This window comes from Daphnia pulex, chromosome 9 (assembly GCF_021134715.1).
Source record: "Daphnia pulex isolate KAP4 chromosome 9, ASM2113471v1".
NCBI classification, from domain to species: domain Eukaryota; kingdom Metazoa; phylum Arthropoda; class Branchiopoda; order Diplostraca; family Daphniidae; genus Daphnia; species Daphnia pulex.
In genome coordinates, this window is record NC_060025.1 from 616,840 (window position 1) to 672,730 (window position 55,891).

General features: G+C 41.4%; 4 protein-coding genes across 4 annotated transcripts; 2 read left to right on the forward strand and 2 right to left on the reverse strand.

Annotated features, from left to right (window-relative positions):
* Nucleotides 1-534: 534 nt before the first annotated feature.
* LOC124202020 (autophagy-related protein 16-1-like) lies at nucleotides 535-27,116 on the reverse strand. Its single transcript, XM_046598289.1, has 13 exons — nucleotides 26,968-27,116; nucleotides 26,738-26,877; nucleotides 26,513-26,652; nucleotides 26,280-26,442; nucleotides 26,129-26,217; nucleotides 25,925-26,057; nucleotides 25,685-25,790; nucleotides 25,520-25,618; nucleotides 25,410-25,453; nucleotides 2,512-2,632; nucleotides 1,699-1,960; nucleotides 1,182-1,328; nucleotides 535-1,113 (listed from the first exon to the last, which is right to left on the reverse strand). Exons 1-13 carry the CDS (start codon nucleotides 27,077-27,079, stop codon nucleotides 1,011-1,013), a joined length of 1,659 nt encoding a protein of 552 aa, XP_046454245.1. The 5' UTR covers nucleotides 27,080-27,116; the 3' UTR covers nucleotides 535-1,010.
* Nucleotides 19,539-25,414, forward strand: LOC124202019. The gene is made up of 5 exons (XM_046598288.1): nucleotides 19,539-19,788; nucleotides 20,880-21,418; nucleotides 21,490-21,829; nucleotides 23,248-23,584; nucleotides 23,645-25,414. Exons 2-5 carry the CDS (start codon nucleotides 20,959-20,961, stop codon nucleotides 24,896-24,898), a joined length of 2,391 nt encoding a protein of 796 aa, XP_046454244.1. The 5' UTR covers nucleotides 19,539-19,788; nucleotides 20,880-20,958; the 3' UTR covers nucleotides 24,899-25,414.
* LOC124202021 (membrane-associated progesterone receptor component 1-like) lies at nucleotides 27,096-28,886 on the forward strand. Its single transcript, XM_046598290.1, has 4 exons — nucleotides 27,096-27,881; nucleotides 27,955-28,063; nucleotides 28,260-28,427; nucleotides 28,497-28,886. Exons 1-4 carry the CDS (start codon nucleotides 27,696-27,698, stop codon nucleotides 28,625-28,627), a joined length of 594 nt encoding a protein of 197 aa, XP_046454246.1. The 5' UTR covers nucleotides 27,096-27,695; the 3' UTR covers nucleotides 28,628-28,886.
* On the reverse strand, nucleotides 28,824-54,080 carry LOC124202022. Its single transcript, XM_046598291.1, has 15 exons — nucleotides 54,010-54,080; nucleotides 52,617-52,957; nucleotides 51,741-52,002; nucleotides 34,712-34,918; nucleotides 34,253-34,555; nucleotides 33,976-34,183; nucleotides 33,722-33,916; nucleotides 33,292-33,576; nucleotides 33,002-33,169; nucleotides 32,538-32,933; nucleotides 30,569-31,066; nucleotides 29,581-30,501; nucleotides 29,478-29,507; nucleotides 29,201-29,413; nucleotides 28,824-29,134 (listed from the first exon to the last, which is right to left on the reverse strand). Exons 2-15 carry the CDS (start codon nucleotides 52,937-52,939, stop codon nucleotides 28,941-28,943), a joined length of 4,203 nt encoding a protein of 1,400 aa, XP_046454247.1. The 5' UTR covers nucleotides 52,940-52,957; nucleotides 54,010-54,080; the 3' UTR covers nucleotides 28,824-28,940.
* Between the last annotated feature and the right edge of the window lie 1,811 nt (nucleotides 54,081-55,891).

Genomic DNA, 55,891 nt, shown 5'->3' on the forward strand with positions numbered 1-55,891 from the left:
CATCAAATCAATACTTACTGAACTGTTAACTAATTCAGTAAATTCAGTAAACCGGAAGTAAACAATATTAAGCAAAATAGGCCTACCACATATCTGGCAAGTGAACTAGGTTTTTTACACTGTTGCTGTCCAAGTTGCTGATAGTACCACTTACCACCCAAAACTATCTTACAGAAATTGCGAAAAAAGGTTTGGAAATGTGCAAACTGCAAAGTAAACGTATCTGAAACGACAAGATGCAGTACAGACTCACGATTTGGCCTAAAGCTACTGCCTACTGATTGTAGCGAGAGGGAGGTGGGTAAGGGAAGTCAAATTGTCAATATGATACTTATTAGGAAGGTGGTTGAAGATTCAGTGCGTAAGTGAATCGCGTTCAACTGGTGAGCGGGACCATTGGCAGTGGTTAAAAATATGTCAATGATGACTCATTCAATTATTGCACAAAACAAACAATAACAGTCTTGATGTGCATATTGATCTGACTATTGTCTTGAAGAGGCGACCATTATCTAATAATTAGCAACCATTATCTGGTAATTAACAGTTGTATTTTACGTAACATGACGACGGAATTTAAAAAAAAAAGACCAAGCTCATCCAAATTACGTCAATACTTTCTATTTGTATATATGTCTCAGTATTTATCTTAAGAGGCTTAAAGATTAGTAATTAAATCTGTTTGGTAAGAAAACAAATTGTTTTTCCCCTAATCAACAACATCACCTAGAGTAAACATTTACACGGTAGCAGGAGTGGAGATACACACCATAGTCTGAAAAATTACCAGTGTTTACACTAGAAATAATAGAGTGCGAGAAAATGACATGTGTGTGTGTGTAGCACAACTATAACATGAGAGTTTTGAGAGTAAGGATTCTTGACTTTTGGTTAACAATAAGGAAGCTTTCATAGTCGATAATATCGATTCGAGCAACGACGGAATCTAGGCCGACATTCTAGGGAGCTGGATGTGATTGACGCTGGATCAAGCGGAGTCGTTTCGTTTTTCAATTGTAACCTCCGTCTGTCCAAATCACCACGCGTTTGGTTTTATCACAGCTGGCTAATGCATAATCGCTGGGGTGCCAAGCTACAGCTATCACAGCGGAGCTGAAAATCAAACGGCAGATAATCAGATTCACGAATAATCGATTCCAATGTGAATAGATTAGTATTACCTGTGCTCTTTGAGTCTCTGTTCAACTACGCTGGTTGCGGTGTTGAAAATGAACACTGTACCATCCGACGAGCCAACCGAAACGTATTCGCCGCTACTGCTAAACGCCGCTCGGTTCCAGTCGCACCCAACGTGGAACTCGTCATCACTACACAAACATAAATCAATCATTTGAAGAATTAGATGCGTTTCCTTCGAAAAATGCGAATTAGAGGTCCGTAAAGAAATGATATCCAAGTTTCAAGAACCAACTATACCGTTCTAGGAGATTAGATTGTTACAGTGACCAGAACCAAAAGGAAACCGAAGGGGAAAACGCACAGGGGCGACGGGAGGATATACATGCTGCGAGAACCGTTAGGGACCAATAAATTAAACTCGGGACTATTGAACGTGAGCCATATCATCACGTTCGACTGGGCATTGAACTAGCAAGCAGCCAAGGGCCGCTCGAGCGGAATGAAATTATTTTCTTTAATCCGTTTTGAATCGAAATAAGAAGCAATGGCGGCACTTACGTGAAAGTGTTGCAAATCTTCTGGTTCATTCGCAGGTCGATGGTGACGAGACTGTCGTCACGAACGCAGGCCAGCAAGAAGTTGCGATCGCGGGAAAGGTCCAGCGAGGTCACTTTACCCTGCAGAAGGATCTCGTTGTGGCTGGACTCGGAACGCTGATCCCAGAAGCGAATTTTCTTGTCAAAATGGCCCGATAGAATTTGCACGCCGTCGATCGTCACCAGGTCATTGCAGCTTGAACCAGCAAATTTAGTCGAAATACCTATTGATGAATCATAAATGTAAAACACGGATTAATCAAATACAACGAATAGATTAAATAATATGTCACAAAGAAAAGAAACCCTTTGGGTTAATTTCTGAATGTCCTTGATTTTTCTGGGAATTTTGAGAAAAGTCAACGACCAAGAAAAGAACAGTACAGTAAGTTTCAATCGTCAACAATGTCAATATTTCTACGACCCCCATCATTTGATGTCTGATTTTATTTTATTAGAAAAAGAAGTGGCGTTCTGTTGCATCAAATCGTCAAGTCTATAATGAACTAGCTACCACCTAGAGCGGCCACAGTGACCACTTCCTGTTGAACTCCAATAGCAACTGTCCACTGTCCGGTATGAAATACGGTATGGCATTTCAAATATACAATCAACAAATATATAGATACTGTTTTTTGTTTTAAACAATCTACCATCAGCTATAGGAAACTATTGAAAATACTGTCTCAAAATTGGATCCACTCGAACGAATTGTTTGCAAGTTTCTCGCTCGAGTGCAAGTCTAACGAAACTTGAAAAATGTTGATCAACTTACAGGCTCTAGACCGCAGGTCCCAAATCTTCAACGTGCGATCATGACTCCCCGTGACGACCATCGACGTGTCACCCATGAATCGTGCCGCTAGGACCTTGCCGCTGTGCCCGGTCAACGTGTGCTGTAAAAATAGAAACAAAAAATAATAAAAATGAGAGTTGCACAGAGAAAATAATACAAAAAAATAAAAATAAAATGACACTTGCGCAACACTGGATTTGTTCACGAGATAACCATCAAATGAAAGGGTCAATTGTTTCTTCTTGATTCTACTAGACAAAAGAGAGGATGTAGAACAGGAGGGGGTGGGGAGAGTTCAACAGTCTTTTTCTTTATATTGAATGTCGTGAACTCTAAAGTACTTAAATACAATACGAAGCCCGTACAAATAATAATATGCATGGAGCTTCTATAGTTGTTTGTGATATTTTCCCACGGCCGGTGAAGGACGGTTACACGTCCGCTCACGCTGACTAAGGCATACTCTAAAAAAAAGTGGATAACATGTCGAAACGGTAAGCGAAGATGTCTCGGCTTGTAAAAAGTTCGATGAGAATAACAGGGCCCGATAGATTTGCCTTTGCGGTGATGGAGGCGATCCCCGTTCGATTCACCTAATCTTGGAAATGGAGTCGTTGTCGACAGTTCCATCCGCTTTTCGTCACGTGGAAAACGAAGAAGAAGAACCGCTCGAAACGCATTCACACGCATTCAACGTTTCCCGGAATGACTCTATGCAATAACATCACACCGAGCCTGGCTAACACACATCTATACTATAGCGCTAGATGGAATAGCTCAACTAATTGAATTGGGGCCAAAGTGATGACTCAAGTCGATAAGAACAACCGTTCAAATGGATAACGCATCAAAGTAAATCGAATAAACGATAGTATGGTTTTATCGCCTATGACGAAATAGGAATTCGCCTTAACAATAAGAAAATAAATTTTTTCCAAGAAAAAACAATTGAAAAAGCAAAAACCGCCAATTTTCAAATAAAAAGTAACAGTGATAAAAGAGCGATATACAGGAAAACAGTATCAATTGGTCTAGTTAAAGTCATAAAAATCCCACTATGATGTCAAATAAGGAAGCGAAAAAAAAAACTGAAAAGATTTCGTTCTTTTTTTCTTCCTAGAACATTAGTGCAGCAATCAAGGAAACTCTTAGAATCGAGTGCAAAATAAAAACCAAAAAAAAAAAAAAAAAACTGTTTGGTTATTCAATTGATGGTATATTCATGCCGTTTTAAGGAAACATGAGACTTGAATTTGTTTTTCAAAAATCCCGCTGGATAGAAAAGGTCCGAAGATGATACGAACAAATTTCCTGGCCAAGAGTCCTGTTTCATTATCTTTCATTTCAGGGTTTCTTTGCGCATTGACCGGCCTTCACGAGGGATTACTATAGAGGCCTAATTACCGTTATTCAAAAAGATGTCGACTGAACTCCGCTGACGTCAAAATCTTCGCAACTGCTTTTCGCCCTCGTTAGTCTAGTCAGTTGCACGGACCTTAGGTTTGACGAGTTATTATATTTCCCTTTGAACTTTTCTTCTTCCATTTTGCCTATTCCTCTTCATATTTTTTTGTTCTGTCATGATTCATGAAGAATACAACGCAACCACCAAAGAACAGCTATTCATATCAAATAAGGCAGGTCTAGATAATTTAGGCCATTCTTATACCTAAGGACTGCCCGTCGACAGACCCGCTGACGGATCTTTTGTGGGTACAAGACGACGCGGTGTGCAAGCTCGTCAGGCGAAATGATCGGCATGAAAAGAGAGGAAACGACAACAACAACAACGACAACTGGGCCAGTAAGTGCAGGCAGCGGAATATAATATGACCACTGTGCCAACCTAACCGTGTGAGATGCTCCAGCCCACGCCAATGGTATATACACCACCCATAGACTTATATATTCAATTGAACTGCAATCTTGTAACTGTACGATGGAAAACGACCCAATTCCAAGCGATCAATGTCACATTTTCTCACGTCTGGTCACGTAGAGAAAACTTCTGTTATTTATTTATTTATTGCGCATAAGCTGTGATGATGCGTCGTTCCGATCGCACGTCACCAACCGTTTAGACCGGTGGACTATATTGCCCAGCGTAGGTATCGATTAGATCGACTGTTTAGAAGGCATAAAGATGAACAGTTAGACGGTAGGATTGAACTCGTCGCGGCATTGTCGCCCGATCGGTGACGCCCCGTTGAACGAAATGGCCATAGCTGTATACAAGACACTGTGCACTTGGAAGTTTTTCCCATTCGTTCCACCCTGAAATTTTTTGGTAATCCTCGCCGACTTCCGTTCATTCAAATCCAAGAAACGGACTGACCGAGAGAGAGAAAAAACGGCGACAACAAGAGATTCGGGTTCTTCACGCTAAATCACGCATCGGCCTTCTGAATAATTTCTATTTTTTTCCCAGCGCCATTTCTATGAAAACGAACAGTTAGACTGAGTGTACTCGCAAATCATTTTCACACTTGTTTAAGCCGGCAAACGGTCAAACGGAACCAATTGCCAAACTGACAGTTGAGTGGCCGAGAACCTTTTTAAAAGACATTCCCGCATTCTAACTGAAAGAAATGGTACAGAACCACAGAAAGGAAAAAAAATCAAAGCCAATTAGTTTCAATCGCAATCAGCTAATGGCGATGATTGTTTCTTTTGTCTCGTCGTCGAAAAGGAACTCAACCACCCCCGGCGGACATGTTATTTCTCGAGATGAAACTAATCGCAACCGTTAGAGTTATTTGTTGATCCGTTCAAGCTAAACAAACTCATCATCGTCCGAAAAGTTCATTGCACTTTAAAAAAAGTGAAGTTTTCCTCTTGGTTTCTATCTCGATGTGTCAATGAAGCGTACAAGGCATTTCCGCTCAGAGCAGCTACGGAACTGTGCACTTCCTACCGGTTTCTCTCTCTCTATGCGTGTGTGTGAATGAAACAGTCGTAATGATTATGTCGGCGAAGATAAACGATGCTCCTCTTGACGTTCTCACCGTAACACGACGATGGGTTTTCACGAAAAAAAATAAAATGAAATGAAATGAAATAAAAAAAAAAGACTTTGGAGTTTGGAAGATATTACAGCACTTTCATTTGGTCGGAATAATATAACCCTTTTCGTCGTGAAATAATTCCGGATTTTTTAAATGAACGCGCCGCAGAAAAAATAAAAGAAGCGCACTTTTGGCGCGGCTCATTGGCGGCTTCAATCGAGTCTCCCCCCGCCAAAAAATTTAAAAAAAAAAGAGCCCCACATTCTTCTTGTCATTCCATTGTCGTTGCGGTTTTTTCTGTGTCCCCACCCGCCGTGCACGTAGGCACGACGAAGTCACACGCATCTATCTTGTCCACCCATCTTCCGAAAGAATAAAACTGAATGTGAGAAAGGGTATTCAAACTATTGGAGACGATCGTGCAGATTGCAGAATGCCGAGTTATATAACCCGCTGTATCAATAGAGAGGTAAAATAAGTCTCAGCTTTTTTCTTTCTCGCTCAACATTTCTTCGACCTCAAGGACGACAGAGTTTTATCTTTCAAGTATAAAATGGTCTTTTTTTAGATTTCATTTTTCAATTTAAAAAATATAATTAAAGGCATAAAAATAGAGGCAAAGGGATTTTAGATTGAACAAAAACAAGAGTTTGTTCTCTTGGCTGATGACCCAAGTCAATGCCCAGGAGCGAACGAAAAATATCACAACTCCATGAGAGATCATGTTACGTAAAAAATGAAAACGTAGATGAGCATTTTCTTAAGGAAATATATTCGCCATAATTACGCGTTTTAAAATTCCCTAATAAAAATGCAGATTGTGCCGTGTGCCGGTGGTGGTAAAAAGAACGGTCGGAGGCGCACTAGGCAACACCTGCTGAGCTCACAGTCGTTCTCTTTTACGTATACACGACGGTGTAATCAAGAGAGCAGCTCCTCGTCGCAGCCCGTTCAAAATAGTTATGGCTATAATATACAGAGGAACTGGCCAGATTATATATATATAGCATGATATGGAATGGCACCGGAAATGGATTGGAATTGGAGAGTAATAACAGTTTGCTAGGTAACACTCGTGAATTTAAAAAATAAATAAATAATCGTTACATTTTTTTTTAAATTTAAACTTTGATTCGGTGTTGTATGATATTTTCCCTGCTTTATTTTATGTCCATTTTGTAATTCAGAGAACCGTAAAACGTTTCGCAACCGGAGGAAATGCTGGAAGAATTGATGAATGCTTTTCTCTGCTAAAAGAGAGACTATTAACCGTTGCCGGCCGGCAGTATTTCATTTTTATCATGTCCATGTATAATACTACTACTTCTTGTTCCTTTTATCCCCCCACTCTTTTCTTTTTTAAATATATAAAAAAAAACTGTTAAATGACGAAGGATTACTGTTGTGTTAGCAATCTAGACAAAACACGGCGGCTCGTTGGCGCCGAATTAACTCGCCCTTTTTCATAGACATAATTCATTTCTGTTTTCTTTTCTCCCCTTTGCTTTGAGTTTTTTATTAGAGAAGGACGTCGACCCAGACGTCTGACGGCCACAACACATCGCGGTGTGTTTGTGTGTGTGATAACATTGAGGATCGATTTCAACCAAACTCTCCAATTCGATCAGCCAAAAGCCATCATTCAATTAATATTTGGTTGACGCGATCAGACACCGCAAAGGACGGAAAGGACGAATGCAAGAAGACCTTCAAAAGACCCAGAAAATTATGAATTATTCCAAATTCAAACCTCATGAAAAGAAATCTAAATATAAACTAGAAAAATTAGCCAGAGGGCAGATAGATGTTACGGCCGGTTTCAATTGTCACGATATTATACATTATCGGTAATACAATGGTGAGCTTCATCAAATCGATGATGACGGCCTACCAGAAATATTCGGCTACTTTTCAAAGGGTGAACACAATCAACAATAACACGCAGAAAAAACACTCCAAATAAACACATCCACATCACGTTAAAAAGAAATGAAAGCGAATCCGAAACATATCGTCCAGGCTAGCGGTCACGGATGGCCTCGGGCCAAGGATGTGTTTCCACGGCGATTCAAAAGGCCTCACGAATTATGCTCTCACTTTCTGTGTGTACACGTAGTAACACCCCCAGGAACGGATAAAAAACGAAAAAAAAAAAAAAATGACCGCAACTTCCGCGCTTACACCGAACGTCAAAAAATTCCAAACTGATTTTGTTTTTATTTCATATTCGGCTGCGGCAGTTATTTGGCTTTTTTCTTACCCCTTTTATTTTTACGACTAAGCGCATCTAGTATATGCGATAGTACCTGAAAAAAAAATCGGCCCGATGGACTCTTCCACCACCTGTGCACTTGTGCATTCTATATATTGACTTGAGTGCAAAGCTTTGGTAGTAAAAGAAATGGCTCACCTTAAAAATAGTACATTAGCTTATGGAGAAAAACCTATTCGATCGGTTCTCGCGATCGGGGAACTGCTACGTCGTGCCTCAACGATTTTTCACAAAATTTGGTTGGACTCGTTTATATGAACTGAAATGGGCACTTCACCTTTTTTTTTTCTTTTCAGCGTCAAATAATCAAGGGCAATCCAAGCGAAGAAGTTGAAAATTTTTCCCTTGCGCGTGACAATCTAAACATTTAAAAAACGCGCTAGACCCCCAAAACGCAAGTTCGTTAGACTCTTGAAAGTCGTGAAACAGAAAACCTCTTCAATCAGAGCAAGTGGCTGGTTTAACAAGATGGGCGATGGATGCAAACACTTCTCACGACGTGCATTTTCAAGAAGAAGAAGAAGAAAAAAATGGGACCCGCAATCATTTCAACGAGATGGTTAGCTCGACTAATCGGGGGTCTGTTTAACGACCGATAATGGAACATGGAAAAGAGTTGGCGAAAGAAAGTGCTGGCTGTTTGTTTGTTTTTTTGCCACCCAGCGAGAATGAACCGGTTCGCCTTTTATTCTTCTCCAAGCTGCGAAAGTGAAATGAAACGAGATGGTCCTAATAACGGGAGATGGCGATCAAACGGAACGTAACTAACGCGGAGATGAAGTGAGAGAGAAATTCAACGCTTCTTGTTTTGATTCAACGTGTTGTTGGGTCTCGTGCTGTCCGAAAAAAAGACTTTTGGTCAGCGGCCTGAAAAATACAGTGTACCTTGTTGGGGTTCTTTCATCAGTCACGTGTGCATATAGGCAGCAATCATTTGTACCTTGTTCCCGCGCCATTTACAAACCAACCATGAGACCGTTCACACACACACACATCTCTCTCACATCATGACGAAACGGCCTGGCGGAAGCTCCAGTCACGCTGACACCTCCTCTGCTTGTACAGCAGGTTCCTTTAATTCTTTTAATACAACAAAAGTTGCACAGGAATTATTTGTACAAGATTTGTTGAATCTACAGATATTAGACGATTGCATCTACTCGAGGCGATTTGAGGGTCTTTCCCTATTTGCCTTGTCCAAAAAACTCCGTTGGATGTCAACTCGAGATTACGTCAGTCGAGAAGCTATTCAAATATAAGAAAGCCAACGGGGACCACCTGGGGACCCGCAATTGACGTACAATCCTGACGTGCACTCTGCAACTAAAAAAAGAAGTGGGAAATCCAAATAAGCTTTTCATCATTTCGCGTTGTTATAATAGTCATAACGGCATCCAGGGGGAGCTGATAAACTACCCAAAAAGTTGTAAAAAATGGTTGGCTCGGCATATCGATATCGATCGACGTCGTAAAATAATAAACATTTTCCCAGCCGACTGGACGAGTCGAGCGAAATTGCCTAAATGAAATCCACCCAACTTTGAAATCATCAGCCAAAAAAAATAATGGCATTTCATTTGAGACTGTAGCGTGTCCGGCCTGACCGAGCCATTACAAAATAAAATAAAGAAAGAAAGAAAAATGTACAAGAGCGAGAAACTATCAACTCACGGCGAGAAGAAGAAGAAAGGAATAGAAGGACATTGAGCGAGCGCAGCACACGGTCGAAGCTTCTTCTTCTTCTACTTCTGACCGCGCGCTTGGGTGATTTCGGGAAGGTCGGCAATGTGGTTTGATGGTCGGCCGTTGTTTTTTTTTTGTTTTTTTGAGGCGCGTCACCGCACCGGAACAAGCGGGCAACAATAGGTTAGATGACCGGAATACGACCCGTTAGAACCAAAGTAGTTCTATGTACACACTGATGATGTGCAAACAATCCGGCACGCCGAGTGTACTATTTATTTTATAGATCCTATTCCGAGCGAGTTCGTTAAATGAAGAACAACAAAAAAATAACACAACAAAATTTGATAAGAAATAGAGCGAAGTGGCCATCATTTTAACCTAAAGACCCGAGATTTTTTTTGCTTTTTGTTTTTTCCAAACCAAAAGTGTTAAACAGGAAAACCTAACGATAAAAATTCCGAAGATATTCAAAAGACCTAAAATAAAAAAAGTACCAAAAACACACACAAAAAAAAAAGACGACCAGATTTACTTTTTGCCGCGTGAGTCGTTTCTTCCGGTTAAAAGAGTTGGTCGGCCCAGGTGGGGTGGTAAAAAAAACAAAAAAAGGAATGTAAATAAATATATAAAAATGGGTATGCACTTCCGCGTGAATCTTTTTCCTGGTTTCTCACGGTCTCCACACCATAGAGCACTAGTCTCTGTACTCTCCATTTTTCCACAAGAGGATTCCGAAAAGAAGAAGAAGACGACGACTTTTGATATCACACACACACCAAGCGCATTAACTCGTCACAGACAAATACTAGAGACGCATACCTCCTTGTGGTCTCTACGGTCAATCGGCGGAAGACAAAGGAGCTACTAACTATTGTTAAGGAGTGCGAGCGAAACGAAGGGGGGAAACAAGGTTCACAAAATCCTGTCAAAAGTACTAAGTTATCTAATTATCTGCAGCCATTGGAAGGGCGTGGCCGAAGCTATCCATCACCATTGCACAAGCCCAGGTGAAGCAGCCAGACAAAATAAAGTCGAATGCGTGCCGTTTCCCGCTCAATCATTAGCTACACCAACAGGAGAGGCCATTTAATTTTTTTTTAGCCAACAGCTGCAAATACGAACGAAATCGGATAAATGGATTTCGGCGGTTTTTTTTTTCGTGCGGGCGACCGACAAACTTCGTTACAATATTACATTTTAGAAAAAGAAAAAAAATCTCCTGTTCCCCTGAAAGAAAACGGCAACAATTTCGTTTCAAAGCTGCCAAGACGAGCAAGCGTGGAAATATTAATTTGTGCGTAACGCTTTGTTAAGCGAGAATGTTGAGATGATTACTATATATCCCGTGGAATGTAGACTTTTGGCGTCTGCTAGACCGGGTTTCTTTTTTTCTTTTTCCCCCCATTTGGGAAATATTAAAATTAATATTAATATTTTTAATTCCACGGTTTCTTGGCTTTTTATCCGAGTTTCATTGTGGAAATAAACAAGGGCTCCCTCCGGCGTGCTGTACGTCTTTTATGTCTTTGAATGGACTCTGGCTATATACCCTGGTACCACTCTTTTCAATAAGCGCAATGAAGAAGGGCAATTAAAAAAAAAAAAAAAACGCCGATTCCCGGAATAGGTTTGTCTTCACATTTTTCATTGTGTCACCACCAACAAGATGAACGAACGTGATAAAACTCCTTTGACTGACTCAAATTTTCCGAGAAAACGCCGTGAAAAATTTAAAAGTTAAAAATAAAAATAGAAGAAGAAGAATTCATCTACCTGACGCATCAAAAGAGATCATTTCACGTGATGTGTCTACGCAGAACCCGGGTCCATTTAATCTTATTATACCCATAGTGCGAAAAAAAAAAATAATAATAATCAAAGCGGATCTTTTTTTAAGTTAAGAAAATAAAAGTATTAACGGTTTTTCCCTGTGTTCGTCGACGTCCACGACCTGTTACAAGCCCCTCGTCATCCATTGTCAGCACATTTTAAATGCTTTGGAAAACCAATTTAAAGAAAAAGAATAAAAACGCCAACAACAACAACAACAATCTATTAGTCTTGCGACGACACGCTCAAATATTTATCAATTGCTCGCGGCTCTCCATCTATAGAGATTTGATAAACTAATCACGTCGCCATTCCTTCCGAGTCCTTAACGGGCACGCGCATTGTGTGTCGACGACCGCGTCGTCATCATATGGTCGCTATAATCGTTGCCCTTATCGGGGAGAAGGATCTGTTTCCAACGAATTTGATGACCGAAAGAAAAAGAAAGAAGCAAATATATCATCCAAGATCAAGCCAAGTGGATACAGTACATTGTGGCCATTGCTGCATCATCGCTCGAGAAAGGAGTGAAAGGAGAGAGAAGAGGTGCAACACGGTAGCACCAACAAATGACGGCGGTTATTCACCTCTTTGTTAAGATTCTTATAAGTCGAGGAGCTCTTCTCCTTATCATCAAGTTGTTGAAAAAACACGCAGGATATTTTTACTTCAAATATTGAGCGTCTCAACGGGGTATCTTTCAAATTGAATCAGAAAATACAAAACGGGTATAGATAGCCCATTTGCTTCTTCTTTTGAAAACACGACGCTTGTTGATTGAATCGAATTATAATGAAACAAAGACTTTGGTAATCTTCTGACGCCGCCAAAACAATATTTCTTCAACAACAATTTAACAACAGTGACTTGTTATTCAATTCTTTACAACTCGGCAGTGACGTCAATATTTCAAGACTAAAAGAAAAATTCAATAAAAGTCCTTGAAATCACCTCTATATCTGACGCGTGATCCAGACCAAAGAACCCGATGAGCAGGTCTTGTGAATTTCACTCTCCTCAGACCAGTTACCACCTAGCCAATGATCAAGTGTACACACAGTAGATAAACATGTCAGATTCAAAAAACCACACAAGACTGACCAAGCCAGCTATTTACGATCGTTCATCCAAGTTGGGTTGATCGACTTGATTCCGACACCTGCTCTTGACAACAACAACAACAACAACAGAAAAAATCGGCTAATCCTAATCGAATAATCTGCCGACAACAATTGAACAGTCGACCACTTTTTAGGTGGTAGAGTCCGTCATGCGAATCGTTCAACAATTTCTTAACAAGGCTCAAGACAAGTTTTGATTTTCTGATCTATTCAAAGTGTAATGTGTTTTGAATAGATCCAGAGCTCTCAAAAGAGTTTATTTTTTTCCGGACTACTGGCTCGTTAGATCCGCAATCGTGAGAAGCCGATTTCTATAGGACTGCTTGGATGTAAATAAGGCTAGACGAATGTCGGGCACAAACTAGCGCACCAACCGGAACAAAGTGAATTCAAAGAATCGCATACGAACTGATCCGCTCCGTCATGTCACATGTATAATACCTACGTATACATACATACATGCGGTCGTGACTGGTGTGTCGAGTTCATTCTAGCGACTCTAACTGTACATATATAATCTAATCAGCCGGCTTCCAACATTATCGCTTCAACCCTGTCCGACTGGATTTTTTCTTCTTTCCACATTTTTCTTTCCTTTTGTCTGGTATTTATGGTTTCCAAAGAGAGAAGGAAACAAACGCCAATGATGATGATGATGACATTACGAACCGCATAACAACCTTCCTTGGGTATTGACCAGCGGCGAAATGTCAACCACCTTCCTTAAGGTGGGAATCGTCCTTATAGATTCCTCCTTCCCCCCCATATTCTGATGGACTGCCAAGAGACAACAGAAACCCCAAAAGAGATTTTTCCTTTCGTTTATCATCATGACTTCTTCTTTCACGTTTCTTTTTGAAGATACCTCCTATACCATTTCTATTTTTCTTTTTCCAGAGCACCGCAAGTTTCCCCTGGCTGCGCGTGAGAAAGCGACGGTCAACTCCCGCGTTTCAATCCACATAGCCGAGGCTCTGGTGGAGCCAACATCACGAGGCTGTCCGAACGTGATATACCACCCACCGCAAAACAACATGGACCGATTATTGAAAGAAGGAAAAAAAGAAAAGACATTCAAGTGAAAAACGCTCACTCACCGAGGACACAATCGAAGGAAATAATCCACACAAAAGGACACATCTCTCTCTGAACTTGGCATTCAATGCCCGACACACACAATCAGATCCTTCTATATTTTCTCGAGTGCGAATCGGAATTTAAAAGTTACCATCATCGTCGTCAAACACAGGAAATTAACGTATATAAATTATATAGAGTACGGATATTATTAAATATATAGACTGTGCGTCGACGCTGACACCGGATACAGATAGCGGTGGTGCGGCGGTGGTGTTTATTGACGTCGACGATTATCTCTCGCTTTTTTGGCGTTACACCAAAAGAATGTCAATAAAAAAACAAAACCAAATTGATTCACCGCCACCGCTACTGTTGTAAAATAAAAAAACCCAGCCTTATATGTACACCTTCGGTCACTATAGGGCATTGACGTAATGCGGAAAAATAAAAAGGTGATCATCTCTCATGCACGAAAAGAGAGTTATGAAATCACACGTCCTAGAGAGCCTCTCAATCTAGTGTTTCAAAAAAATATTTCTTTTTTCAACATGAAAAATGGAAAAGGCAACAAGAGAATTTGCATCGTCATGGACAACGCAGTCGGGGTGCACCCAAGAGATGAATAATACTCCCGGCTGTTTATTGATTTTTACCTTTTGTTACATTTTTTTTCTCCTACTGAATGTATACACAGCGGCATCATCGCCGTTCCATTCAATGATATTTACGTTCGAATGTTTAGATTTTGTACAAAACACCCAAGGTTGTTATTGTCCGGTTGATTGGTTCGTGACCGGTCGAACAACAAGAGCTTTTATCACAAACAAACACACACACAACCACAATTTAATATCTTACGAAACTCTTGGCAAGACAGAAAAAAAACTCCTCTTATTTTACTGGGAAGATCCGCTATTTATTCTTCTATTCATTAGAGTGCATCGGCATCACTTTCGTTCCCTTTTTTTCAGACGGTGTATACGGGGCAAGAAAACCAAAAAACAAAAAAGAGGCCATTCATGAGGCATAACCAAACTTGGACGTTATTTAACATTACGCACTTCTTCTTTCTAGCTTAAAAACACATTTCGGTTACCCTTCCACTAAATTCCCCCGCCTCTCCAACAAGAACAGTTAGACGATAAATTTCAGGAGCTCAACGCGTAAGTGCAAGTGTAGCGATAAAAGCTCCAAGGGACAGAGAGAAAGAGAAAAATAAAAAGAAATGAAAGAAAAAGTTGAAGACATCGAAAAAATAAAAATAAAAGTGAGACGGAGCTGTTGCCAATGTTTCACATCCGGTTATTTTTTAGCTCTGTAATCAACTCGAATAAAAAAAAGGAAATTCCAAATTCAAACGAGGAGGTTTTCCAAAGTGAACTGGAGGAAGTCGGTTCAAGAATTTCGATTGCATTTTTCCCTGATGAAGTAATAAATCAAATAAGGATCATTAATCGCGACGAGAGAAATATTACACACGACAGATGGACAGCCGGACAAATCCAATCAAGAAAACCTAAGGGTCATTATCACGAGCAGTCGGGCAGAAACGAAATACAGAAAATACACGCAGAGAGAGGCAGGCAGTACCAGCAGTACTCCCAAGATGAATTGGCAGAAGAATGTTGGGCTAACACAAAAGACCGTCAGCAGACCCAAAGTCAAATGTTTTGCTTGAACGGCAGCAGCGCTCGGCAAGAAAAAAAGGCAACAACCGTCGTTTTAAACATTCGTCCGTCCGACTCTCCCATCCAGCAACAAGAGTCATCGGCCGCAGTGAAATGGATGGAAAAGATAGAAAAAAGACCCAACGCGTCTTTTTTAAAAACAATTTCGCTCCTAGAAGGAGAGTGGAGGTTGAAACAAGACACGTCTAATGAATGGCTGCCATCCGTTGCGACTTTTCATCACCTCTTTGATGTTATTTTCATATTTAATTTTCCTCTTGCAACTGATTTTTCTTTCTGTGTTTTCTGATGACAGCCGACAGCAGTCGACACGTTCAAAAAGGCTGGCGACGGCCACCAATGTGTCTGGCTCAAAAGTAAATCGACCAAGCGCAAATGACGAATAATGGAATGTCGACGAAGAAGAAGAAGAATCAAAAGATAAAACAGCGCTGAATGCGGCAGGAGAAGAAGTCAGGAAGAGAAACCAGAGTGATGATCACAGACATAAGGAGCCCTTTCAGCTCCGTTCAACTTGAGACCATCCCCTTTTGTTTGGCTGGCCATTTCTTCAATTTGACACTTGATCGACACTTTCCATGGAATTTCTTCGATTCTTCCCGATCTAAGAATGCTCGACAATTCGAAACGTAGAGTTCAAAAACCAAATCAAATGGAAGGCCGTTATTTTTCTTTTGGTAAATAAAGATGTGAAATTAGACCTAGGGGTCTCAATAAAACCGCAGAAAAATGTATGCCACAGTCAATCAATCTGACAGAGACAACCTCGACTTTGCTTGCCATTCACCGCAAGAATTTTCTTCTTGTTTTCTTTCCGCTCAAATCAGATATGTTCTCATTATTATAAAGGCCAAGTTGAAATGGCGTTCGGACAAGGGAAAATCCCACCAAAGAAAAAAAATAGATAGAAATCTTAAATAAGCGAACCAAAAAGGATGGAATAAAAGGCCTTTTCTGCGATAATTTCGATGTGTTTACGCTGGAAGGGAGAGAGAACTTTTGAAAATTCTCACGGGGGTGCGACCGCAGCACTGCCGCCAAGAACATTTCTGTTTTTATTTCGAGTTTGTTTAGATTTTTCAATTGGAATGTTGAAAAAAGAAAAGAAAAAGATTGTAGACTTGGATTCGGACATCAATTACGGTCATTCCCTATGCCTAAATCACTAAACTCCAGCCAATGTCAATGTGGACGATCGTGATTCGTGAGCCACCGGTAAAGACAAAGCCCAAACCCACAACAAAACGGCCGCAAAAGAATCCCTCCTTCTTCTTCTCCCCTCTCCAAAAAAATAAATAATTTGAAGCAACTGGCGGCTATATATAAGCGCGCGGTCATCCTCACGATTTTCTTCTTCTTCTGCCGGCCATGATTTTCTCGGGGTGAAAGACATGGGGTTGCGCTTATATTATTATTATACGTCTGACAAACAAGCAGCTTGAAAAAAAAAAGAAAAACAGCTGGCAAACTTATGTTACACCTAACCCGCCCATTCCATCACCGCGCCGCCAAATATCATCTTTAATCCTTGATTTAGTTTCTGGCCGAAAAGATGGTCAAGACATTTTATTTGACGGTCAGGTTTGTTATATCCTTCATATTTTCAAGGAGTTATAGGACTTTCATTTTCTTTTCTGGTGAAAAAAAGAAAAGAAAAAGAGAATCAAGTTTTCTTTGAAGTACATTTCGTTCCTCGTCATTGTATAATTGCGTGGGCATCCGTCACCCAAGGCTAAGGTGGCTTTAAAAGAAGAAAAATCTAGCTCTTAAAAAAGAAATGACGCCAGTTGGTGTTTGTTCCTGAGTTGAACACAGTCGTCCTCTGTGTCGGGAATCATTAATCACCAACACGCCAACGGGTCCGAGTGTGTCCGAGCACTATTGTTATTTCCCCCCTTAGGATTTTGATACGAAACGCACTTGTGAAATTAAACAAAAAATGAATAAAAATAAAAAAGGGGAAAAAAAAAACAAGAGTACCCAGAGCCTTTTACCCATCATAAAAAGGAGATGGAAGGAAAACAAGCGAAAGAATAAATCAATAAATAAAGAAATAGCCACCAATGCGCCATTCTCTCAACTACAAGTATGAGCGAAAAGAACTGTATTTTCTTGTTTCGCAAGAAGCCCGAGCCGCGCGGTGAGTAAATGCCGGTTCAACCGACTGTAAATAACACACGGCACCACTCAACACGGACTAAGGACAGGAACGGAATAAAAAAAGGGAAACATCCGCGCGATGATTTCCAGTCATTCAATACGTCGTCCAATTTAAGAAGAAGAGACCAAACCGGTTTATCGGCCCGTAACGTGTCTTCTACACACACATACGTACTCTCGTATATATAAAAACACAGTAGCATAAAAGAGATGAGAAGAAATACCAAATGACCGTTATATTGATTGACCCTTTCGGAATCATGGCGGCCAACTTGCGCATTTCTTGAAATGTGAAATACGAAGAAAAAAAGAACTCTTTTTTTTCTTTCTTTTGACGCCCATCCAAGAAATGGGTAACCGGCCGAGACCGTCCTATCGGACACGACAAGACTTGGCTGTTTCCACAACCACAGTCATGGGAATAGAAGGCGCGCGCGCGCGCATGGAAGTATAGGACGGAAAAAGTTGTTTTTTTTTTTTTTGGTCGTCGTCTTCGTCTTTTCCGGTGGCGAGCCAGCGAGAAGGTATTCCATCGACCGCACCAAAATGCCACACCATGTACCACCACCACCGCCACCACCAGTTCGAGGCAAACAGCCTTGTCTCCTTCCGTTCCATCCCAACTGCTGGCCAACAGGTTGTTGGCACTAGCCAAACTTCTTTTTCCTTTTTTGTTTTTCTCTCTCTTCCATTTCGTCTTCTTCTTCTGTCTTTCCTATTACATAACTACACAGTGTGTCCGGACATCGACAAAATGTGCAGCAGTCGATGGAGAGAGAGTATCGAGAAATTATCCATCCGTACTCGATTCGCCAAACATGATTGAAATGATTCCGTTTCGCTGTAGTGGCTAATCAGTGGAACCGGCAACGTACCACAAGAAAAAAGGTGAACCCAAAAATAATTGACACACCGCAACCAATAATACGAGGATGAGATGAAAGACTTTTGATCTTGGCGTGCACCGTTATTCGGGCTGTATTGTTTTTTTCCCGCTATGAAATTTAAAAAAACATTTCGTCCGGCTCTAATTTAAATTCCGTAAATCAATTTTCGGCTGGGGGGCCGGCCGGAAGAAAATTTTAAATTTGATATGGGAAATGGCGCGCATCACATTAAAAAAAAAAATCTCCGTACTGGGGACATAGTAACAATAATAATAAAAAAGACAACCTTGCCGAGACAAAAAAAATGAAGTGAAATTCTACCAACAGATGCGCGACGAACTGGCGACTTTTAAACAGTTTTTAATTTTGAAAAAAAAAGAGCTTCATTTAATGGGTCTCGTACGAGATGATGAAGGAAAGAAAACACCGACAGACATGTGTTGGATTTTAACTTAGTCGAACGAGACAAAAGCCGAGCGAGATATGACAGGTGAGAGGGAGTGACAATTGGACTCTGTCATAAGTACATGAGACTCTATAGAAATTAAGAATCGTAACAATAAAAAGGATTGCGGGAGCTTTGCGACAACACAAGCACCGCAAAGGTGATGCTCATACCCCCATACGAAAAAGGTAGCCGAAAACGTCAAGGGGTAGTTGGCCTGAGCGCCCGAGCTCAGGTAACTGACCTCCAAGGGATTTTAATTTTTTTTTTTTTTGTTGGACGCACGGCCAACTCAAGTTCCAACCGGCGGTACCATTTCGAAGGCATTTAATTCAACAAACAAAACATGTCGAATTATTACCAGCAACGAAAACGTTTCAAAATCGACTGTGGGATTTGTGCTTTGTCAACCCGAAATAAATAGAATGGGAAAACGGCGAGATTTGAAAGGGGGAAAAATACGATATGAATTATTGAATATGACGGCCGAATGCGTCGTCGACCGAGGATAGTGTAGTAACTAAGTACAGTGGACTAGAGCGTCGCGCGGGGGAGGGATGAAACGGACTCCCGAAAAATGCTGGTTGGCTGCTAGGAGACGGGCGAACGAATGAAAGAGGGAAAGAAAAAAAGGCCCTGCAGGTTGGTATAGGTATATTCTGACGTCAAGGAACCTTGACCATGAAATAAGGCAAGCCAAAGAAAAGGAGGAGGAGGAGGAACATCCTCGTGCCGTAATTCCGGAAGAGGGCATTCCGCCACCGCCGTGATACTTCCTCCGCGACGCGCCCGCGGTGCCCCCACCTCACGATATAAAAGCACCGGCATCGCAGCAGTTGATATCATTCCAACAGCGTCTTTCAAACAGTCCTCATTCCAAGAGGTGCTCTCCCATTCCAACCAAATCATCAGCGGATCACCCAACCAAGTTTGAGCTTTTATTTATTGGGCCGACGAAGTGAGCCATTCGATCGGATTCCCTAGTTTTCTGTCATCAGTTGTCTTTTCAACGCGCTGCATCTTTTATTTATTCCGGCGAAAAAAACCAACCCGAGGACACATTTGATCGACGACCTTGCAAGGTAAGCCAAAATTTGGACAAAAGTGTAACACTACTGTTTAAAAAAGAGCGGTAGAACAAAAAAAAAAACATTTGAATCACCTCAAGTAAACGGTCAATTTGTAAAATTCTGAATACTGGAGCGCTTAGCGGTGATATTTGAATGGATTCATTTTTTGACCCGCTCAGATCATCAAATGTCCAGTTTCGTTTAATTCTTGGTCCAGTTAGCAATATACACCGTTCGTTTCACGACGGACTTTTAAACTCGGTTGATTGCGGTTCACGCTACAATCCACAAGAACAATAAAGAAAAAAAAGGGCCAGTTTGTGACGCTTGAAAATTGCTCGATAAAATTTAAAAAAATGAAAATATCTTGAGCGGGAGACCAAGATGCAATCAAAATATCGGAAACTAACCGGTCAATAACCTTCAGTTATCTCGTCAAAAATTTAAACGCCATCATTTTCGATTGGAACCGTCAGGGTTAAAAAAAAAGAAGTCGAATGCTTCGTCATGCCAACATCAATAATGTCCGATTGTATTCCCTTTTTTCCTTTCTTTACCTAAAATAATTCGAGACCCCCTAATTGACTTGTTAGCGACTGTTGGCGAAAAAAAAAAAAAAAGGTATTGCAAATCACCTCGGGGTAATTCTTCACTTGATGTCACATTCAAAGACAAACTTCACCCGTCACGGGCGACTTGTAAGAAAAAAGGGATGGACCAACGAGAGGAATACCTTCCAGGTAGAGAAAATAGGAGAAAAGACAAAACGACGGCGACGCTTGAGCAAGTCAAGATGCTCCAGGATTTGAACTCGATGGAGCAAGGACACTTGTTACACCAAGGGTTGGTAAAAGCAGCAGCAAAGGGAAAGAAAGGGAAAGGACTCTATTACAAAGTAGTATACGGTACACCCAGGGCTGTATTTGGATTCCCTTGGCCTTTTCCCTACGGTCCAATGACTCTTGAGATGCTCACGTGTAGTGCGACAGTCAAGCGTGACCGGTTCAACGAACTTTACACATTTAATCAACATGTGAAATGTTCATTAGAGTCATTTTAAATAATTTCGCATCAATTATTTGTTTCGTTTTTTCTGACAACAGGTTCTAAATCGCTGCGATTGAAGGAATCAAAAAGCCTGTGAGTTTATTTGGAATTATTGATCCCATAACGAAGCGACAGATGGCCAAACAAAGAAGTCAGCCGGCATCACACCTGGTGTGGTCGGCTATTTACATCGTCCTGATGGCAGTCGGGATGATCGGCCTAGCCGAGGGTCAATTCACCGACACCGACGAAACCAGCGGTGCACCAACAACGCCCGTTAACTTGAGTTCGTCCACTAGCGTAGCCACCACGGTGGTAACCCCGCAACCACCGACGCAACAATCATCATCGGGACCTTCGTTTGCGGCTACTTCGCCCGCTACAGCCGGCCTCAATTGCCCGGAGGATAGCGTGACTTTCGAGCTCATCACTGGTTACGTCTACTCGGCACCGGCCGATATGCTCGACTCGCAGCCGGGCACGCTCATGCTAACCGATTGTATTCAGACCTGTCGGCAAAACACCAGCTGTCAGTCCATCAATTACGAGACCGGACTTTGTGTTCTCTTCAGCTCCAACGCTGATGCTATGCCAGGTAAGCATCACAAACTTGAAATAGTTTTGGCGGGCAATTTAAATTCAAATTTCTACTCCCCCCCCCAACAGGTGCACTGACCACTTCGCAATTCCCCGTCTTCACTCTGTACGTCCAAAAGAATTGCCTGCGCATCACAGTGGGTCCCACTGAACCCGTCGAGTCCATTACCGATGGCAGAGGAGCTCTCCGCATTAGCCCACCCAGCCAACGCAACCCAGCGCTGAGACCTCAACGCGTTCCGACCAGCCGAGCTGAGCCAGTGGGTGCCAACACCGTCTGCAATCGCGCCTGGAGTTTCGAGCGAGTCCAGGGCTACGAATTGGAAACTCTAGCCAAGCGCCGTCGCCGTGTTGCTAATCGCCAGGCATGCGAGGAACTCTGTCTCGGAGAACGTGAATTCACTTGCAGGTGAGTTTGATTTTTTTTTTTTTTACTTTCGATTTCTTTCTCTTAAAAATCAATCGGGCACGAAACCAAAAGTACAAACATTAAAGAAAAGGGAAAAAACAGCCTATTAACGTAGAACCCCAAAAAATGTTTTAATTGCATTCAAGCCGGCGAGAAAACGCCGTTTTCTCACACATGGCAATTTAATTTCGTCTTCGCCAAGGCAAAATGTTTCACAGGCAGGGATGCGTGACTGACCACCTTCAGGCCTGTAGCAGACCATTTTCACACAGAACCCCAACTGTTGTTTATAATTGAGAGTGAATTGCGAAACGCATACACAAAAAGAACCTAGCCCAACTACTATGTCCGGTAGGGAAAAAAATAGAGAGACAGTTTCAAAAGCACGGGCAATAAAAGCAGTCATGATTAAGTTCCGCTATTACACGTCAAAAGAAACCGACGTCTATGTAATTTGAGACCCACTAGCCCTACATTATAAAGTTTGTTTTTGGATACATTAACTGTTCCAACAGAGTGGGCCACAAAAGAACCTTTTATTACGTGAATTTTAATCGATTTCAATCATTAAAATTCACGCAAAGAAAAAAAAAATTACAAAAATCAACAATGATAGATCTGCACAAAAAAAATGACTCGATAATTTGTTGAGCGGGAATTTGAAAAAAACAAAATTCTAAGTAGAAAATCCCCAGTTCTCCCTTCTAGCAAGATTGGGCAGCTACATTTCTTTAGTATTCAAAGCGGCGTTCTTTTTATTTGCCTGGACCATGAACCGTCGACAACAGATGGCATTCTCCGTGGACCACCACTGTATCCTAACTCTATTCAATTGAAAACATTCAAAAGATGTTGAAAGCTCTTGGAGCTGCAACATAACTGTTGACACACCTAATCTAAAAGTAGAAGAGGTCTAATAAAATCAACAACGGGAAGTTTATCACAAACATTCTTTTGATGCTGTTCGTCACGGGATCAATGATAACGTCGCCCCAGAACAGGACATCACCACAAAAAAAAAAAAAAAAAAAAAAAACAACAAACAGATTGGATATCGACGACAAGTAGCGAGACTTTAAAGAGCAGCGAACTTGAAAAGACCTTGTTGGCGGTTGTTCACTCGGGCAAAACGTCGTTTAGTTCTATTCTAAAATGACATACGAAGCCACGATAAGGGCTTTTTTTAAAAAAAAAGAGAGAGAAAGGAAAACTGAAAGTACCATCTGGTGCCGATTTCTCACCACCGAAAGTGTTATGGCTCACGAACAGGTTTTCCCTACTCATCCCGTTGAAGGAGGAAAATGGTTGAAACGCTCCATAGATTTCTTTCGTCGCACGCAACAACAATTCCCAGAGCAGGAAAAATAACCCAAAATATTTTTTCATTTTCAATTTTCAATTGTTCAAAATAAAAATAGATCGGTGAATTTCAACAACGTCACTGGCGATTGCCGACTCTCTGACATGGACCGTCACACGATGGCCGGAACTGGAGCTTTCAAGCCATCGACCAGCTCTGACTACATGGAGAACAACTGCGTCGATGATCCCGTCAAACTCTGCGAGTTCCAGAAATTGGAAGGCCGCATTCTCAAGACCGTCGACTCAGTTTTCCAGGACGTTAGCACCATCGATGATTGCCGTCAACTCTGCCTCACCGCACCCTACCGCTGCCACTCTTTCGACTACGCTGACACTGGCGAGAACGTCTGCCGACTCAGCCATCACGCTTTGGCCACTTTGACCAACATTCAGGTATTGATTTTTTTCCCCCTTTTCTCGTCAACAGAAATTTAAAACGGACAATTCAATTAGGAACCTTACTTGGAGATTGCCGGAGCAGCCACTTATGAATTGAGCTCATGTTACAATGTCACGATCGACTGCCGCTCAGGCGACATGGTGGCCAAAATCCGCACCAGCAAAATCTTCAACGGAAAGATCTACGCAAAGGGCAGCCCCAACTCGTGCGTCAATGACGTCACAGCCAGTCTCGATTTCGAGCTCCGCATGGCCTACAACGACATCGAGTGCAACGTTCGCAAGGACGGACAGGGCCGATATTCCAACGACATCATTCTCCAACACCACGACCGTATCATCACCAGCGCTGATTTGGGTCTGTCCGTCCATTGCCAGTACGATTTGGGCAACAAGAGCGTCTCCAACCAGGTCGATCTGGAGATCACCGGCGACATTATTCCAGTTCTCAGCGAAGAAGCTGTCGTCGAAGGTCCCAACGTGGTCATGCGAGTTACCACTAAAGATGGCGTCGACGTACCATCCGCCCAAGTTGGTGATTCCCTCGATCTCCGCTTCGAGATCGTCGACAAAAACAGCCCGTACGAGATCTTTGTTCGCGATTTGGTCGCTCTGGATGGAGTTGACAGCAACGAGATTCTGTTGATCGATGACCGCGGGTGCCCCACTGATCCCAGCATTATGGGCGTCATCGATAAATCCGCCGAATCCAGCAAGATCCTTCTCAGCGCATTCGACGCCTTCAAATTCCCATCGTCCGACAAGGTTCAATTCCGCGCTTTGGTCTCACCCTGTCTGCCGTCCTGCGAGCCAGTCAAATGCGACGTGGCCGACTACACCGGGGATGTCCGTCTTCTCGATTCCTACGGTCGCAAGAGGAGGGCCCTATCAAGAGAGAGACGCGATGCCAACTCAGAAGAGGTCCTTGTCGTTCAAACCATCGAAATCGTCGACAGATTCAACCCACCACCAGCAGCAGACTTGTCTGACAGCGTGATGGAATTGGAAAAAGAGAGGAACCACTACTCGTTCATCAACGATTTCAAACACGGCGGCAATTCTTCATTGACTGAAGTTTTCATCAAAGAGAAGCTGTCGGGCAGTAGTTGCATCAACACGCTCGGTCTCATCATTGCTGGAGCTTTGTTCTTGGCCGCCCAATTGGTCATCATCGTCGCTTGGACTTACATCTGGCAAAGGAAGAGGCGTGCCAAGCAACAAGATAACATGACCATGGTCGATGTAGCTGTCAACAACCTTCACCAGCTCTACAATCCTAGCAACGCAGGTTATTCTCGAAGACTTTAAAAACCGTTCCAGCCACAGATTCTTTGTCGTCGTCGTCGTTTTTTTGTAATCTCCTCGGTTGGTATTTTCCCAAAAAATGTTTCCCTCCCAGACAATGTGACTCACCAAGGAATTCAAGGAATCATCTATTCCTCTCCTCTGATGAGTCACAAGGTCACATACGTGGTTTCTCTTGATTTGGGGCTTTGAAAGCGAGGTGACGGGGTTATTCTATCGTTTCTGAATGAGGTATTCCTTTCCTATTGATATACTCGACTCAATTTGTTACAATTATTCCTAGGCTTAAGATTTTCTTAGTAAACCTATGACATGCAATGCTTTCCATCCCTTCTCCCCCCCCCTTTCACTCCGTTTTTAGTGCAATCAAATTAACTAGTGTTTGCAATCGATCTTTCTCCTTATTTGAAATTAAGGAAACGAATCTAAAATTGTTCCCCCTCTGTGTACATAGAATCGGTCTCTTTTTTTCCAAAATTCAAAAATACAATGGAGTTTGATTTGTCAAACTTACCCTCAGCCTTTGGTCCTCTACCGTCCATACACGTGTGGCAAAATCTATTTTGGTTTTTAGAAAGTGTTAGAATGACTATCGTTAAAAGATTTCATCTGGTAATGTATTACCGTTGGAAGCAGCAAGAATCATCGCTCCGTTGGGATCGAATTCTACTGAGGTGATGCCGGCGTTACTACCCGTAAGAGATCCTCGAAGTGAACAACTATCTAAAAAGATTACAAACAAAAGTGAGGTGAGTAAAAGCTTTTAGAAGATTAATTAAGATGTCTTACTTTGACCAACATCCCATAACTTGATTTTTCTATCGCCTCCACCAGAAGCCAACATTCGACCAGCAGCATTGAACTGTAGCGCATTGACTTCTCCTTCATGAGCTTCCTATATGGTCAGACACACACAGTTCAATCATAGTTATAAAATCGTATGTAATAATGTTTTTAGTACAGAAAATGATTCTTTTGTGTAGAGTAGTCTCTTAGTGTAATTTTGGCCTACAGTGCTACATAACTTACAAATTTTGAATGGACTTTTGTCGGAATTGACGTTGAGAGTAGAGGCGTTTCGAATAGGATTCTGTCTGTACTAACTACTTTGACTTCACTTGCTGCTTCCTCAAGCTCCTTTTGCATTTGAGCTTGTTTAATCCTATTGAAAAAAATGAAACAATTAATAAGTAGTTTTCACATAACTAATTTTTTGTTAATGTTGAAACCTACTTTACAAAATGTTCATTTTCTTTATTTAATATTTCAGCATCATGGGCTTTGTAGGCCATCAACCTCTCAACCAGGGCAATGTTTTCAAACTAAACCAAATTTCAATTTAAGTGCAAAAATCAACTAGTAAGACTAACTATGTTTAACTTACATGAAGAATTTTTAATTTTTCTTCAATGGAGGCATATGCAATCTGCAAAGCTTGATGTTCATCTCTAAGCACCTGATTACCTCCCTCAATCTCTGAAAGACTTATCTCCAATTGCTTTTTTTCATCTTTCAACACAATAATAGTTGTTTCTGCTTCGTTTAGCCTGACAAATTTTTGTAGTGAAGAGTTAATGACTTATCGAGCACATGTTATGTAGTTTTTGTTTGACTTACAAGGATTCTTTTAAGCTAAGATTCTTTTCAGTTTCTTGCAATTTGCTGGTTAGGTCAACTATTTGTTGAGCATGTTCTCCTTTACGACGATGAAGATTTGTCAATTCTTCTTGCAGTGAATAGATCTTCTGTTCCAAAATCTATTCAATAAAAGTAAGATGAAGTTGCGTGTAAGTAATATGTAAGCCAGTTTTCATGCTAAATTCAATTTGAAAATTCACTAACTGAAGATTTTTCAGGTGCCTTATTTCCTTCACATAAACCTTGGCCATTTTGTAGACTCTCTTGCCTAAGTTTCTCATTCTGGATAGTAAGTAAGAGAATCTCATGCCTTAGTTCTGACACGGCATCAAATAACTTGTTATCTAATTAAATTGAAAAAGTGCAAGATTTATAGCAGACACACCACATGTTATTTCAAATAGAATTTTTTAAAATATCAACCATCAACTTACATGTAGCTATGAGAACTTCAAATGGCTCTTTTTCTCGATAATTTCTTTTTTCAATTTCCTTAACTATAACTCTTCTAATTGAAAGCTCGATATTTGAATACGCTAGAGCCATGTTTACAATTTAATCACTTAAAAGTTAAAACCAAAACAGTGATCGTTTTGCAAAAGACTTTCAAGGGCCAGTGCATCCGCAAAGAGTAAATAAAAACGAGGCTACACTAGCTCCAGGTGACAGAATTGTGAACTAAAGCTAAAACTAGGGCACGCACTTACATACATATCATTCCTCTGTTACTCTATCTAATAAAAAATTAATTAGAAACTTGCAAAATTAACAATACCAAATCGGAAATTTAATAATGCATTTGGATTGGATTTTACAAAATGTATTGTTAACTGAACTGCTTTAAATTGGTATAAATTGATTATTAAATAATTGAAAGAGAGTTTATAGTGTTAAGATTATCAACTTATATACAAATAAAAAAACAGATAGTCTCTTGTATTTTTTAAATTAACTAAGATCCGTGGATGACTACGAATTAAATTTTTTTAATTTTGGATTCACATCATTTTCCATGGTGTCGAATAGATGGCAGTGAGAGCACGACAATTGAAAAAGCGACGTGACATTTCACATTTCAGAAACTCGGAAGAAAAACAAATCGGTAGACTCTTCAGAGTTCAGAGTCCCTTATCGCTTGTTGAAGAAGCTGTTCTTGTACGCCATGGAAACGAAAGAGGAGGAGGTTGTAGAAAACGCTATGACTTTCATAGCTAGAATATTCAACGAAATTATCAGTAGCCCGCTAAATTTGGCTCTTTTGGGCGCCATCGGATATGTCGCTTACAAAATTGTTGCCACTCAAATGGAAGAGAGAAAAGTTAAACCCGAAGAACCTCCTTTACCGAAGGTGAGATCCAAGAGTTATGTGAACTTAATGTTAAATGGTTGCTTAGTTCTTATTTCATCAACAATACTTCTAGCTTAGAAAACAAGACATGACTATGGAGCAGCTAAAACAGTACAATGGAACTGGACCTGAAGGCAGAGTTTTGGTAGCTGTCAATGGGAAAGTCTTTGATGTCACCAAAGGTATGATACTTAACCATTTTTATACAAATCTTTTTTATCTTGACAGATTTTACTCAGTTTATAACATAGACCACCATTTATAACAATTTCAGTTCCTTCTCCATGTAACCTTTGTTTTTAAATATTGAGCACAAATTTTCTATTAGAAATGCAAAGGATCTTTTTAGTTGAATAATTCCATCTTTGCATTTTTTAGGTAAACGTTTCTACGGTCCTGGCGGTCCTTACGCAGCATTTGCCGGACGGGATGCTTCTCGTGGTCTTGCCACCTTTTCAGTTGCTGCATCTGATGACTTTGATGATCTGGCTGACCTCACCCCTGTTCAAAAAGAATCTGTAAAAGAATGGGAAACACAGTTCACTGGTTAGTGGCTTCTTATAACCTTTGCTATTGTTCAGTAGTTTATTCATGAACGTATTATTGATATTCTAGAAAAATACGAATATATCGGGCGACTATTGAGACCCGGAGAATTGTCGCGAAACTACTCAGATGGAGAAACAGAAGGGGAAAGTAGCGAGGAAGAAGAGGACGCAGCTTCATCTCGGCCGAAAGCTGAATAAAAGACCATCAGTGATTTTCTTACCATGTGTATAGTTGGTGTATTTTTATTGTCTTTGAGAAAAGGTGAAATTGTGCCCTCAATTTTCCATCTCATATTTCTTGCTTCTTTAAAAGGATTCAGAGTAAAAATTTGGCAGTTAAATAGCTGTTCTACACATTTCAAGCTTATTTTTTCATAACTCTTTAGTTTGAAAATTATTTTGTTCATTTGTGTACTAGGTCCATAATAAAAGGTGCCATTGTTTGATGCACACTATACATCTGGGATAAAAGCTCAATATAAAAATATCATTTAAACGAATAAAGATTGTCTTAAACTAATTTCAATTTGCTTTCCGCATATTTCGCACTAAGCAATTTCATAACTGCTGCATGAGGAAGGTCAGTTCTGGATGACTTGACAGCGGCATAGTTTTCTTTCACGAACAAAGCAAAAGCGTTAGGTGTTCTAGGCGTTGTGTCTTTCGGTTTCACATCTGCATTTTCATTTACACGACTTGATGGCTCTAAATTGGAAAAAAAAAATAATTTATTTATTTATTTTGAGTACACTTTTTCCCCACTATGTATACCTTTGCTAAGCTGTAATTGTCCCCTACACACTGGGCAGACATGTGTGGAAGTATCGATGGATTTGGAATGTCTACCAGCTGAATACTTGCAACTGACACAGTTATAATAGAATTTGTAAGATATTTCGTAGTTGTGGCAACGAGTTATCGGTGGCAGTTCCGGAAAAGTGTGCAATGCCTGGTTTGCCCATTTCCGCCATACTGGTCCATGTCCTGAACAGTAGATCGTAAAGAAATATTCAAATATTTAAAATAATTACTGTATATTCTAATATACCTCCTCTGCAATTGTCAATGATCCAAGTTGCTGTAAGAACAAAAGACAAAAAATAAAATATTAATGTATCTAAAGTCGATTTATATTGCATTGATAGCTTTACCTGCATGACATAATTCGTGAATCAAAGTGTCTCGCAATCGGCAAGGCGTATCTACCACTTTCACAGATAGCTCGATTCGTGACTCGAAGGTGATCATTTCTTTCTCGCGCTTCGTGAAATGGCGACAATAACCGGCAGTTCGAGTAAGTCTGCCATTCCAGGTTATTGAAAAATCGTGATGAAAAAAGTTGTTGAAAATCTCCTTGTTAAACATTTGGAAAAGACGGTTGGTCAGTTCATCACGAGTCTTGCGAAAATTCTTCATATACGGAATAGCTTCGAAATGTCGACATTCTTGCGGAATTTGTGAAGAAAGGGAAGCGAGGAAACTTCGTTCAGATTTCAAAGCGGGCTGTCTGAAAATGGTATCGCATTCAGCTTTTTTCTTTTGCCTTGATTTGACTAATTTCTTTGGTTTCACGATCGGAGCTGGTGGTTTTTCAATCGTCAGGCTGGAAAATACATCTTCTAATTCAGACTCGGACAATATTACTGTTGTCGGTGGCGTAGAAAAGTACTTCGTCGAAGAAATTACCGGTCTTGTTTTAAAAGGTTTACGAGGTAAACGTTCTGGTGAGGACGAAACTTCATCATCTGAAGGAATGCGTAACACAACAGGTTTTTTAAATGGCTTTGAAATTCTGAGAAAACTATCAGAATCGGAGCTGCTTTCTTTATCGTGGCAAGATGGTTTCTCTCTAGTTGCTAATTTTTCCCCCAGTGATTTTGTAATACACGGCGAGTCAAAGCTATCACCCAGCATAGAATCGGACGATTTTGGTGATGATCGTCCTATTGTGTTAAATTTAACTGGTGATGATTGTCCTGTTGTGTTAAATTTAACAAGTGATGATTGTCCTGTTGTGTTGAATTCAAACGGGGATAATTTTCTTGTTGTGTCAAATTTAATCTTTTGCTGGGCTGATGATAAAAAAGTACACACATGATTAATTAAAGCTATAAAAGAATAGTGAAACTAAAACCTTACCTGATTCAGGACCAACACTTTCATCATCAGAACTTAAAACTACTGTGTTGTTCTTGATGTCATCTGTCGTAGAGGCATAACTATTCTTAAATTTACGAACTCTATTTAGGATCTCTTGATCTTTACTGCTGCTATCTGATTCAATACAGTCATCTTCCAAGTTATTATCATCTACTGAGCTGAAGGAATCCTCTGCATTTTGCAACCATTTTCTAATCAAAGAATATTCTACTAGAGATTCATCTACTACATCAGCATTTTGGTTGGCATTAGTTAAGTCAGCCAATGAGTCACAATTAATGAACTCTTCGTCAGAACTGTCACCAACTAAGATTGAATGTCCCAGCAATGAATCCCTTTTATCCAACTGCTTTTTTTTACAAGAACTGAAAATGAATGATGCCGAAACTTTACGTCTCAAAGTGTCAGGAGTTTTAAATGGATCAACATTTTCCTTTGCATTCCTTATTCTCTTCAACGACAGTTTATTAGCTTTGTCTGAAATACACAAAATTTAAAATAATTATTAAAGATTTGAACTCACAATAAACAATAACTACAAGTTACCTCTAAGCTGAAAAGGGGTCAATTTTGAAGCAGTAGAAGATATTTTCTTCGCACGCCTCATTGTCAAAACGGGAGAGACACTTTCATCTGATGACATTCTCGAATTTTTTGTTAAATTCACTCAAGAAAACTTATGTAGACTTCTTACAGAGACCAACTCAACCACGTCTACATGAAATTCCGAAAGGTTCTTCGTCAAACTAATTTTACCCGACGATTGGACGTTTTTCAAAATCTGGTTTGAAATTGAATCTTTATCATCATCAAAGCTTGGGACTTCTGCAACAAACCACCAGAGGGTAGGGTACCACCAGATGATGTCAGATTTACAATTAGCATTGCATTTGTACCGATAAAATTGAAAAGTAGCATTTGTGTAACATAAAATTAAAGAATGTATTTGTATTATTATTTACGTTATTATAGGACTATAATATAATTATTTCAAACATTTATTACTAACATATGAAATACTAAGATGTGACTGAGGTAGCCGCAACGTCGCAACGCCACGCGCGAATTCCTCAAAATTGGAATGACTCTATATTTCAATGTAAACAACACGTTTTGAAAAGATGCTCGTCTGATTTCGCTATAGTATATATAATTGTTGGCTTCTGTATGTGACGCACTGTCATAAGCGTGTTCTCTATTAAAAATGGCGGACACGGATGAATTTTTAAAATGTTCAGAACAGATATTTTTATAATTGTATTTACGTGGATTTCAAATAACTTCATATTACAATATATATTACATACAATAACCAGAAACCACAACGCAAACATTTATTTCTCATTCGAATTAGTCATCTCCTAACCACACTGTGATTTCGTTTTTTTTAAATTTTTAATATTTTGCTTAGAGGAGATTGCAGCAGACAATGATTGGCTAGTATCTATGAAATTAACACAAATCATGCCACAACGAAATTTAACACACAAACATTATATAAACATGAGAAATGCCGTCGTCGGAAAAAGGACATTAATAATAAAGGGGTTCTAAGTTACTTCACTGAAATTTAAAACGAATATGGGAAAGAACATTCATCGTCGATAAAGCCAGTGAGAAACAATCCACCTCAAACCAGCTGTAATAACGGAATGACCTTTTCCGACCATGAGATTGGCAATTTGGCATTGACTGCAGCGTCGACGTAAGGACGCTGTATAAAGCTCATACACATAGTATAGTCTATTTGGGGGAGGGGGGAACAAAGTTATCAAAATATCGATTTTGATGAATTGAGAAAACGTTGAATGTACCAACTTGATTGAATCAGGTTATATGAAGATGTTGTTTAGTATTATTTTCAATTCAGAGCGGTGAACCATAACCTGTTTCAATAACAGTCCAAATGAATATTTAGAAACAATTTATACATTAAACTTAAGCCTACCATCGAAGTCCAGTTCGGGAAAATCCAAACTATCTTCCGCTGCTTCGTCATCATCCGAATCTGAGATGGACGAGATGGTTGTGTTTTTATCATCGTCATCTCCATTTCCGCTTTTACCACGTTCCTTGGACGAAGGGCCAGCACCATTGCCCAAGCCCATGGAGGCCGGGTTGACTCCATCACGACACCACATTTGACGCATCTCTTGGCGACGTTGCTTCATCAGCGTTTTGTACTCCGAGATCCGCAGTTTCTTGCCGTCCACAATGCAGGTGCGCTTGGGGCGTGGGCGGTAACGGTAGTCGGGATGTTTCTCCATGTGCACCTTCGACAGTCGTGATTGTTCCTCGTAGAACGGCTGTTTGTCGGCATTAGTCATGGCCTTCCAACGGGCACCTGCAACCATTCATCGAAAGGTTAGTTGCTGTCCTTATGATTGAATAAGAAGATCGACTGGTAATTACCAAGTATTTTGGAAATGTTGGAATTGTGCATATCCGGACAAGCTTTCAGAATTTTCCTTCGTTCATCTTTAGCCCAAACCATGAACGCGTTCATCGGTCGTTTGATGTGCGGCTTTCCTTCGGGGTCTCGACGACTTTGGCGAATTATTTTGGCTCCGTACATTTTTGCTATTCAATTCAAGAAATAAAAATTAATATTTGACATGGAGTGATAATTGTCCCACTCCCATCAGACTAAAATGTTTCATTGTTGTTCTATTCTGAAATCCATATATCTTATAGGAACTTACTGTTACGATTAGAGGAACTTCCATCGCGCTGTTGCTTGGCTGGTGTCTCCGACGAGTGCGAGCGGTCACTGGAAGATGCAATCGATACGATCCCCGTGCTATTGCTGATATTTGGTAGTGCATTGCCGTTCATCGACGGCAGGAAGAAGGGCATTGTAGGGAAAGGGCTGTTTGGTTCACCACTATTGTTGCTATTCATGGCTCCGTGGTGCTTATCTGATCCTATGATGCGTTCGTTGACTCCCATGCCTCCCATATTTGGTGGATTGAAACTCATTTTATTACCTAAGAAATTCAAAATGTATTGTACAAATGATAACAACGTATGCCTTTTGCCAATTATTATAAATGGTAATTACTGCTTGTTGTTATAATAAAAAGGACAGGGAGTTTTAAGAATCTACGGTGGATTACTGTACGGATGAATTACCTGTGAAGTTCATGGCAGCTAAATGAGGCGGCATGGACGAATAAGGAAGAAAATGGCTAGGGAAGAGCAATCCAGATCCGTGCATCATGTGGTTTTGTCCAGGAAACATGCGTGACGATGTCAACGAAGCCGTAGAGGTCAACGGAGTTGGCGTCGAAGATGGAGTACTGGGCGGAGTTGGACTGCCTCCCTGACCTAAACACAAAATTAGTAATGAGTTTCTAGCCAATAATTCTCTTTCTGAATAAAAATACCTTTTGATTTACTGAGATTGAGTGGTCCATCACCTTCTCGATTACCGCGTTGTTTCTTTGTGACTGGCGAACTGGTGGAAGATGGCAGCAAAACTCCATCGTGATTTCCAGCCGATGTTTTGTTAGCCGACTGCTCTGGGGTGGTGCTCCTCCTTACCGGAGACGGCAAATGTTTTTGTCCCATGGATGATGAACTCCAACCGGATGCCTGGAAATGACCATTAAAAAAGGGTTGTTAAAAAGAAAACAAGGCGGGTAGAAAAATTTACAAATTTACCATTGATGTGATTGGTGTTGATGGAGAACTTTTGGTGGTAACGGTGGAGGAACAGGCGGTTGGCCCAGATGGTGAGCCAAGAAAGTTTGGCGTTAATTGAGACAGTGCCGGATGGATCCCGTTGAACGAGGAGCCAGAAACGGACTGCGGACTACCAAGGGGATTCGCCGAGAATCCCTGAATGCCCGAATGGTGTCCTTGAAGATTGCGTAGAGATTCCAAGTAGGGCAGCAGCATCAGAGGCGGCATTCCGGCGGCGGCCAGACTTAGTGCTTTGTTTCCGTACTGAGAAAGTACTTGGGCCTAAATGAATTAATATTTAAAATGAATTAAAATCTCAACTGCATACAATGAGTGCTATGATTCCCCCAACATGAAGCTTGGTGCGGAAGTCATCCGCACGAATAATGAATGAAATAATGGCGAGATTAATTGCGCATTTTGGACTTAATTATTTACCTGAATCTCTTGAATTCGTTGCTGATGGAGAAACATCTGTTGACTTTGCTGTAAACGTTGCAACTCGATCTGGTGCTGGAGTTCTTGAAACTGTTGCATTTCGGCGTTGTTCTTTGATGCGGCCGCTGCTGCTGCTACGGCCATTTCCATGGCTGTTGGGCCACTATTGTGATGCGATGCTTGTTGTTGGTTATGTTGTTGGCCAGCCTATCGAAAAAACAAACAAATGGAAATTATTAATTTGAAGAAAATCATTAAAATGAATTTACTTGACTGATAGATTTTTGGTGCTTAAATAAACACGAATTATCATGGAAGACGTCGATTTAGCGCTTACGTAGGCTACCGGACAATACCTGACACACTTTATAATATTTAAATTCAAAGTTTTCCTTGTCTAGTCTAGTTTGTGTTCAAAACGCGCAAGGGTCGCAGCACTACAAAGCGTACATAAACCAGCTGGGAAGAGTTTATGGAGAACAACGGGTCGTTAAACTAGCATTGGGTACTTCTCAATCAACATTCCTACAGCTCGACATGTTTAGCTTTCCCTTCAAGTCATTCCTACCCTCGAAGATGTACTCTAGGACAGTAATCATGTTGCAACGCTAACTCATTGATGAGAGAAGGTCAAAATTGTTGGTGACAATAGGGCGTTACGTGTGCACTGGATAGTTTACGGAACCTTGCTACCGCACAACGGCCCCACGTGCAAGATTTGTGGCAGACGAGAACAGCTTTCACGTTTTCTGAACGAGAAATACACTTCTCCTTCAATTTTCCAACTGATTTTATTCTTTACTAATTTATTTTTCTTCAGCTTTTCTCTTGTGATGGCAATAGTGCGATATTTCAAAATAGATCAATTAAAAAAAAAGTGCGCTGTTTTCGTTTGTTTGTAAACACGAGTGGACATGTTGGGCGTGTAAATGAGTATTAAAACAAGCCGCCGACTATTGTTGTCCAATGCCGCACATTCCAAGGCCGACAGTTTGGTCTGTTGTTTTCCCCCCTTTCGTTGTTTTAAGCTCTCAGATGTGTAGATGGTGAAAACCCCCTTGAACTTGTCTCCATAAACATTAGTTCAATTCAAGCGTTTCAGACGCCGTTAGTTTCTTTTCTCTTTTGCGGCTTTTAAGTCTTGCGTGTACTCTCCTCTACTTGGTTTTTGTTTTGTGTGACGACTGCTGTTCACTCTCTCACATTCTCTCTCCTGCTGCTGCCTTGTTTATTGGACGCTGCTGAGCTTTTGCTTTCTCAGTTTCACCCAGACAATCGCTGGCTCTCTTATCTAGAACCCATCGAACTTCTCCTTTTTCCCCCAAAAAGAAAAATCATCACATTCACTCACAAAAAGAAAAATGGACGTGGGGAGAACAGGAAAGTAAAAAAAGAGTCTTGTGTGATTGAAGAATAACAGCTCCGCGTTTGTTCCCTCTGTCTTCTGTTTGCTGGGTCTTCTTTTCGTTTGTTTCGTTTTCGTTGCCTATCACCCCGCTTCTGCGGCCGACGTAGGCTACTACGAGATCATTAGTGGAGCTGAGTAGACAACACCAATTAACATTGGGCCACGAAGCCCTCCTCCACCCTCACAGACTTCTAATTCTCAAAATGAAACGTATTAGCTGTTACGCCTCTTTTGATGGTCATGATGTGACGGCTCGTCCGCTCCCTTCCTTTTCTTATTCGTGTCTTTACGTCAATGTAAAACTCACCCTCGTTCTTTTCCAGATCAAATTTGACGAGAAAAATACTATTGTCAATTGACCGATAGAAGCTAAAAAACAAATGCCAGAATTGGAATCAGTTCCCAATGACAATCGAATGTTTGTCTGTCAGTGCTCAGTGGGTGGAAGACAAAAGAATCCCAGAAGGATGGACTCCTCATATTTCCTCTTTGGCTCTCAATAACAGCGAGGAGGAGAGACAAAACAAAACAGAAGCGGGGGTGGCTGTTCCCACGACCGAGGGGGCTGATATAACACATGTGTTTCGAATCAACAGAGACGTAGCGGAATTCTTTATGTGGGGGATCCATTGACCAGGAACCAAAGAGGAAAGAAAAAGGGAAAAGAACAAATAGAAGGGGTTGTGTGGGAGATCTGTTAAAAGTCGCCCGCTTGAATAAGGAATGAGCTGAGCGCTAGGCTCCGGAGGAATGAAGGGTTGGACTTTTTCTCCGCTACTGATGCGCTTTTTTTCCTTTTTCTGAATGTAAGTGAGTGCCCACAGTCGCAGACATCCGTCCTTGATGTTGATCGTGTTTGACAGTTCGGCTTTATGACCGCTCCCTCTCTTTAGTTCACTGTCTGGTATCATTTCAGCCGACCAACCAATAATACCTTCCAGCACCCTTCCACTCTAGGAGTAACAAGGGGAGCCCCCTTTACATTATGCACCCTCACTCGTCTCTCCCCGCATCTTGTTGTGATAACGTTCGAGACAAATCACCGAAACAATAACCCATCAACCGTGACCAAGACTTGTTTTGATGTGACGCAATTATTCTAATTTATTGTTTTACTCTTGTCGAAATAACTGAGTTAAGTTTTGTGCAGATTTCTAAAAAAAAGCGGAAAAATGAAAAGCATCTTCATCATTCGTTTAAAAATTCTTGGCGCATTGTGTAGTGGCACCCCAGAGTCCCAACAAAAATGCCGGGCAGTCGCATCTTGTGATGAAACTGGTTCGATGGCAATAATGGGATTGACTAGGGCGTTGCGGATGAGGGAAGGAAGAGGATAACGTAACGGCAACAATCGGTATGCTCGTCAATTAGAGGCCACTCGATCAAGCGGCTGTCGGAGCGCTAGCGGACGGATGTGAGAAAGGAAAAGAACATGCAACAGTTCGCCTTGCGGATATATAACTCTCGTCCGTCCTAATGGAAAGAAAGTGAATTCTGTTTCTCGACCTTGGTCAACAGCAACACGTTTTATCTGGGTGCGCGGCCAAAGGGATTGGGTCTACAAATAAAAACAGGCCAACCCTTACGAGTGACCAATCCACTACGCAATTTATCAACGTCATGGAGCACTAAAGACAAGACCCCGGTCAGCATCGGTTAGTGCTCTATCAAACCAAGATGATATTGTCAAAGTAGGAAACTAGCCTCTTACAGGCTATTCTATTATATTCTATAAGTATGGGAGAAGAAGAAGGAAGGCTGCCGTCAAGGAAATAGGAAGGACATCAGGCGGATGTAAAGACTGTAGAAAACGGAATAATCAAAAGATCTTTAATCTGAATCTAATGTTAATTAAAACAAATGATGCCCGACGGAGAGTTAAAAAAAATTGTAATTCTTGTGAAATTTCTGTTTTCTTATTTATTCTATCGGTGCCAAGGCCCTTGGGTTGAATGTCAAAGTCCCAAAATGTCAAATTTCCGCGATCCTCTTGTGCAATGTACAGAATCATGACGAACAAAAAATAAAAGATGTAAGGTCGTGTGCTTAGTCTAGTCATTTTTTACTTCTTGGAATTGTTTGTCAATGATCTGCTTGAACCTGCGCGCGTGTTAGTAGCTGCAGCAGAGCCGAAAGAGAAAAGAAAGCCGATCTAGTTTCGTGTTTTGTCTGATTAAAAGCAGATAGCACTTCTAGCAAGACATCACATCAATAAAATTCTGATGGCGACTGGATGACCAGAAAATTTTTCTTTTTTCTTTTCCCCAGACCCCAGTCTATGTTGATTGTTTTCTGTTTTATTTGTTTGTTTCCTTTTCAAACAGAAACAGATGACAACCGTTGGCCACAAACATCTCCAAGAAATGCTAACCCAAAGGGAGGAAAAATTGGGCGAATAATAATAAAAAAAGAACGAAAGAAAGATGTTGTCAGTTCCTGTAAACAAATGCAAGAGGGGGACTTCAACATCACAGAAAAGTTTCCAGCAGGATGAGATGAAGCTGAGGAAACCCGAGACGGTCGGACGAAGAGTCACAGTATCGAGACACAAAAACAGAAAGAAAAGAAGAAAGAAAGAAAGGCAGAGATTATCTTGTGAACTGAACTGCTGTGGTGGTCGGACTGAACCGGCGGATCGGCTGACAGATGCGGTTCCTTCGTCCAATTCGTGGCCTTTTGTGACCCGATCCCAAGCTCCTCGTCCGCCTTCAAATTGTCTGTTACAGTTAGTATAAACCCGCTCCCGTGGATTTGTGTATACAGTATTTATTCATTGGAAGATAACAGAGAGTATATATGTAGAAGAAAGAAGTAAAAGTTGAGATAAGGAAAGAATTGGTAAAAACCCAAATGAAATAATTTATCAGACCAGGACTATCGTTTTACGCTTTGACGTCTCGATATGCGTATTTTTTACCAAATCAAAACAACAACAAGATTACAACCATAACATAGCCTGCGAGCATTATTCCATCCGGCTACTGTTATTCGTTCATCCGATAACCTTTGCTAGCGACCTTTGTCTGTGTTGTATTTGTTATTGCTCACACTTGCGCTTCTGTATCGCTGAACGGGAGTGCCTCACATCAGCTGGATGATTTATTTACACATCCAAACTATGGTCTCGAATTTGTTCACGCAGCAATACACTTTCAATGGCGACCAGCCGACCACAATATGAGTAAAATGGAAAATCGGAATAAACTTTTCGTCACGCAGATGCAAACTGACCGAGCGATCATGCTAAATATTTAAGGATTCTTAGATTCACACTTCAGTTCAATATTCTACTTGCAATGTGTGGAAAAGTGGTATGGTACAATTGGTAATTTGGTACATGCATGAATAAATATTGACAGTCTATTTCCAGATCTACAAATCAGCTTTAAGATTAAAATGCTGAACCGAAAAATATTATTTTCGTTCCTCGATGGCTAGAATAATCTTTATCCTAGTTGATCAAAACATTTCCCCATCGTCGTCGAATGGAATTTTATTTTTTATTATTATTTGAATTTTCATCTTTTAAAATAAATACACAAGCTGCGAAATGATTTATCAAATTCGTTGACCCATCAAGTTCTACTTAATTGGCATTTTTCTGTGGCTTCATGGCAAACAGAACGAATGACCGAATGGGCATAGGTCGGTTAATGTTCTAGTAAACAACTGAGTTTCAATGAATCAAACATCAGCTTTTGCGTCAAAGCCCCCCTTTCTAAAAATAGAATATCTCTCTGTCGCATGATAACCTTTTTACCAGAACAACATTAAGCTATTTATAAAACGTTATAAATAGATACATTATACATCCAAAGGGGATCGAGTCGTCCCCATTCAGCGTGTAGCATTTTACTTCTTCGTCTATAAGCTGTCGTTCGAGATATTAGCCAGCCAACTGTTGTTGGCAATTAAAAAATTATGAATTTTGTTTTCTCTTTTGGCTCTCCCCGTTCAACCCATTGCGTGCTGACACCACTGACGTCCGTCCTAAGACCCTTCACATCTTTATTACCCTTTCCTCTGTCTTCGCTCATCGAGCGATAATCATTTCGTGAATTCTTTTCGCTTGCATTCACGATCTGTTTGTCGCTATTAGGAGGAGCAAAGCCAAACTGGGTTGAACGACACGCAGACGGTCATCTAAATGGAAAAGAGGCTACTATCCGTATAACTATATGCGATGCTCTTTGGTTGGCGACTTCCGTCGGCCAAAGAGCGCGTGCTGTGTCAATAGAGTTTTAACGACTCTACGTCGTAGATATACAGATGATCGTTGTTCTTAGCTGCCGGAGAACAGCTGAGAAGTCGCGACGACAGATAACTTATATTTATATTTATACACATAGGTGTGTGTGTGTGTGTCTGTGTGTGTGGAATAAGCCAAGGAGTCGGACAAAACCAATCAAATGCGGCGTTATGTGGTCGAGCGCGATGACGGATTGGTTTCGAACCGTTTGGTGAGCAGGAGAGGTAATTATACGCCACAGTCGGCCAGTTGTGTATAAATTTACTGTAAAGCTAAGAGAGGGCGATCATAAAAGAGTGGGAGACAGGCGGGACCGCCAGTGCGGATGAGAGCCGAGCCATGGAAAACAATCGTAAACCTAAATCATCACAAAATAAGCGAAACAGAGAAAAGTAAAAAGAAATTCGACGCCGAGTTTCTTTTCCTTTTATCGTTTTCTTTATTTGAACTCGCTGGCTGCCGGCTTTTATACATCGAAAGGAGACAAGACTGCAGAGACCGGTGGAAAGACAAAAGCCGACGTCTCCTATGTGTGTGCCGTGTTCTCCTGTCGGATTTTCAGTACTGTACTGAATGTACTGGGCATGGGACAAAAAAGATGAAATAAAAATGTCCGTTTCCGGTGTTAAGTGTCCCTCTGCGGTGGATTCTACAGCCGATGGAAACCATAGGGAATATCATGGGGAGAAACGCGCAGTAAAGCAGAAACCGTCACTCAACGAGAAACAACAGTTCGCGGGCGAGCGACACACAAGACACAACAAATAAACCCCCTGGAAATAGAAAACTGATGCGGTCTCCCCTTTTTAGTGCGCAACATCTAGCCTATTTTCCCTTCTCGTTTTAGATTTTTGTCATCCCACGTCATAGACGATTCTCTTCATTCGAAACGAATTGCCACCGAATAAAAATTCCATGAAAATGCGGAGTAAACAAAACTTTTTCATACATTGCATTCCGATTCTTTTTGTTTGATATTGTCGGCTGTTTATTTATTTGTTGAGACACGTGCTGCTCTAGTGATAAACGTAGCAACAAAAAATATGTAGTTGACCGCCCAGCAAGACGCCACTAATATACAATTTCACACGTTTCACCGTGGTCTATGCATTTTTTTTTTTTTTTTTTTAAATGAGGTGTGTATTCGCCGAAGGTCCGGCCGTGGTCTATGCATAGTCTGCACTTTTGGACGTCGATTCATTTCCTCCCGGGTAAGTCTTAAAGCCGGTCGGAAACAAAACACGGGCCTATTTCCGTCTGGACATTGGAAAACACAAAGCCCTGCCATTCAAATTCCAACGAATTGCGTTGAAGACGATGAGTCAAAACTGGACTGAGCAACGCCGATATAGTGCAAAGCGGTACGGTAGTTGTGTTGGGGGGAATATCGTCAGTTATTATGGAGTTGTTGGTTCGCAGTTGGGCAAACTCGGTGGATCGACGCTATGTGGAAGAAAGACGTCGGGAAACGGGTGCTGGATCTAGGAACAATCCCAACAACTTCCGGTCGCCTCTGTTCTGTTCTCGTTTCTATAACTGGGAAAGCGACGGGCGACCGTTGGCAGTTGTCAAACTTCCGCCGTTTTGGAAGCGAAGGAAAGTCATTATGGCAACGGGAGAAACGGTCGATCGAAGCTGTTTGATGAGAATCGGCGTTCGCAGAAGTCGCTACATTTGGTACAACAAACACTGAGGCAGCCCATCGGGTGAAAAGTAAAGATCGGGACTTAATGAAGGGGAAAAGTTTTGAGGGGTAGCACTTAGGAGAAACCAATTGTCGTTTCAAACGAACGATTAGCACATCGATCGACAAGATGACCATTTTACATGAAAAGGAGTTTTCTCTTCATTTTTCCCAGTGTGTCTTATGCCAAATTTGAGACCGAAGCTACAGGACTATCGACTGGGCCTTGTTTATGGTGGTGCCTATCTCAACTTTTTTAGTGATTTGTTCACATTGAAACAAAATCACCCCAACACTGTCTTCGCCTCCTTCTTCTCCTGTTACTGGTAACCAAGAACTAAATCCAGACACAATCTCATTCGTTGGGTCAAACTACGCGACATTGACTGGAGAGAGTTCATGCCTCTTTTTCTCATCTTTTGTTTTAAAAATGAGCCCCAGTGGGTTTTGGAAGTTGTTCGTTTTGATTCTAAAGGTCAACGGCGTAAAAAAAATGGACAAGGACGATATCAAGAGCCTTTTCAAAAACATTGATCGTTAATGGCACAGTTTGATGCGCTCATCTGCAGTACCCTGGACATATTAGGTCTATGCATGTGACAGCGGGTTACAGAGAGCATCTTCACGTTGAGATATGCTGTCTAGCCTGGGAAAGTTCAGCCCGTTCTTTTCTTTTTTTCTCAGAATAGTCGAGCGGCTGCAATCAACTGACTGCGAGTATCGCATTACCTTTCTCTAACTACACCAGCGACTGTGCTATAAACTAAGCAACCGCTAACAGATAAGGAGCTGCAATGGAGATGGGAAAGTAGGAAAAGACCAAGGCTCAACAAGAAAGACTGTGCAGCACAGCGCAATCTTTCATCACATTGACACGGAACAAGGAAAGACTATCGCAACTCGAGACGTCATGTTTTTGGGACATTTTTTCAATCGAAAAAAAAAAATCGAAAACTGTCGACTCGAACAAAAGGGGCTACGCATATGTCAAATTCAGACCAGAGAATTTGAAAAACACAAAATTGTGTCTCAGCATTTGACAAGTGGGTGGCAGCGAGGCGGGATGGGAGAAAACAACTGTTCCGAGTTCTGTCGGACACGCTCGTATGCGGTTGAAGGCGTTTGGCAGATGGAAGAAACACACAACAGGCGAGGCAAATGCGGCAATAATTAGTGACGCACATCCCTTTCTTTTAAATTTTTTGGTATTCTCTTGTCATATTGTTCTTTTTCTTTTTTGACTTTGGTGTTGATTTGGACGTTGTTTCTTTTTTGCCATTCCCAATTCGTTTTCGACGCGTTAGATTTAAATCACACGGAACGTGTCGTCGTTTCGTCTTCTTGGCTCCGAGCCTTGTCTAGTCTTTGGCCTGACAACGTTCCGTCACGCTCACGATAACGCTTGGAATTGTAAATCTTTTGTTGGCCGGCTGTAAAATATCTCCAGCTCGTGTTCAACATAAAATGAAATGGAAAAAGAATGACAAATCCATCCGCTCGCCATTGTCTCGGTTAATAACGGCGAGATGGTGGAATAGAAGCAGCAAATGCCATTTTCTTCGTTACAGTTACAAATTTGGGGAAAACAAAAACAAAAAACCAAGGGAAAAAGGCTGACAGTGTCACATGACTTGTCATCCGAACCTTGTTGTCCGGAACAGAGAACGGATACCGTCAACGTGCACAGAAGACAACACAAAAAGGACGACCCCTAAAAAATTGGTAAAAAGGGGGGGAAAGTGTGACGACGCTGCTGAGAAGAAAAAGTTCTTATTTTTAGCTGAACGTGGGCACAACCAACTCGGCTCACATATACCACCACAACAGCAGCAGCAGCAGCAGCAGCGATTTTTCCATATTTCTTTTCTTGGCGATAACAGAACGGGAAGGAAACTGGAAAAATGTGTTGTGAAGAAAACTATAGACAGTCCCTCCCTTTTCATATTGTGGGCGGCTGGTTGCTGTTGTTGTTGTTGCCGCTGTTGCTGTTGTGTTCACTTTGAAGTCATGTGTGGGTGTTGCCATAGTTCACAAGTATAAAGAAAGATCGATGCATAACATATAGTCAAGGCCAATCTTTTCTTGCTAAGAATAAAAAGGCATAGAGAGCGGTAAATTCAAAGCAAAGATAAATAATGACAGGGCATTATTTAAATTGTGCTGATATATTTTCAGTTGTTATCTCAAGTTGACATTACGTAATTAAAGGAATTACGTTTGTCTGTATTTTGACGACGATCCTTTGAAAATTGTGACGTTACTAAGCAACGGGTGTCGACCGTATCGTGATGGTAATCGACCTATTGTTATTGAGATGTTAAGCTTGGCTTGAAGATTCCCAGATGTAACCAATAGAGCGCGTGATTTAGGGTGTAGAGATCGACCTCTTGTCTGGGATTTATTGTAAAAAGAGGTTTGACGCTGATTGGAGGCAACAGAGTCGAATAAAAAGAGAGGCGCGTATCAACTCGGAAGCGGCATGTACATGTAGACGGGTGATGTCCCATCGGGAGCAGTTGTTTGATGATGGAGCATCTACACAATCTGTGCCTTGTACTATGCCTTACACTAGGGAGCGACCAGCAGAGTCAGAATAACGAAGGAAATAGAACTTTAATGCCGGCCAGCCAGCCACTCATCTCCCGCCCTCACCCCCCTACAGACAATATGTATGTAAACAAGAAGAAAAAGCTACAACCGGACGAGGTTCTAAAAAATATTTGATATTCCCTCTGTCGTTCTTTCTTTCTCTTTCTCTCTCACACAAATGTCTAGTGTATATACAACAGAGTTACACACACACACAGCCACTTTCTTGTCTTGTTCTGTCTAGAGCAGAGCAGGGAGATAAAGAATAAGGTCGTCGCGGGTCGTTTGGGTTTGTAAAAGAAAAGGACTGGCTGACATTGGACGTGGAATTGGTTGGAGGTTCCATGGTGAGCGCAATGATGACGTCCGACACACATTATTTGTGCCACATGGCTGGACAGGACAAGGCGGACCCTTCCAAAAGGCCATAGCAAGTCAACACACACACACACACACACACGTATATATAGTCTACAGCTTTTACAAGTCTGGAAAAACTATAGGACGTCCCTTGCCTCTCTGACTGACTGACCGCCCGCTCGCTCGACCTCCTTCAGAACAAACAAGTCGACCACAAAAGCTTCAACAGTCGTTGGTGTTTCGAGACATTTCACTTTCTTTCTGTCTTTGATGTTGTTGCTCGATGCTGGGCATCATGGCCCACTGCTGTTTCTTCTGTTTCTGCTCTTCACTTGCTGCGCGTTTACTTTTTGTTTGTTCAAATCTATGGCGCTTCCGACTTTTAGACGAGTCAGTCCAAACTTTGGTCAACATTTTCATCCGGGCTATTTATCGGAGCCAATAAACACTTCCCGCTCGCTGTGCTCCGGAGCGAACGTCAATAAAGAATCAGCGGGAGCGAGGAGGGACCTCGTCTTTTATTGCCAAAATGGCTAAAGAGAAAACAATACTTTTACAAACACGCCCAGTAATTTCGCTATTTTCGTCTAGTATCCGTTCGTCGTACAGCAGCCGGAATTGTACCAACGAATAAGAATTAGAGCGATCAAATATGGAAATAACCAAAGTCAAGTCGCCCAATATGATTAGTTTGGAATGTGCAGATGCCGTGAGGTAAAATGAAGGCGTCGGAAGCTTCTCGAGTTCAAAAGATGCACCGGAAACTCTCTTGGGTCAAAGATCACGCTTTTGTTTACCCCTTTCTTTCTTTCCCGTTTCTTAACTGGTAAGCTTTCTTTCAAAGGCCTCAAATTTTTGGCTCCTTTTTCGCTGTTTTGGCTTTCATGGAATTCGCATCAGCAGTCGAGCATCTGTGCCACTGCTACACTACACCGGAAAAAAAAAGGAATTTCATTTGCCAAACATGCGTCCATTTCTATTGTACAAAGTGCTAGTTAAAACCCAACAGATTAATTTTAAATAATTTCAAAGAAAGATTTAGACATTCAGTAGTGGCCTGTTCCTGACTACTATTTTTTATTCCAACTCCAAATGCAAGTCAGAAGTCAGATTTCAAATTTCTGGAATTGTTCAAGCTTTGCCTAACTTTGGTCGATAGAAAGGAGCATCGCCGCATCATAACCGACACTCGCCCGTTGATTCATTGAAAATGGCAAACGAAACAGTTGCTGCGCTTGGCACGTGTTAGTCGGTATATTCAGGAGCGGCCGACAAGGGGATGCAAAGTTGAAAAGCCACCGACGACGTGACGCAACCATTTCTTTCTCCCTCAATCCTTTCGGCTCTGTTGGCTGAGGAAGTGACGGTACACTTGGGTGTTGTTGCGTCGGCACAAGAAACGAAGGCTGCCAAAACAAACTTGCCGCCGTCCACTAAGCTCCCTTCCTTTTTTCTGATATTACAAAGTCATAATTCTAGTCGCCTCTTGATTCTGAATTTCGACGACTAAGCCGACGAGTGGCAGCGTGAAAAGTGGAGGTGAAAAGAGAGGGAAACAAACGAACTTGGCTTAGTGCACTATTTCTGGCCAAAGCTGCACTTCTTATTTGTTGTTATTGAAAATGTAAAAAGAGCCACAGAATATTTGATTCTTTTGTCCAGAATTTTTCTTTATATTACGGTGGGGGGGAATACATTTGGAGTTTTAGTTTTTCTCTGTTTTTCTCTGAACTTAAAATAGTTGTGCGTTTCGTTGTTATTTTTCCTCCTCTCGTCCCAAACAAAGATTATTGCCCGTTTTCCGCCTCCCTGTCTATCCTCTTCCCGTCTGGCTCTTTTATTTTTCACGGTGGCATTTCTTTAGTTGCCTGTTACTCTTGTCGAAAGCAGGGCGTAACACACACAAAGTCGTTACACTATTTAGCCATGGTGCACTTATATATACGGCAGAGCCAGAGAATTGTAGGCCGTGCTGGTGCTGCACTGGAAATAGGGAAGCTGGAACACGCAACAAACACGCCGAGGACTTCGTTCTCTTCCAGACAGAAGAGAAGACCATTGACGTCGGGGGGAAAAAACGGGTCATATTTCATGCTCAACTGATTTGGACGTGGCTTTTTGTTTTTGTTTCCTTTCACTTTTCAGACGACCCGTTATGTTCCTGTTCTTCTCTGTCTTGGCTATTTTCAGAAAACCCGCCGTTATAACATATACAAAATCCTGGTCTCCGCCCTTTGTCCTATCACCTTCTCTAAGCTCGTTATTAAAAAATTTAATGATGCCATAGTCATCCAGCTTCCGGATGCCTCATCCATTGTTTGTGAGCATCAGAATACTATTATAATCCCAGCTAATCTTTTCCATTTCAAAGCAAAATCAAATTCGATCGATAAGAAAAGAAACATTATTTTTTCAGCCCAATGACCAATTAGTCGTCAAATACAAAATAAATTCTGCATCACGTTAATTTATTCGCCCATAAAGTGACGGTGTTTGCGGCCCAAATAGCGGGGAAAAGACATCAGGAAACTAAAAATATACAAACTGTATAACAGCCTGCATTGTGTACAGGCAGTTGTACGAGAGAGAAAGTGAGAAAAGAAAGAAGAGGGTTATTACCAGCCGTTGTGGTGTGGGCGCTCATATCGCTGCCTTTTTCCATTTTTGAAATATGAATTGTGACAGACAACAGGATGTGCGACTGCGGGGAAGGAGGAAGGCGGATGGAAGAAGAATGCTTTAATGAACTGCTTGGCGAGCGGCGCGGACCGCAGCAGGTCCTGTTGTTGCTCCTTGTGAGCGCATCACGTCAGTAAATAACGCGACTCTTCGCTGTACCTCTTTCGGGTGGTGGCAAACACCCCCGACGCAAACAGAAGCCCATCAATCATAAGTTCGCGCCTCTTTCTCCTTGCTGAGAATCAACAGACTCACGGTAAAACACGAACGAATACGGGCCAATGCGAATGGCAGACAAAAGCCAGCAGCTCGTGTAATATCAGCAACACGGATGGTCCAACTAGAATATCTTTAGGCTTGTAAATAAGCTGCGACAATCAAAAATGCGTTTCGTCAAAAGAGCCTTGCAATATTCTAGGTGAACCTGACCGTGTTGCCGCTATGATGAATCGATCATTTTTGTCGCCAAAAGTGTCCCAATTATCCAAGAAAGGATGTCCCACGAGGAGTTGTTTTTCCCAATGGACCAAGTGCATTAGCAGATCATTCTTCACCGCCCAAGTTTATTAGGGGTTTTAGTTTTCTGACATTTACAGTCATCTCTTCCGCTTTTTCTTTGGCCAAAGAAAAGACGGAGGAAAAGAAAGAGTGAGCGCCATTACATCTACACACAAGTCAATAGCCACGCACATCGTTAAACTATTGGCTTGTTTTCCCCTTTCCGAAAATACGAACTGGTGTATATCGATGACTTCCGTCCCGACGTCCATCCAGTCCTCCACCCAGTATATTTAATACGGGATGTATACACAGACAGACACGGCGGTACGTGTAAGACAAGCGTCACACGACAACGAAAAGGACCAAAAATGAGAGGGGGAGGATAGTTCCCCTCTTCTTTTTCTATGGTAATGAATTGTTGGTGTCTAATGTGGCGAGAGCTGCTGGTGGTAGTTTTACCAGATGGAAAGCGCTGGTGCGGTGTTGGTGGTGGTGTTATCAATTGTTCGGCTATAAATACTGTACGGTGGCAGTTTTACCCGGCTGTTGTTGTGGGGGTAAATATGGAAAGGAAAAAGTCAAAGAGACAAGAAGAAGAAGCCGAGAGAAAAGTTGCAATAGAGAAACCGGAACTGAAGGATTGAGAGGCTGTCAAAAGCGATTTGTGGGTGCCCCGACGTTTGTTAAGCGAGATTTTTGTTTCCACCCCACTCTTTTTTTTATTTGAGACTTGCGCTGCTGTTTCCTTCTTTTCTCTCTCGCAGTCAATTGCACAAAAAGCTCAAACAAAATGGAAAGGCGCTCTCGCCAACAGCAAAAGCTCCAAACTTCCGTTGATATCTTTTTATTCCCTTTATCCGGCCCTGTTCAATACTTTTATGTGCTCTACTCATAACAGTCCTACGGTCCATGCATTGAAGCCTAAATACTTCTATACGTCTACCACCCTTGAATGGTTTGTTGGTTACTTGTTTATATGTATTAGATTCCTTGTTCTTTCTCCAAACGAACGAGAGAACAGAATCAGAACAGAAAGGGAAAAAGATGTGCCGTTGCAAGAAAATGTAGCATTTTCCTCCTTTAACACGAAAAAAAAAGTTTTGCTTCTCTTGCAAAAAAATGGACAATAAAAATAAATATAGGACTAATTTTTCATTGTTGGCAAGAGTCAAAAGCAGAGAAGAACGACGACGCTGGTTGCTGCCAGGACCACTTGCCAACTAATGAGGGAATCTTTGTCTCTTGTCTGGCGTGGCGTCCCATTGTAAGTTGATGTTGTTTATTAGACCCTATTCACTTCATTCTCCTGTGTGACGGACCAAAAGAAGAAAAGGGCAACGGACAAGAAAGAATCTAATAAAATATAAAAATAACCTCGCAGTCTGCTCATTAAATATACGACCCGCCAAGTCTGCAAATGTAGCGAAAATACGACATGGAATTATAAGAAACAGTAGATGATGTTGTGAATTTAGAAATAGTTACTGTTGTATCTCTTTAATGAATGACAAATCATCCACTGTAATTTTTTTATTCCAGTTTTTGTGAACGCCAAAATGTTTTCCCCCGTTAATTTTCTGATCCCTTCCCAGTTGTGAGACAACAGTAAAAAGAAATTAACTAGTCCAATTAAGAGAATATCAAAGCAAGAATTTCCACATGTTTTAAAGGCTTTCTCTCAAAAACTGGAAGGTTGAATGGCGGCCGTCATCCGGTAGACGGGCGGGACTTGGCCATTCGTGGCTTGTGTTTCAAATGGTGCTTTGAAATACCCTTTACGTTGGCGGACTTTGTGAAGGAGATGCTATAGATTTCAACCCATTGATTTAGACACGCAAGGTTCAATTAGCTGATTTATCATTACATAACGAATAGCACATAGTGTATCATAGACCACCATTGCAATAATGCTCACAAAGGCGAGAAATGAGACGTTGGTGCGCGCATACAAGTGGGAAAGAAAGAACCAACTGTAAAGTTAGTCGAGCCAAAGTTGATTTGAGGTTGTCGATTCTGCCCATTTCCAGATCAAAACCCAACTAGTTTCTGTTGGCTTTGTATACATCACCCCCACTCACCGCGTCTCTGCGTAGACGCCAGCCAATAAATGAGGACCGTTTCAATAGCCAAGTTTATACAATCAGAGGAGAAATCGGTGAAGCAGACGAGTCGAAAACGATGAAAAAGTCTGTTGGCTCGTGTACAGCAGCCAGTGCGAGACCTTCTGTATCTTTTCCCCATGGCAATAAGTTGGTGGCTCTTGGCCTTTCAAAAGGAGAGAGAAACAGAGACACGGCACGAGTGATGTACACTAGAAACAAGTCAAGAAGTCTTGTATAAACCAATGTAAGTAGCTTGCATAGCGTTAACAAGAGAGTTATTGAGAGAGACACAGACGCAGGGGGAAGAGGGGAGGATCCGAATGAGGTGAATTGAGCGCGCGGAATCGTTCGAGCTAATTACATCAAACACTTTCAACTAATTAGCCGCAGACCACATGCAAAGAGGAACCTCGACTGCGATGGGAAAATAAGAATGTGCTGTTTTTTCTCAACTCTTTTATCTATAGACTCGGCGGTAGTTAATAGTACACACTTCACCGAAGAAGCACGAGGGGAGAATGTCAGATTGAAGCGCACAGTATAGGGGGGAGTCAGTTGAGTGGAAGAAAACCGGAACTGAATATTTTTACAGTCAAGGTGTGGCATTTGATCAAATTTAAATTTCGCTACAAGAGTTTGTAGATGATTACCATCTGCGGGATGGTTTCATTCTACACGATTCTTCTTCATTCCCTCCAAAAGAAATGAAGAAAAATTTCAAAAGATTCTGATTTCGGTCTGAATGATTAATCCAACAAAATAAAAGTAGATAAATATTTCTCTAGGCTATTTCAAAAAGATGAAACAACGGTGAATGAGCACAAAAGCAAGTAGCCGCTCTGTACTGATTTACTGATGTTTGTACTACACGACAATTCCAAAAAGAATAATGATGAGAAAGATAAAAGAGAAGAAACGGGTATCCGTATCGTAAAGAGCTTTGTGGTCTACCGCTCCTAGTGTAATTGTGCTGTACGGTATAGAGTAGACAACTAATTATTAGGCGAAATCATCCTCTTGAAAATGATAAAAGCATCATCGGCGTGTGTGCATCCTCATCATGTGACAGCGCCAGCGCCGGGCGGCGACCGCGGCCGCTCGCTGCCAAACACAAGGGATCGGCAGCGGTCCCTTCATCTTTACCCCTATCGCATTTTCCCTGTTGTTTCTTTTGTGCGGACTTTGATCTACTCCTGTATTCTGAACTGAAACAACTATTCATTGTAAATACATTTACCCTGCTTTATCTTCATCTCGTTACCAAGAGAAAAAGCTTGTTTCAGTTCAGACCAAATTGGACATTTTCCCTAATAAACAAATAAATTGCTTGCAATAGTAACCCCTTTTAAAATTTATCCCTCCATTTGACGATTGATGATCTCAATCACAAGTCCGATGACAATTTCAAAGCCCAAAACAAAGCCAAAATGGTAAATGAAAATGTGGTGGTGACTTACCTTATCGGTGTAATCGCTGCTGCTGCTTCCGCTACGCTGGGCGATCATCTGCTCGCGTATTTTCGTGAGTTCAGCAATTTTTTCGTTGAGGATGCGCTCCTTTTCCGTTAAAGATTCGCCGCCCAGCGCATCCAATAGCGACCCGGCATCTGACGCATGACTGCCAGCGCCACCACTGCTGCTCCCGCTCCCGTGGCTGCCAATGTCGGACGACGAGCGATTGGTACCGCCAGAACCGACGTGATGCGAATGCCCTGACCTGCTGGCAATGGGATGCAACAAGATAGAAATCAACGTCATTCAATGCGGATCGAGCTGGGGGAGAAGCGGAATTGTGTTCTATTATGCGCATCCGCATGTTCCGGCGGCAGCAGAGATATTCTCTTTCCCTCGAATGAGCTCTCAGTTGTACATCAACAGACTCCTATACCCTTGCCTTTGTGAATATGAATGCATCGTTTTGTACGCTCCTAATCTTACAAGTTGAGTCATTCAAAACCATCGTCGCTCACTGATGTCTTGCAAATAGAAATGTGGGGCTACGGGCAATATATCTATCAATCTATAGGCAGTCTGCTGGATCTCTTGTATGTATATATAGTTCTGTGAAGTTTATGTAGTGCACCCATTGGCCATATAATCCACACTACACTGTCTGTTTTTGGTTCCTGCCGGTTGGAGTGCAGGGCTGCTCGCTATTATTATTTGGATGAAACGCTCAAATCTTTTGTGGAGTTGCTGTTCCCGCTGTTCAACCGCTCCGGGAGAGTTCTGACATTTCAATGGATTTGTAGGGAACCAATTGACGGTGGCCGTACGTATAATATTGGGAAACTTACGTGGGTGGGTCTAGGAAGATAAAATTCGGATACGGACCTGTCTTTAATGGTGAATGGATCCATCTCTTCGTCGGGCGAATGGCTAATGTGCATCTTGGAGGATAATTTCTTTAGAACGTCATCCATGGAGCGTTTGCCAGGCTGTTGCTGATTATTCTGCTGTTGCTGTTGTTGTTGCGGACGTTGCTGCTGGCTGTTACTTGCTGAACGCTCACCGAAGAAGAAGTTGAGTTCACCCAATGGGTTCATTTTCTCGAGTTCCAGGTTGCCGTAACCACTGCCGCCACCGTTGTGGCTGGATGTGTCTGATAATTGGCTGTGATGAAGATTTTCGTTCATGTTACCCGTCGCTTTGATCATCGATGAAAGCAATTCGACCTGCAACGAGAAGATGAAATAAACAGTAGAATTAATAATCAAATGAATTACAACACTACTCGAACTGACGGATTTTCAATTTCCTACCACCAAAAATGTAGTAGAGAATTTAATTTCAGAGATTTAAGACGACAAGGAAACTCAAAACAATACAAGTTACAACGGATGTTTCAAATGGGTTCATTATCTGCCAACCCGTCAAGAAACAACTAAAACCAACAGCCAACCCCAGCAAGAGTTGGATAGATAAAAAGAACAGCTGAACCTATCAAAGCTTTGTAGACTATCAACCACAGCAGCCAATAAAAGACAAAGAGGGGTGTCTCGGACGACTGAAAAGAAAATAACATTGCCGGAGAGAAGGAAGTCAATCCCTAAACAGTACAACAGTACAACAGCTAAACAACCGCTCCAAAGGGGAGTAAAAGTTTCTGTATATTCCAACGGAGGAAGATGAGACTGGGCTAACGCGAAAGTCGACTGTTCTTGTATTAGTTGCACCAGCATCTGATCATCTTTGACTCGTGGTCGTGTACAAACAATTGGGCTTTGGCAAACATTGCTCGACGTCAATGTTCTCCCTCTTTTTGTTTGGCTGAACCAAAAGAGGAGAGACACACTAAAACGGCAGATACAAATATATACGTGGAGATGAACAGCAGCAGCCATCGAAGAGAAAAAGAGGTTTTCAGAGTGAAATCAGCTGTCTCGGCCCATGTGTCTTGTGCGAAAGAATAAATGATCTTTCTGCTTTCTAGCCTCGTCAGCTCTCTGCTGGCAGCAGTTACAGCCATACACAGTATTAGTCTGCTGCATATGCCTCCAAAAGTAAGCGACTGCTGACGGGAACAATGCCCATTTGTCATGCGCCCACGTCGCGTACACAACAGCCGGTAAAATGACTGAACTCAATTAATCAACCCAACGTGTTTCTTTTCATTTTTGTTATGCATGTCAGACTCGAAATTTCTACCAAGTTTAGTCTTTTTCTTACATATATTAAACAGGGTTCCCACTTGGTAGACAACAAATTTACAATAAGAAAATCATACCTGCTACTGTGACTGAACTTGATTGGAAGATGTTTGAACCCGAAGTTTGAAGCATTTTCTGGGCCAAGGTCTTCAAGTGTTTTTTTTTGTGTGATTTTGCCTGAAGTGCACCTTTTCTCCATGCCACTCAAGAAAAATGTTGGGTTACACCACCGACACTTGCAATATTGGTTCTCGCCTTCCACTTGGTTCCTACCCACTCACTAAAATCTGGGTAGAGCTTAGCATTTTGCCAATCTACGTTAAAATAAGTAGATTTGCCACAACTTTCTCTGTTCTTCTTTTGTTTGCGAGACATCTTTCTCTGCATGCTTGTTCGTGTTGAACTATATCACACGAATTTAACTAAAACAATCAACTTTACTAACACTGAAATCAAGTTCGTCTTCAACACTGAAACAAACAATACCGACTTGTGGTCTGCTACAAGGATTGCCATTGCTCTTTCCCTCCAAAAACGTAAGGATGTTGCCATGTTGCGAATAAATCACGAAAAATTGAAAACTGCTAGGAAAATTTCGATTTTCCAAGAGTTTTCCAAAAAAGGTGAAGAAAAGAATTCAAAGATCATTTTTTTTAATCAAAGACTTTTCAAATAATTGATTACCGGCGGCAACCCTGATTAAAGTTTTCGTGTTAATTAATTTGCTCAAGGAATTTTCATATTGTGCGCGGGTATTTTTGACACAGCTCAGTTTTTGCTGTCAAAAGTTCGCCACAAAACGGGAAAAGAACAAGGAAGAGATGAGAGAATATGACGTCGGAGGTATGAAGAAGAAATGATGGGGGGAGAGCGAGTGGCGTGTCTGCGTGTGACAGGCCTCGGCGTTTCCTTTCCGTCATCTTTTTGTTTCTGTTCGGCTGCCGGTTTGTCTAATATTTCTCATGGACTCTTATTATTTGCCTTGTCTATTCTCTTCTCGCTTCCCTTCTTTTCAAAAAATAATGAGGCTCACTGACAACTACACGGTGCTTGCTCGCATAACACTGTGCTGCTGCAATCTATATTTAGCTGACGTGGTATTAGATTGTGCTTATTGCCCTGCCGGTGGATAACTCTCGGCTGGGCACCGCGAAAGCCGAGCGCGTATGCAAAGGGACTCGCATCTCCATCACTGCAAAGGAGAAATCTTTTTAGAGAGTATTCATGCTATTATATTCACGACACTCTAGCCTCGAGCACATGTAGTCGTATTATAACACTTTGTGTGTGTGTGTAATACTCTTGAACCAACACGCAAAAGTTTTACACGAAAGTTTATCAGTCGGTCCAAAATAAAAGACGGGATAGAATAAGTATGTGAAGCTTTGAAATCCATTCGCGGGCTCAATGAAAGACACTGTTTGAATAGAAATCGGTGGACAGAACAAGAAGTTGCGAGATTGAGTCGATGTTCACGATTGTAAGTTCAATCGGAAATAGAAAAGCAACGAAGCAGCAGAAGCGCTCAACTTTCGGCGAGTTCATTCAACTGCGCTGGATCTATTCAGCGCATTAAACGTCCCTTTTGATTCTGTTGATGCTTTTCATCGACATTAACGAAGAACCACGGCCATCAGCTAACCCAAAAATAAAATAATTGCGGCAGCAGCGGAGGTTTTGTAAATTATTGGAGCGAACATACAATATGACGTCGAATGAACAGAGTGATGGATTTTGTCTCTTTTACTTTTGGTTTTTCTGTTATTGCTGCCTAAATAATGAGACCGTACAAGCCTCGTCTTTATTACGATTTTCTCTCTGGTCCTCGCGGGATTCTTAATCATCGGGACTCGTTGATTGCTGTTGCCACGCCAGGGACGGAGTTTTCAGGCGACGAAAGAAAAGAAAGAGTCGGTCGAGTAATAGCAAAAATGTACGTACTACCCTATGTGTGGCAAT

Bases quoted from the DNA above. Each gene is read 5' to 3' on its own strand.
- LOC124202020 (XM_046598289.1), bottom strand. From the start codon at position 27,079: ATGGCTCTAGCGTATTCAAATATCGAGCTTTCAATTAGAAGAGTTATA. The intron at 26,878-26,967 runs GTAAGTTGATGG...CAATTTAATTAG, and splicing joins TGAAGTTCTCATAGCTACAT to ATAACAAGTTATTTGATGCC. The intron at 26,443-26,512 runs GTAAGTCAAACA...AAAATTTGTCAG, and splicing joins CTTAGCTTAAAAGAATCCTT to GCTAAACGAAGCAGAAACAA.
- LOC124202022 (XM_046598291.1), bottom strand. From the start codon at position 52,939: ATGATCAAAGCGACGGGTAACATGAACGAAAATCTTCATCACAGCCAA. The intron at 33,917-33,975 runs GTATTTTTATTC...TTTTGTGTTTAG, and splicing joins CAATCTCAGTAAATCAAAAG to GTCAGGGAGGCAGTCCAACT. The intron at 30,502-30,568 runs GTAAGGTTTTAG...TTTTATCATCAG, and splicing joins AAGTGTTGGTCCTGAATCAG to CCCAGCAAAAGATTAAATTT.
- LOC124202021 (XM_046598290.1), top strand. From the start codon at position 27,696: ATGGAAACGAAAGAGGAGGAGGTTGTAGAAAACGCTATGACTTTCATA. The intron at 27,882-27,954 runs GTGAGATCCAAG...CAATACTTCTAG, and splicing joins AAGAACCTCCTTTACCGAAG to CTTAGAAAACAAGACATGAC. The intron at 28,428-28,496 runs GTTAGTGGCTTC...TTGATATTCTAG, and splicing joins ATGGGAAACACAGTTCACTG to AAAAATACGAATATATCGGG.
- LOC124202019 (XM_046598288.1), top strand. From the start codon at position 20,959: ATGGCCAAACAAAGAAGTCAGCCGGCATCACACCTGGTGTGGTCGGCT. The intron at 21,830-23,247 runs GTGAGTTTGATT...AAATAAAAATAG, and splicing joins GAACGTGAATTCACTTGCAG to ATCGGTGAATTTCAACAACG. The intron at 23,585-23,644 runs GTATTGATTTTT...CAATTCAATTAG, and splicing joins CCACTTTGACCAACATTCAG to GAACCTTACTTGGAGATTGC.